The following is a 62,648-nucleotide window of genomic DNA, read 5'->3' as shown; positions in this document are numbered from 1 at the left end:
TGTAGACTTAGCCTTATATAGTCTATAAATGTAGCCATAATAGTACAGTCTTTTATAACAAAGACTGCACATCTGATGACACAGAGCTGGCACCCACCATCTCATCAACTGTGAAAATACAAGGGAAAAAAGGGATACATTTTACAAATCACATCCCTGGATCTCTGAAGCATTACACAAAGAAATTTGTCTCAGATCTAAAATTATTCAGTATCTTCATCAATGGACTGGATTACAGCACAGAATATGCTTCTTAAAATATGCAGGCAACACTAAGCTGGGAAAGACTGGGTTGGAATTCAGAACTTTGCAAATCTGTGAAAAAAGCAGGATACAATTCTGAAAACGTAAGCACAAATTTCTCTGGTAACACTAGCTGCAAGTCAAAGAATGATAAAAATGATAAAATGGTGCTAGAAACTGCAGGAAAAGTTCCAGTAGCTGTGACAACCCACAAGCCAGCAATGAGTCAGAGTTATCAATCTACTGCCCTTAGTAGGGTGTATAAATAGAACCAAGCGTTCTCTCTAAAGAATGTGAAATGAACTTCTTACGGCACTGCCAGTGCTAGAGCTGAGCACTGTGGGGAGTTTTGCATGGGATCCACATGGAGAAACCAGGGAGAGATGAACAGTGCCCTAGGAAACACGGTCACTGAGGAAGAGGTGACTGATTGACAGGTAAGTTCATCCAAAGCACTGCTCCCCACACCGCAGGTGAGAGCCTGGGACACACTGTCTGGCCTGGATCTCCTACTGAGGATGCGGCGCTGGCAGCGAGAGCCTGGGTGGAGGCAGCCCAACACAGCAAAGGAACAAATGCTAACTGGTGATGATGGGAAAGGGGGCTGTGTGCGCACAGTAGAAAGCAGCAGCAGCAAAGCCTATTCCAAACTGAGGTGGGGACCTACCTATTCAGAGCAGTAGGAAAAGGAGTGATATCCCTGAGAATAAGCATACACCACCAGATGCCCTTCATCATCAGAGGTTTTAAAATGTAATTTACACAGTTTGAGGCCCCCTTAGGACAGGTAGGCACACATTTCAAGGGATCTTTTTTCTGCTATTATTCTTTCAATACTACCCTACAGGTTTGGTAGTGTGCTTTTTGGCTCTGTTATTGATTGTTACAAAGGCTTCAAACTGCTAGCATGGATCTAGGCTGCACTTCAAAAGAATCAGTGCCCATTTTAATACATTGCAGCTCATTATTAGCTTTCATTTTTGTTCTAAGAGACAGATTTCACACTACGTGACAGTGCTAACAAAGCAAAATGTTCCCCTTTCTCCACAGATAAATTTAGGAGACACATATGCTTCATAAAAGCTCCAGATATTCACTAGTAGCACTCAAGAGTTTTGTAATTTGATTCAAAGAGGCAAGCCTAATCTAAAACAGCTATTGTAGTGGCCAAATCCTCACTCATCACTTTGGGACTACACTTTGTCCCTCAAAACCCATTTCAATTTTGTTCATTGTTCAAATACCTTCTGCTTTTTCTTTTTCTAAACTGTAATAATAACTAGTGTTCCCCAATGGTGGTTTGTTCATTGTTCTTTGACTATGCACAAAATCCTTATTTACCTCAGGAATGCCAAGGTCCACATTATTTGATACAAAGTGGAAAACTTAGGTATAGCAAGCTTTGCTACATATAGCATACTGTATTGAATTCTCTGACTGTTGAACTCAACTTCATAATTTCATGGTTATAAGCCTTGCTGTAAGCTCAAGAAGTGAGGGCCCATGCACATCTCATGTGGTTTAACAAGGCCAAGTGCAGGGTGCTACACATGGGTCCAGGCAAGCCCGGGTATCAACAGAGGCTGGGAATGAACAGACCGAGAGCAGCCGTGCCCAGGACTTGGAGGGTCTGGTGGATGAGAGGCTGGACAGGACCCAGGAATGTGCACCTGGATCCCAGAGAGCCAGTTGTACCCTGGGCTGCATCCAAAGCAGTGTGGCCAGCAGGGCAAGGAGGGAATTCTGCCCCTCTGCTCCTCCCTGATGAGACCCCAGCTGCAGGGCTGCATCCAGCTCTGAGTCCCAGCACAGGAAGGACAGGGACCTGCTGGAGTGAGTCCAGAGGAGGCCACCAAGATGATTAGAGGGATGGAACACCTGTCCTATGAGGAAAGGCTGAGACAATTGGGATTGTTCATCTGGAAAAGAGAAGACCTAATTCAACTTGCCATTACCTGAAGGTAACCTGTAAGATGAGGAAGGACTTTGTCCAAGGGCATGTAGTGACAGGACAAGGAGGAGCAGCTTTAAAATAAAACAGAGAAAGTTTAGATTAGGTATAAGGAAGAAATACTTTACTGTGAGGATGGTGAGGCACTGGAACAGGTTGCCCAGAGTTGTGGATGCCCCATCCTTGGATGTGTTCAAGGCCAACTTGGATGGGGCTCTGAGCAACCTGGTCTAGTGGAAGGTGTCCCTGCCCATGGCAGGGGGGTTGGAACTAGATGATCTTGAAGGTCCCTTCCAACCCAAACCCTTCTTTGACATCCACACAGAGTTCCAAAAGGCTTTTATATGACTTACAGCTTATGGCAAAGTTCTGTTTCTTTTCGTTCTGAGGGATTTGGTGAACCATTTCCCAATCTACTCCTTCCTTTACATACTTTCTGCACAAAGTCATTATGGACAGCCCCAAGTTCTACACCACCCCCTCAGGCAGATGAAATCTGTCATGCCAGGCATTTGCTTCCGCCAGATGTTCTTCCACCTTTCTTTGGAAGCTGTGATTTCTGGTACAGTAAAAGCTCAGTTTCCTATTTTTAGCACCCCCCCCAGGACTGAACATTACCTGCAGCATGCAAGAGCAGTGTTGCATTTTTCTTCAGTGAGATAGGGAAAAAAGACATACATACATTTATACATATTTATTGTATCTTTTTGAAAGTAGCATTTGCAGTTACTTTTAAGCATTCACCTCTCTTCTGCTTCAAATGTGCACTTATTGAGAGAAACATTTACTGGCTTCCAAGTCCAAGATTAATATCAATAATAATACATGCCAGAAGCAAGCTTCATTGCTTGTTGGCAGCTCCTGTCATCAAAAGAGTATACAGTAAGAAGAGTGTAGAAAAGGTCTGTGTTAATCATTCAGCAACAGGCTGAGGCTGGATCAGAGTGACCACATCGTCTTCTCCAGTTGAAGCACACCAATTTTCCTGAAGTTCACATTTAAATTCTTTTCTTTTGCATTGAGTAGGTGGACAAGGCAGTTGTTTTTTCTACAGTAGCTTCATAAATTGATAACGTAATTGTGTCCAAGGGTGGGCCACAAGGATGGTGAAGGGTCTGGAGGGGAAGGTTTATGAGGAGGGGCTGAGGTCACTTGGTTTGTTCAGCTTGGAGGAGACTGAGGAGAGACCTCATTGTGGTCTTCAACATCCTCACGAGGGGAAGCAGAAGGGCAGTACCGATCTCTTCACTCTCGTGACCAGTGAGAGGACTTGAGCAAACAGCGTGAGCTGAGTCAGAGGAAGTTTAGTACAGGTATCAGGAAGAAGTTTTTCATTGAGAGGGTGGTTGGGCACTGGAACAGGCTCCCCAGGGAAGTGGTGACAGCACCAAGCCTGACAGAGTTCAAGAAGCGTTTGAACAATGCTCTCAGTCACAGGCTGTGACTCTTGGGGTGTCCTGTGCAGAGCCCGGAGTTGGACTTGGTGATCCTGATGGCTCCCTTCCAACTCACCATATTCTACGAGTCATCTACAGGAAAACACTTGTTGTAGACCTTTATATTTAGAAATGTCTTCTCTTCATGTAACAACAAGAAAATACTTGAAGTCTGGCATGTAGTTAAGAGAACTGGGAACAAACCAAATTTCATCCTCAGATAAACATACTTAACTACTATAGGTTTCAATCTAACCCACGCACAGTTTTACACATACTACAAACAGAAACAGAAGGTATCAGCAAAAGACTATTCTTACATTGTTTCAAATAATTTGCAACTATACAAGTTTAATTGTAATAAAAAAGGGAAGGAATATAACAGAACAGGTATGAAGAGAAATATTTTCCAAACTTTTATTTGTGCACATTCATCAGGTGAAAAAGGTAACTTTTACAGCTTCTTTGGTGCCCAATATTCAGCATACAAAAATGTAAAAGACTATTCACAAATAAAACACAAGCTCAAGCTAAAAAAAAAGGTCTTAAAAGTAGTGCACATCGTGACAGCTTTGCTTATGAATACACAGAAATTACTGCAAAAATAAATAGAATGTCTTTTTAAAAGCAGCAATTTCATATCTTGTAAACTTCCGTTTTTACAATACAGCACTGTTAAGAGTAAAATCCAAAAGAACTGAAGTCTATACTGTGGCCATGAGCAAGTAAAAGAGTCTGTATTCCTCTGCTATGGTTGGTCCAGTTTTCCTTTTTGCTTTTAGTCCAATGTGCAGCAGTCTTTGAAGGTGCTTGGTTAGGGAACCTAACCATCAAGTGGTGAATTACAAAATTTATTTCCTGCTTTCAAACACGAATGGATAAATCTGTTCCACAGCACTGGCAACAGCCTTTACGTTTGGCCCTGAGACACAGTTAAAAAAAAAAAAAAAAAGCAGTAGGAAGAGAAAACTCAGGAATCAGAAAGTAAAACAACAGTACCTTTAAAAAAATATTATTAGCAACCATGACTTCATACCATAGACAGTAAATTCTCCCCCATTTCCCCTAACTTAAAAGTTTTTCTCTGATCACTTTTCATATGAAAGCCTTTTCTTGTGAGTAAATCTGCAAGATGTTCTGTATTTGTCAATGGATAGATTATAATTAAATAATACAGTCATTTAATTTCATAACAATTTGGCTGATTTTCAATTTACTGGCTTAAACAGCCCAGAGAAGAGGCTGAGTGGCAGAGGTAAAATAAGTCCTTTTACTTATGTCAGTCTTCTAGGAATTTGTATTTCTTCAAGTCTAGTCACTTTTAGCTCTTCCTTTAAAAACCTACCAGCAAAAGCTACTGTTAAATAATGCTGGATTTAACTGAAGTACCTTTCAAGCAAGGTTATTTTAGATTTGAAAATTATAGACTACTGCTTTCTATCTTGGGTTTTGCAAATAGCTTCATCATTGATCTCAGGATGAAACTGGCAAGTCAGGGAATGGTTTTATTGTCTCAGGATGAAGCATATGAAGGTTATCTAACATGATCTATGAATATCCAGGCAAACAAAAGGAAAAGTGACCTAGCAATGCTTTCTGATGGTACCAGACCACTTCACCCAATGAAAAATTAAGACTGCAAATGAGTGAGCAATAACATGCTGGAAGATATTAATCCTGGATACAAGCTTGGTGATGCAGATAAGGGAGAAGAGCAATTTTTCACATGCTTTGATGAATAGAACTCAGGGTTTTTGTAACCCCACTTCAGACTTCAAAAGTTTCTTCCAAGTATAGAGAACTGTTCAAAATGACCCCCAAAACAATAACTTATTCTTAAGTTACTTAAGTAATTATTGTTTTACATGCTCAGTCAGAAGGCAAATGGACAAGAATAGGATGCTTCCTATATTTTCAAACTGGTCGCGTGAAGCACTCAGCTAAAACAAGTCTGGTGAAAGACACCTGTCTTCTGGGTAGATACTGCACCCTCCTTAAATTTGCCTGCTATTAGAAAAGAAAGTTCTCAGGAAAGGAGAAGCCTTCAAAAAGTGAGAGTATGAGTAGCCAAATAGTTCCAGCAAAAAAATGCTACTCTCTTTAAGGCTGAAGAGATGTGAAAACTAGATCATCATTCTAGAGCATATAATAGAAGGAAAAAACAAAACAACACAACCCCTCTAAACAACCCCACAATTTCTCAGTTTGGAATCAAAGAAACAATACTTCTTTCTATTACATGCTAGTGATTTTTATCATCTTTTATGAAAGTAACAAAATCTTTTTATACTTGTCCCATAAAAAGAACGCACCTTCCTGAGTTTTGCATAACATTTCTAATTATGTATCTCAAATAAAATTCTCTGAGTCAGAGGTATTAGAAGTACCCGTACTACAGAAACATAAATCTTTAAAAGAAACTTCATCTGAACACACTTGAGAAGGAGTGCACTAAGGCTGAAAAGTAATTTAAAACATGTTTAGAATAAGAAGTGTAAGACTCAGGACTTTTTTTTTCCTCTAGAAGAGAGGCAAAACAGAAGCCTACAAAATCAACAGAGGTGTGAGGTAATTTTTCAAACTCACTGCAACAACAAAACAAGAAGGATGCAAAAGTTCTTTGTTTACCATATTATCTTCATATTTGAAAGGAAAAGTCTGAAAACATGAAAGTGATATTGTAAGCGATGAAGTACTAAAAATCTTACAGAGAAAGTGAATCTCATCAGGAGGCTGACAAAGCATGCTGAGAGCTTTTAGTTACTGCAGTGATACTAAGTCTTCTTATTTATTTAAAATTTAGTTTCTAGTTTTGGCTAGACCAGTTGGCTAGACTGTTCCGAACATATACTGCAATCTTGAAATACTTTTTAGTCCTTCATTTTTAGATTACTGAATCTGATGGAAGTTTGTCTTTAGAAAACACTATTTCCAATATCTTGTGGGAAACATTCGGCATAAACATAGGCATTTATTAAGGAATTAAGATGTGAAAATAAAGACAAATCCTTACCCAGCTTCTGAACCAGTAGCTGAGCTCTAACAACTGCAAGACGTAACTCTACTAAAGTGATACATAATGATTTTTTTTGGTTCTGTAGCATTTTAACATGTATTTTCTGAAAAACCTGACTTCTTGTACCTGGACACCAGTGGTGGACATCCCACAAGCAAACAGAAAAGAGAATGAAAAATGAAAATGAAGAGAGAGGAAAAAAGTGGGATGGCTTCTCCAAGAGCCAGGACAATCATGTCTCTGATTACATGGGAAAAATCACTGATGCCTGTGATTCAGAGGTCATTCTCTTAGCTGAGCTTTAACTGAAGAGAGTACAAGTCTGAAGAACTGTAAATATTGGTCAGCTTCATTTATGACAAAATGAGTCATGAGTTTCCATAAATCTGCAGTTTGGAAATATGTATTTATGAAAGGGATGTTAATGCTAAATGCAGGGTAGTTAACATCTCTACAAATGGAAGAAAAAAGGAAGAAAATTCAAATATTTAAATAAGCAATAATTACCTGCATTCTTCAATGCTATCTTACTTTTGGTTTCAGTAAAAAAAACAGACTGTATACTTTCAGTCTAACTTATTTTTTGAACCTACCAATAATAACACTTTCTCTACAACTCTTCTGGCACTTTCATCAAAAAAAAACAAACAGGTGCTAGCACGGGGAAACTAAATCCTTTCAACATTATCTTTTGACTGTTTTAAACATCTTGCTTTCCCAAACCTACTGGCTCTAAAGTTAAATATTCCCAACAAGTTAAATATTTATTTTTTGACATTAAAATACCTGTAACTGTGATACTGCCTGTGGAAAAAATCTGTAAGGTAGCTCTGAGAGATTTTATTCTGTAACACACGGCAGGATGAAGTTCTGGTTCATAACTAGAAAACAAAATGAAAAGTAAAAAAGAGAGATCTAGAACTGAAAAATAAAAGGTTAAGAAGTATACCAGGACTAAAATTCTTTAAAATCCTACGTACCTCGCATGAGGTCTGTTATTCTTCGTAAATTCTGGCAATCTGATCTCAAAGGGCATGTTGCACACTGCTAAAACATTCACAACTTTAAAATCTGTGAAAATTACCTTTTTAAAAGAGAGAGAAGAAGAAGACATTAGAAATTTAATTTACAGCAAGTCAGATGCATGGGTTACAAAAAAAAAAAGACAAGGGTACTACTTAGAATATTTTGATGAGTCAAAATTAGAACCTTGAGACTCATACATTTCTAATAGGCATCTAAAGATTACTTAATAGACTCAGATAATTTACACTGTCCTTCTGTGGTGCAGTAACTGCTGAACTAGTTGTATCATGGTCACTAAAGCAGTATGGTTATAGTACAGTTTAAGGATGAGACACAGAAACAAATGAAACTGCTGTACTAAACATCTCCCCACTAAGAAACTAAATGTAACAGCTCACAGAACATCAAAGTAAGAAGAGAAAAGGCTTAAATATTGTTGTAACTTCTTCAATGCCTTGTTGCCCTACACCATTTGTATTAAAGCTGAGAATAAGAAAAAAGAAAAAAAACCCATCTGTTTTGCTTTAAATGTCTAGTGGCCAATAGAGCAAACTGTTTTTCTACTCTGTAACTTTCTGAAACCCAACTCAAACTATTTGAATAACTTTCAGTTATTCTTTACCACAGTCACTTTAGATGACAACAAATAGCCGACAGACAACTGCTATACAAAGAAACTGCTGCTGAGAGGTCAGTGTTGGCAGTGTCACTGAGGAAACTTTTGCTCATTTTCTGAGATTGCCTAAACTTTAAATGGCTGTTCTTCAATCCATACTTGTTAGAAACATAGTTAGCAAGACAGAAAGACAGCTGGAAAGATAGTTAGAAAGAAGCAACTTAGCCTTCAAATCAACTTAATCTTCAAAATATAAACTGCTCACTTTATGACAAAACTTGGTGTGTCCACCCTCACTGACTTAACATTCCATTCCAGCTGTAAAGGGCTGGGTCCAAAGTACACATTTGTGACAGTAGGAGTGTCACACTTTTCTGGGGTCTGATACAGCATTACCAGCATAGGCTGCCACCACTGCCTTTATGTACTATCATCAAAAGTAGTCTCTCCCTGAAAATGACAGCTACTGTCTATTTAATTGTCTGTCCCTAAACTGAACCTGTGTGTAAACAGCACAAGAGACTATCAGGAAGTTTCAGAGAACCAAATCATGTAATTTTAAGTGGTTCATGTTGCTGTTTTTCAACCCCTACTATAAAATGGAAGTGGTGCTCCTGACTGGCAATGTTAACCCAAACCCAGATAAAAGAGGTTTCCTGCCCTAAGTATTTTATTTGGCTTATTTCCAGCTGTGCAACATGACAGTGCAGGAGCACTTTTTTTCCCTTCCTCTTTAATTTAAGAGGCTCAAACTTACCCTTATTAAGATGGAAATGTATCTGCTATTCCATCAGAAATGAGTGAAAATTATGTTCAAATTATAGTGAAGTTTCAGCATTTTCCAAATAAATCTTTTGAGATATTGCAAATTTTATCTAAGACACATCTGTGGGTGGTTCATTTATTAAACAAATTTTGTTGTTCATAATCCAGTGAAGAAGCACTGCTCTGAGCTGCCAAACAAAACTCAAATCCACAAAACAAAACAGCTTCTCTTTAACCAGCATCTGGAAAATGTATTCAACACAAAAAGGGCATCTGAGTGAAAACACATTAACTGCTATATCATTATGCTCCCTCTCCTTTGTTTCTTTCTAAAAAAAAAGCTACCAGCATTGCTTGAGTCATGTAAGTCCCTTTTCATCAGAATTACCTGAAAACCCAGTTTCTGTAGACTACGAGCTAGCCGTCTGGCACCAAATTTAGCTTCTTCTTCACTATAAAAGAGAAAAAAAGGGGTCTAGCATCAACAGAAACAGAGTACATAGTTTTGAATATACACACCACAATAGCTACTCAGACTAAAAAATGAACCATTAAATAATGTAGCACATCAACCATGATCTCATGGACAGCCTTCACTTCATCCTACTGTAAGTATTACACTTTAACTAGATAGACATTCCAATAGAATGTGCTTGTCCAAGAATATCTTGGCACTTGGCTCCAGCTGAAGTGAGAGACATGTTTTAATCACACATGATTTTAAGTACCTTTAACAGATAAATAAGATTACAGGTAGTCTGGAGTTAACATCTTGAACAATCCTTTTTAATTTTGGAACAGAGACCATACACAGAAAGTATGTAAATTTACTATTTTACCTTATCCTTACTTTGAAATGCAGATATATCTTAAAGGAATTCAGCTCTTAAGAATTTAGTGAGTGTCAGATATATCTGAACTGAGAGTCTGCTTTTGCTTCTTTCCAGTCCCTCAACACTGTAGAACTTGATTAAATTCAGGTGGGGTTTTGTGGAAAATTAAGATATATCCTCAAGAAAGGTCATCCCTTCCCAAATCTCAGCTTCTAGCTAAACACACAGAATGCTTAAAGGCTTCTCAAATATCTTTAGGATTTTCTTAATAAGACAGTTTTCCCTGCTGCTCTCCCAAGAAGGCTAAACTGATGTTGTTTAAGATTTCAAGACTGTCTGAGCCAAATGCTTCACATAGAAAACCTCCTCCCAAATACGCAGCTTGACAAGGATCTACATTTGATCCAGTGTGAGACAATCTAAGCAGCAGCAAGTACCACCTCTTCTTCATTTACAATGTTGTATTTTAAAGTACACAAGGATATAGAGCTAGAGAAAGCATCTTCATGAACTCACCTTGTGGCTCCTGTGCAAATAACTTTTCCTGAGGACCAAATTGTGGCCGTAATCCTAGGTTTCCTAAGCTTCATTAAAACCTTCTAAAAAAGAAAAGTAGAAAAACTGGAAATTAGCAGTGATTCAACTTCATACTGGAAAAAAAATTACCTGTTACCCAAATCAACTAAAGTTCCACTAAAACTCCTGTAAGTTCTGAACTGCTCCGTCATCTCTTTCAGTAATTAAAACACTCTAGCTCCTAGAAGAGCAAAATCAGCATGAAATAGCCAATGATTCAGTGTACACAAAATAGATTAAATGAAGATATTTTTTACTGAATAAAAAGCTGAAAACAACAAGCACCATGCTGATTTTTTTTTATTACAGTGATTTGACATTGCAGACTCCTTATCAAGTATTTTCTTGACACAGCCATCAAATTTTGGGAGGCAAAACAGACCCTGAGGTGTAAGAGGCCTCATCACATACCTTGTACCCAATATTCACCTCATCAAGTGCTGTCTCCTGAGACAGCATTTCATCACTCCCATTACCATACAAGTAGTGTATTAGTGACTAAATACCTACAACAAGAGAAATAGAGAAAGAAAATTCTGCTTTTCTCTATCCACCATACACAGGTATTAGGCGGAAGAATGTTCAGCTTAAGGAACATTTCTAAAACCAGATAACTGAGGTATGCTGAATCTCTTACCCCAACATCACGCTTGTATATCACATTTGCTCCCTCTAAAGCAATCTTCCTCAAGTTTAAATGGCATCTTGTTCTAAAAACACACACTACATTTGTGATTAAAATGTCCAGTGCAACATCACTGTCCGCATCCATTGGGGTGATTTACAACTCAATTCTCCCACCAGCTCACCACGAAGATCACATCCTGAGAAGCAAAAATGATAAAATTAAACATACAATAAAAAATTGCCTATTAATGCCATTGTATACATTTGCCCCTTAAAAGAGACAAGAAGCAGAAATCATTACACTCTGACTCATTTAACAGTATGAGGGGAGGGGGAGGTCTGCATCCTTTGTGCTAGAAAATAGGAGGTAACTTGTTCAAAGCCATGTTGCCAGACTTAACAGAAATGAACACACATATATAACAGTATTTCAAACTGCCAGTTAAATATGTTACAATTCTTACTAAGTATATTAAGACACTGTAAAGATTACTGAAACTTCTTCCATAGCTCCAGTGGATAATCTTTCCTCAGCTCGTTTGAGGATGTCATTAGACACCTCAGGAAAATACACTTCTCTGACTGCTGAAGTTGATAATTCTGAACAGTTTGACATTTGTGTTGGAATGGATGAGCCTATGAATAACTCTGAACTAACACTGGTCACACAAACTGTAGTCTGTAGACAGCCTGCTACCACAGCTTTCCCATCTTCATCCAGCACTCCAGGCCTATCTCTCCCAGTAATAGCTTAAAGCAAACTACACAAAGTGCCCTGGTGGCAGCACCAGCCTGGGCTGACCCTCTGCACTGCCCACAGGAAGGCACTGTAATGGCAGAGTGAGATGGAATGTTTCTGAGGAAAAGCATGGGTAACTGGAGGCACGGGACGGCTGCCTGGTGCATGCAGTGCAAACCTAAGGCACCCAGGGCACATCCAGGCTGCCCGTGCACTTCAAAGGCACCCTCCTCACACACACACCTCCGCTGGGAAAGACAATCCTAACACCAGCTGCCGGGCTACCACTCATCCCAGCCCAAGAACGCCCCACATCTCTTCTGTAACCGTACAAAGCCAAGACAGCAGGCATCTCAAACAGATCTCAGATGAAGAAACGAGAGGGGACAAGAGCAAGATCATTGGAATACAGTGAAAAGGACTTACATAAACATTTTAGCAGTACTTCCTCCAAAATTAACAAAAAGGAAAGCAAAGAACAAAATCAAAGAAAAACTGTCACATAGGTGAAATGCTCCACATGGTCACTGCCATGGAAGAAGCATGACACTGCACCGAGAACAATAACATACCTAACAGACTACAATGCATTTATATCACTTCAAATGTTTTGGCTTTATGTTGTATATTGGAAATCTTCAAGATACACATTAATGTTATTATGAGTATTTTCATCTGCCTTCCTAAACATGATGCCATAGTCTGTAACCAAGAACACAAGGTGCATCTTTGACTACCACTCACTGACAATACAGAAGTAACAAACTCCATGGCAGGTGTGCCCAATGTACTGGGTCAGCTGCTGTGGTGGTTACTGCTTACACTCTGCAGCTTGTTCCCTGCTGAAAGAATTATTCTGTAATTGTTGGCTTGTCCAATATAAGAAAGGGCAAGATGAATGATAATACAGAAAAGAGATGAAGAAACAGCAAGAGGAAAACAGAAAAACCAAAGGTTACGTGTGGGGGTGGAGGGAATGCAGGCAAAGAAGAGAACAAACAGTAACTAATTAGTACTCCCAGATCCCTTTTTAAATCTTTTTTATTGAACCAAAAATTACATGAATCCTCAAAGTTAGAAATTCCTTATCCCATCTGGTTTTGATGGACTACTACAGATTGGGCAAGTAATTTATGGCACCAGATCCAAAGATAGCACATGTGCAGATTTTGAATGGCATGCAGGCAGGGCCAGCATGGAGCTGGAACCCATGGCATCTTCAGAGAGGCATTTTTTTTCCACCCTGGCCCCAGTTCCTGGCTCTTGCTGAGTTCATTTACTGGAATCCAGGAAAGATTGTCAACAAGATAGCTCCAATCAGCAGCATCTCCCAATTATGAGCGAGCATCTGCTGGCACACTCTGCCTCTACACTCTGAAAGAACATCAGCGTAATGCATAACACCGTTGAAAGGTGGCTAACATCTAGGCAAACCATAGTATTGTATGATAATGTCCCCATAAAATATGGCTTATCTTAAAAAGATCCAGGGAGAAAAGTCATGTGCTCACTCAGAACAAAGGAAAAAGTGGTTGAAAAGAGAGGAAAATTACAATTTAAAAGGAAAAGATCTATTATTAAGACAAAAAGGCTGCTGTGGAGCTGTCAGTAGGGATGTTTTCAGCAATTACAATGTATCTTGGTTAGAAGTACAAGCTATTTGCATAGATATTAAGAGGAGAAAAATTACACAGATTACAGCGGTGTGCCCCCATTTTAATTAGCAATGTTCTGAAAGCTGAAGACAACAGACACTAGGGGAGGGGCTTTTTATTTGAAAGTATATGTATCATGACAATTATTTTGAACACATCCATTTCTATTACGGATACAAATACAATGTTAAAACTCTTCCAAGGCATGGTTTGGAAAGATTGGGTAAACCAAAATGTTTCTAGGTTTGGATACTTGTGATCAAGCAGTAAGAAAGCCTTAACATACCACCATCTTTGACTTAAACATTCATTTTAATGTCTCACACCTTACTTACAACAAAGGAAAAAATAATCTACAGAGATGTCCTGTTACCTTTCTTCCGGAAGCCTTAAATAACTTCAAATTCAGAAGAACTGTGAGAACAAAAGCAACTTAAACTTTCTTAAAAATACATGGACTACATAAAAAATAAATCTGAAGAACATGTTTACAAAAAAGGTCTAGCAATGTCCAAGAAAGAAAGATGTTGCTCTTATTTACACATATCTCCAGCAAGCATGACCAGCTGGAACATTCTGATCCTCCTCTTTCCCAGCTGTCTCTTGTATTCTCTGCTATTCATACACAGCACCGTAGCACTGACTGGTATTTCCCAAAACCTGAATTTCTGTATTTCCATGTCTTTTCTGTAAAACAGGGAAAATAGTGCTCCTTGCATATAAGCCTATTTATATTCCATACTTATGGAGTTACACTTGCAGAACAGAGAGGTTGAGTAGAAACCAAACATCTGGTTCTTTCCAGTTCTGGATTTGCAAATGCTTAAGTTGATTTTATTGAGCCCAGCTTAGGTTTTGTTGATTAATTTTGCCCTTTGAAGGTTCACTCATGTGAACTGTAAAATTTTGGCGGTCTAAATCTCATTTCTAAAATGATGTTTTGCCAGCTAATGCTAATTTAATAACAGGTTAAATTTGAAAATAATTTGTTGTCACGTACAGCACTTCTTTTAAATTGTGTACTTCACTTGACTTTCTTTAACACAAGAAACTATCTAACTAAGTTGTTTTGCATCAGCATAATACAATCTATACAGAGGAAACATGTTTAAATACATCTCTGCAGACGTTTGCATTATTTTGTTTTATCAGGGAAGTTTTAGAAAACTGTTCTTTCTTTTCAACATAGATTTCAGGGATACATCTGGAATATTACCTTAAAAGAAAAAAAGAAAAGGGGAGGGGGGAAGGAAAAAATGTAGATAGATTACATGATAATTAACACAAAAATAAACAACAACAAAAGCTAAGGCAAGGATACTTGACACTGTAATGTATCCTGCACTGAAACTAGAGAAACTCCACAGAATAAGAAATACTTTGAAGGGAGGAGTGAACATTCAAGTTCTTAAAGCATTACCTCTACATTTACTGTTAGAATCATAGACGTACTATTTTAGATACTCTATAAACACACGTGAAGACAAAACACCCTGCACGGAAATCTTACAATCTTAAAAAAGCCAGCACTCTGCTTTCAGAAAGTTCCAAACCAGCCACAGTACCATCATCAAAGAAAAAGGAAAGGCACTTGGGATGGGATATATAAACAAAGTATTATTTTAAGCTCGTGACTACCTTTGATCCAATAAACTAGGAGCTATAAAGGTAGATGGGGGATATCTAACAATGGTTATGTTAATGTCAGAACAGTTTAATAAACACCTCTTTCACCAGCAGTCTAAGTATAAGCAACTTTTACTGGTTATTTTTAACTTTCTCCAAAGCAGTTCACAAACTGACCAACTCCACAAACAATTCCAACAGCCCACCTGAAGGAATATCTATCGGTCACTACTGCGTCAGCTGACGTTTGTCAAATGCCTGAAAGGCGTCTTTGAAGAAGTTAACACGAACCTCTACAGGACGTTTCCATATGAGAATGGAGAATAAATAAAGCTTGTCAGGCATGGGGAGAGATGATAACATCCTTCCACTGAAGATGTACTTTTAAAGATTTGTGTTCAGCCCCTCAGGAAACAGGTCCCTATGAAACCCTGGAGGTGACAGACCTCTGAAATTTGCTTGAATCCTTAAACACAGTGTGGTCACAGTGATGAATGAAACCAAGAGCAACATAGCTACTACTGTCTGTGCAGAACATCCTCTGCTCCAAACAGCTTTCTTAATTCCAGCCACTGAGCTAGTAGGGCACGCACTGCAACTTTGTTGCAATGGCAAGTTAAACTGTGCCTAAAGCAAAAGGACATCCTGAAGCTACTATTCTCACCTTTCAGGATTTGCAGAGTCATGACTATTTATATTTTAGGGGAGAAAATTTTCAAATACGTGCAAAGCCAGTATCAAAGCAGGGATTTGTTCACTTAGATCCATGCACAGAGTGATAATACCAGCTATATCATAAGCAAGTAAGACTTCAATCTTGCTCTTGGATATTGCATCTCCATGGGGTCGTCCAACACAAATCCATTTGCAAGAATAAAACCAAACAGCATATAGGGCAAGACAAGAAAGCATATTTTAAATAATTCATAACGTGCCATTTTCCTCAAATCTTTCTCTCATCAAAACGTGTATTCAAAGCAAGATACACTTGAACTCAAGGTTGTGCCATCTTTCCCTGAGAATACCCAGGAGTGCTTGAATTCCAAGTCTTTATAATACATGGAAAAACATCGTAAGCATGACAAAAGTCTGAACTAACAAGTTTGGTGGCCATTCCAAAACGACGAAACGTTGTAAGAAAAGTAAAAATGCTTGGTTGTAACCAAATATTTAAAGGCAACAGATAAGCCTTTCACCCACTCTCAGTCAAACATTTTTACCATTTGCACGTCCCAGCTGAGGAAGCGGGAGTACCCTTTTCTATTCCCGCTGCTGCGAATCTCACTCAAAGCCCTATATGCACCAGCGTCACAACGCTCTGGTCAACAACTATTTCTTGTCCCCCTTCAACCCCGGCCCGAAACTTCTGCGGCCAGCACGGCACAAACAAAGCGCAGGCAGCAAGGCGGCCTGACCACGCCGAGCTCCGCCGCTCGGCAGCGGCGGCTTGTGCGGGCATCGGCCGCCGCAGGGCACGGGGCCGCCACAAAGCCCTCGGGGCCGGGCGCGGGCCGGCGGGGAACGGGCCGTTCCCCCGCAGGATGCCCTGCCCCTTCCTCCCCCTCCCTGCCCGGCCACGCACAGCCTCTCGCCCCGGGCGCGATCGGCACCGCGGCGGGAGGCAGCGGCCGGGCCGCGGCGAGGCGGGGGAGGCCCCGCGCCGCCCCTCTCACCTCGGCCGGGCAGGGCGGCGGCGGAGGGGGCGGGACGCGCGGGCTCAACGGCGGCGGCGGCTCCTGCCGGGCCCGCGGACCCGAGACGGCGGCGAGGGGGAGGAGGAGCCGGAGTGCGGCCCGGCGGCGGGCGGCGGCCGTTACCGTGCGGGCGGGCGGCCGGGCGGCGGTCGGGGCAGGGCGGGGCAGGGCGCAGCGCGGTGCCGGTCGGTGGGTGCCGGTCGCCCGGCGGCGTTCCGGGTGCTGGGCCGACTCCCCGCGACAATAAACATCCCCCAGCGCCGCGGGCATAGACGCGGCGCGGCTAGAGCGGCCGCCGGAAGTCACGGCGGCGGGAGGGAGGGAGGAGGAGGGGAGCGAGGGGGCCGCGCTTGCAGCGCTTCCGCTGTCGTCCGCCGCCCCCGGAGCCGCGGTACGCCCCGGGACGGGCCCGCCGCGCGCCGCTCCGCACGGAACCACAGCGCCGGCACGGCGGAGGGAGCACAGTGGGGCGTCTGGTCCGACCTCCCTGCTCGAGCAGGCTCGTCCCACAGCACATGGCACGGGATTGTGTCCAGACGGTTTTTGAGTATCTCCTGTGAGAGACACTGCATACCCTCTCTGGACAATCTGTTCCAGTGCGTGGTTACCCCCACAGTAAAGACGTTCTTCTTCATGTTCAGCTGGAATTTCCGGAGCATCGGTTTCTGTCCGTTGCCTCTTGTCCTAAAGCCTGTAAAACTGATAACAGGCTTCAGCTGGACCACGTCCAAGGAAGCGCATTTGCCAGCGAAGCCGCTGGAGAGCCGATGCGATTTTCAGCTCCGGCGTTGTGAACACTCGTGGCTCGTCCCCGGCGTTTCTGAGGGGCGCTGGCCTTGGCACCTCTTTAGCTTGCTGCAGCCCCCTTGGCCTCTGCCTGGGCGCTCCACACGCACTCTCGGACTGAACCGAGTGGTCAGCGCTGGTCTGACAGCAGCCAGCAGGCATGAGTGCTCGCCACAACAGCGCGGTGCCAGTATTGCTGCTCCACACCTGCATGTTGCACTGCTGCAGCACTCCGGTCACTGCCTCTTGTATTAAAGTTTATTTTAATTTTAGTGGATTTTTCGGGGGTTTTTTTTGTTTGTTTGTTTGTTTTGGGGTTTTTTTTGGGTTTTGGGGGGTTTTTTGGTTTTTTTTTCTTTAATTGAAGTGACTTTATTCGGTACTGAGGGATGGTCCACAGCAGTAACTGTGGGAGCTTGGTGTATGAGCAGACTGATCACCCCAAGCGAAACAAAGATATGAACAGGTGACTGAGAAGTCTCAAATATGCCCGAATCCTGCGAGTTCTGCAAAGCCCTCTGTACTTCTTTTGTTTTTTGTGATTCCAACGTTGAAACTACTAAAGTAAGATGGCTGCTTTGCGCTCTTTCAATGTGCAGATCGTTTCATGCTTGCAAAGTGAGCACAGGGTGCACGCTCAGAGGGCAGGCAGAGTGGGACATGGGGACACAGTGGGGTGCCTGGATAGCACTGGTTCTCTCTGTCCAGGACGTTCCTCTAAATCTGGCACTGTCCCACCTGTGCTGTTTCTAGGGAATAGAGCCTGTGTTGAGCTACCTTTCAGCTACACTTACATTTTCTCTTGGAAAAGCTCTTCTGCTTCATATGGGAGCCCAGGAATGTGCCTGCAATTTGGCCCATTAAGGGCTCCCCACCCAGACTGAGGAATGAAACAGATGTCAAGTTGACTTCAGATTTATAAAGAATATTGGTCTTTATATAAAAATTATATAAATGTGTATTTATATGGCTGTACTTCAGAGTATTCACTAAATTGACAATTTTCTGAAACTGAGGTTCTGTAATTATGTACTTTGCTTATGTGATGTGGTAGCAAAATAGCTTTAATTAGGCTAGAAGGAACAGTATCAAATTTAAATTTTGAAATCTTCAGAGTTGGCGTGTTTTCTTCTGCTAGATTCAGTTTAATCCTTGAAATGCATGACTAGGTTCGCTTGTCAAAAATAAGTGTTTCAAGTTCTCACTTGGAATCAGCTGGGAGTGCACGGTTTCGCTCTCGTGTTCGCAGGCTGGCTGCGACCGGCGTGGGGCAGCGCTGCCACCCTGTGGCTTCCTACACGCACGGATCCACCGCCTCCGGGTGAACGCAGGCAGGCAAGGCAAGGTTTGGATACCAGGATTCTGAATATACCATAATTCGGTAACTCTGCACGGTATCTCCAGCATTTTTACATTTTTACCTTAAGGCTGGTTTTGTTATTTATGGGCTTCGGGCTCTGACTCATTACAATTACACAGCCAAAGTGAGGTAGAGTGCTGTGATGTCTTCACTCTGACAGTTCTTTCAGGTTCTGGATGGCTCACAACAGATGCTGATTTATTTTTTTCTGAATAGCTGATCACATCAGCAAGTTATGAAGAAAATCTTTATAAACCCTGATTTTGCTTGAATTTTGAGTAAGCTTATGGTTTTTTCAGCATAAGATTAAAGGTGTACAGAAATTCAAAACAAAATGTCTGCAAGCACACACTACCACTGTCTTATCTCCACATGCTTCCTCTTTTCACAGTATAACTTTTTCTAGCACATATTCCTCAGAATAGTGCAGTTGTTCCTGGATGTTAAGAAAATTATTTTTGCTGATAAAAAGATGAACCCTTATCATTTCAAAGTTTTGACTGCTTTGTCAGCCTGAGCTTTTCCTGTTTAGACTAAGACATGTCCTGAAGATTGCGTCTTTAGATATATATTTGGAAAAAATGCGCAAATGTAAGCAAGTAGCTATGATCACATTAATGTGGAATGCAAATAAGGTGATTTGGCACCTACCTAATTTGACTTGTAAGTTAATCAGTTGTACTGCAACTTTATTCTATACCTATATAGTTTACAAAACTGGTTGTCCTCTCCTTGCCTTTTCCTCTTCCTGGTCTCCATTACTCCACACAACTATAACTTGGCTCCATGCCTTCCTCCACTAGTATGACTGAGATGCCAGGGATCTGGATCTTCATGAGGTTCTAACTTACCAGATGCTGTATGACATCAGACAGAGAAACACAGAGGCCACTTCTGACACTATCACTTCCTTACGACGTGATTTCATTCTCCTATGCCTTTATTTTGCAATCCCTTGTTTGGGAAGACGAGATGGAGATGTGGGGAGAGTGTTTCCTGTGTTTGGACATTCTGCAGCATGGAATCATGGGCTACTTGGGACTATCAGTAAGAGTGCAGTAAAAACAAGGTAACTGAACTTTAGGACACTGCATGTTTTTTGTTCGGTAAGTACAGCAGCGAGACTGAATGAAGATGCAATTTCATTATGTTGTTATTGAGCTGTAGCTGCAGGTTTCTGTAAAAGGAAATCACTCATCAGACTGAAGCAAATGGTTGGTTATCTGGATTTTCCTATTTTTACAGGATTAACTTTCATTCAGATAAGATCCGATGCAAGGTAGACTATGAGAGAGTGTACGGGGGAGAGAAGAAAGCTGGATGGCCCGCTGACACAGCCCACAATGAAGGCTGGCTGCGGAGTTTTATGCAGCTGTGTAGCAAATACTCTGGTGTCTGAGAGGAAGACTGCATTAAAATATTCATGTTTGAAGAGAAAGTACCCAGGAGCAACCAGTGTCATGGACGTTCCATGGAAATGACCTTGTGTGAAATGGTCATCAGCTGCAAACATGATACTGCAGGTTAATTGTGAGACATCTCCCAGGCTGGTAGTCGTCAGGGAATGAGCAAGTCAGGGAGGGAATCCTTTGCTCCAGGGCTTGGTTTATCAGGTGAAACAGTAAACTCAGCTGTGCCTTCTCACACCTCTCTGATGGTGTATGATAACTCATGCCACTGCTGTTAAACAGTTACCTCCCTGCTGTAAGTGGCACTTACACCAGCTCCACAATATTCAAACATTGTTTAATTTTATAATATGTATTATTTTATGTGTTTGCTTATAGAAAAAGATAAATATAGTTAATACATACTATGTAAATATTTATGTCCCATTTTATATGGTGTATATATATATTGCATAGTGTGTATATCTATATATTGCATAATATATATTTCTAGGTATACTATTTAGTATAAAATAAGCATATTAAGAAAATTACAGTGAAGTACGTCAACATAAAAGTCAAGCTATCAGAATGAGACTTCTCTTTAGTAAACTTCACAATAATTTAATACATATCTGTATTTTCAGCCTCTATGACTGAATATTTACAGATTATGCATGCTGACTTCTGTTGGCAGTAAGAGAGAAAGATAGTAAAAGTGGAATCAGAAGACTGAGTGTGAGGGAAATGAAGAAGAAAAATTTGTGGAAAGTTGTAACATTGGTTCCTCAGCAGCTTCCCTGTAGTGCTGTGTGGATCTGTAGCCAAACTGGGGTTGCTGGCTTCGGCTCCCCCTGTCCGGCTTGCTTCCTACCCCAGCAGAACAATGTTAAGCATGTACAGACAGCACCTACTGGCTGTCTGAATTCTTTGCATGGATTTAAGTAGAGAAATAATCTAAATTCCAGATCTTGGGATGAGGTTAACTTGATGCTAATTGGCAATGGCAAGAAAGAGATACTATGAGGGCATATGTCAAATACTGGTGTCAGGCAACTCACAACTGAGGTAGAAAGGTACTGCAGAGTAACAAATGAACAGTGTTCATTTCAATGTCATAATTTAGTGTATAATATTAAGTCTCATGTTATGTTTGTTCTTGAAATTGGCCTCTTGCTCCTAGTGGTCTTTAGTCTTCATATATATTAGTTATGAGACACAAATAGCAAAGAGAGTCCCCACCAAGAATTTTTGGCCCATAAAAGAAAAAAGCAGTTTGATCTAGTAAACAAGTGAGAAGAGTGTGAGACTGAGGTGAGGCACAGGCATCAAGTATCTCAGTTGCTGTAGCTTCTAAGGCTGCAGTGACACTGATAAATAAAAGAAGGCTGAGAGTTACCTTTCTTTGTGCTTGGGTTTTAGCAGGATCCTTGCTATGCCTTTGGCCTGTCTGACTTTTTCCCAGGAAGTATCCAAGCATGGTTTTGGAGCAGACTGTGTCAGGGACTGTTCTTAATCTTTGGTGAGTAAAATAAAACTCAGGTCTGTGTGGATGTGTCCCCAGCCACAGCACTGACTATTGGAGGCAGAGCATGATCCATGGCCTGGTTTATCTATTCTAGTAAGTGTAGATGTAGATACCCAGCCTGAGAGGATCACTCCCCACACCTTACTGATTCCTATCTTTGTAGTACTGTGTTCAAAGAGCAAACATCCTGGGTGATTTCAGTGTGCCTGGGAGAACAGCCCACGTGTTTGTGCACCAGAAAAGCTGGTGCCCTAAGCCTGTTCCAAACTTACGTGTGAACCTTCAGCCAGTCATTTGTCATCTCTTTTTCTTCCCATCTGTATAATGATAGTGGCCTCCTGTAGAAAAAACATTTGGTCATGAAGAGACAGCCAAATGCTGCAAGATGACTCCTGTTTCTGTGTACTTTGTGTATTGACTCTGAGATGCCAAGAGTGTAAAAGTCCCTACGTAAGAAGAAACCCAACATGTTATGAGTGAGGAAGAACTGTTCCCATTCTGGTCACCTCAGCCATCAAAAAGCATCACAGGAAACAGGATGCTGCAGCGAGAGGCCGTGCTGACACTTGGACTGCTTGTCTCTCATGACAGTCTTTGCCTCCTCCCTGACAGGGGAGGGAAGCGCTGCTGCAGCAGCCTGGGAAACCATCCAGGGACAGTTATCTGTGAGAGCACATCCCTGGGAACGCTCTTTGCCTGTGCCCACTCCTCCTCCCCTGCTGCTGCCGTGCAGGCTTTCAAAGATGTTCCTCCCAGGAAAAGGCAGCTGCAGCTCTCAACCTCCTGGTTTCCATCTCCCCGGTGGTCTGGCTCCACCCGTCTGTGATGGAGCTGCTGATAGTTCCTCCCTTCCCGAGCCCATCCCGCCTCAAGGCTGTAGTAATCAGAGGAAGGGGAATTATTCTATGCCTTTTTCTCCTTTCTTCTTGTATCCTGGCTGTGTAGTTATACTCTTGCTTTCTTTCCCTGGTGTTTCTGAGCCTTGTTTTTTAAACAACTTGTAAACAATCAGGAGAAAACTCAAGACTGTAGATAATCTATATTTACAGTTGGATATGTTCTAATAGTTTACACAACAGCCTGAGATCTAAATAAGGATTGGGTTTTTTTCGTTGCTCAAGGAGAAGGACCTCTTAAAATTTAAAGTGAAGGAAGGATTTGCACTGTTTTTTATTTTCTTGCTTTTGTTATGATCTTTTTTTTCCTTGCAGGGAGGTTTTTAGGATGTTGTCACTGAGTGCACGCATGCGCATTGGCTTGAAAACGCGTTTAATCTGTTTACAAGTTTCAGTTTAAGGGCAAAACCCTAAGGCAAGAAAATGCGTCATCCCTGGACTGTTGTGACCCTAGGGTATGTCCGTGCATTTGGGAAATGGGATGACTTGTATGCCTGGGCCAGCTCAAAGTCAGTTTTATACTTAGAGACACCAGTGTCTGAAGAGAAACCATTTACTTGCAGAACTTTGCTAGTTTTGCAGTCTGCTGGCAACAGTCCTCTCAAAGGTTACACACGGCATTTCCCCATCCTTCCTGGAGCATAACTTTTAGGTCAGACCTATGGCACCTCAGAATTGCAGAAATTTCCCAAGCCATAACACATCAGTATCTGTGCAGCACTAGCAACAAAAAAGTGCCATCGTTACTGGTTGTGCCACTTCCATGAACTATGCTGGGCTGAAGAGCACGAAGCGATCTGTGGCTGGATAGTGAGCACAAGATGGTATCTACCCTGTGGGCCTGCATTTGATAGCACAGCTTTAATACAGGAATAGTCAGCACTTCATGGGCCTGAATAATGAACGCAAACAATTTGAATCTGGCTGTTGGGAGAAATTATGTATGGCGGATTTTCCAGGTGTATATATACATGGCAATTACAGGGTGCTTTGTTGTTTGCTGCTACAAATTTCAATTTTATTGAAATTTAAATTCATGTCAATGCAATTAAAATTATTTCCATAATCTTGTCTCTTTTTGGGAAACTGTGAGTGCTAATCTGCATTCAGATATCCAGACAAAAATTAAAATACCTGGCAATTTTATCCACTTGTACACCAGATATGTGTAAGTTTTGTTCTCTTTTAGAAAGTTTATAACCTGCAATTAGCTATTCTTTTAATATTTTGCATCCTTTAATTTATTTTTATTACAAATTATAATGACAATAGGGTTTTGGAAAAAAATGCCTTGTGAAAAATATATATGATTTGTTAAAAGGAAGCAAGTTTTTTCCTGGCAGACACAACTGAGGAGTTACAAATATAAATATGTCAAGCAAAGCTGTGCTTGTGATCTTATCATTATGTCCAGGATTCAAACCAGCTACCCTATAGAAGAAGCCACACAGATTTTTCTGTCTTTTATTTTCAGGGTTGAGCTGGGAATTTTCACCTCGGAGGCACTTAAAAGAATAAACTATCTTGCAAGTGTTCCCTTATGCACCTTGAAGTTTGAGGGCACGACCAGCACTGTGGCCTCGCTGCCCAAATCAGCGCCCAGAGCAGCACGGCATTTTACAGGTGCCTGCAAAGTGGGTTTCTTCCTATACCAATGCTTCAGACTGGCAGATTTCCATCCCAATGAGAGGATAAGCCTAAAAGGTATTTTCTGGAAAACCTTACAGACTGTGAAAGCTTCTTTGAAGAAGCACAATGTCAGCACCAAACCCAGGAACACTGAGTCAGCACTGCAAATAGAGGATTTGCTAGTTTCTAGCTGAATTGAAAAATGGTCATGAAGTAGCTGGGTCAAAACTGGTTTCTTTACAAAGAAACAAACCAACAAAATATTAGTATTAAAATCAAACAGAACTAAACTACTTTTATAGAGTTCTTATCTTAAAACATGTAGGTCCATAAGCAAGTTTTCTCTGAACTTGTATCCTGTGACTGAAGCAGCGTTCAGAGCTTCATTTACAGCTGACTCTCTGTTCTATATGCTCTCAAATCCAATAGAAGCTGAGCTCATGTTGAAACCCTTCCTTCAGCTGCAAAATTTATAGACTTTTTCTTTACTCAGATGCCTGTTTTCACACATGCACACACAAATATTAAAAATTATAGTAATTTAGTTATCTTTGAGACCTCTGTCAAATCTAGCTGAAATCAGGCAATGAGTTCAAACATTACTAGGAGGGAATGTATACAGACACTCACACAGCTGCATCTACATCCATGTAGATACAGAAAGATAAACCAAGTCAACTTTTTTTCCACATGAAAAGGGGGTATATTTTGGTAAATATTAAAATGTATCACTTTGTACAGAAAAGCAAGAAAGCAAACAAAATATTTTCTTTAAAGTCATTGACATCAATATTTAAACCTATTCCCTCTTTTCCTTGGCACATTTGCGAGTTCCTTTAAAAGGTATAAATTGCTTCAGTCAGACTAAACATACGTTTTCTGTTTGCAAATATTTTGCAGTAAAATTGCACTCAGCAGCAGGGTAGAATAATTTCATTCATTGTTCTCCTGAAGTGCGTAGTAGAACTCTTAATTCATCTGAGAAACTTGGGCTGTTGAGGCCAGCTGCCAGCGCTGTGCCATCACTGTCGGGTCTGTGCCCTTAAAAACAAGAGCTCTCTGGACCAGGAGTTCCCAGCTACATAAATGCCTCTGGAAAATATGTTCATTGTCTTCAAATTTGAGATAAAGCCACTAATTGTTTTATAGTCAGAGTAAAGTCATTATTTACCTTTCTGTGTACTGCTGGTTGTTTTTTTTTTTTATTTCTTGTTGCTTTTTGTTTCTTTGTTGCTGAACTGTTGCTCAGAGGCAAGGACTAAAGAAGGTGCAAGGATGCTCGAGGAATAATTTGTCCCCAAGAGATCTGCAATGTAGACTGCTACATAAAGCAAACAGCAAAACGAGAAGCAACGGTGTCTACTGCCGGTGTTTACACAGTAAGCATCTTCAACACTTACTGTTCCTGCAGCTTTTGGCACATGGTTACGGCTGTGTTCCTCACATTTCACGGGGTACCACTGCATTCCTCCCTTCCCTTTCTTCAATGCTGCATTCCCTTTCTTCAACACTGCATATGGTTAATTAGGTGGGAAGATGCTGAGTGCAGTTAGCAAGCATTGCAAGACAGGGTGGCAAAGAAGTGTGTGTTAAAATATTCAGAATTTAACTCAATTTCATGCATATCTCAGATGCATATCGATTTCTGCTTTCTAGAAGGAAATCAACACCTTGCTATGAGTCTTGACCAGGCATTAGTTAGTATGCATTTGAGATTTGGAGTGGTTAAATCCAATGGTTAGTTTTTGAGTAAATTTAGAGTTTAAAGTGTGCCTTGGCTCTATCAGTCACCTGCACTCAGCTTAAGCCGGGGAGCTTCTATTCTGTCTCCCGTTAACAGACCAGCAATTTTCCAGTGCCTAGGGCAAAGAAATCAGCAAACCAGCCTGTTCAGCTGGGGTTACCAGAGCGGCCCGTCTCCTCAGCGGCTGTCCCGGGTCTGTGTGTGGCCGCAGAGTCAGTCAAGCCCCCGTGTGTAAGAGCACTTCTCACCTGGCACAGCCCCGTCCACAACAGAGAAATTGCGCGTGGTTAGGCCAGGCACAGAGGTCTGCTCTTAATTGTGTGGCATGGAGATAAAGCTGCGCAAAAGTGAGATTAAACAGCTTTCTCCTTCACAGCCATTAGGATGATACAGCAGGTCCTGGCCCTTTTCATAATGAGGGCCGAGATGTTTGCACAGCCCTCTGTTCACAGCGAGCTGCTTTAATTAAACCTAACCTAGCCCACGCATGAACCCGACTGGTGAATTTGGGTCGCCTGGAGGACGCACCACCTCGTCCAGTTATCTCGGGGGAAAGTGGGGGATGAGAATTAACACAATCCAGGCTGCACGGATGCCCGGGGCAGCTCAACACCGGCCTGCGGGAGATACCGGGGGAGGGAGCCCCGGCAGGGTCTGTGGCCCCTGCGCTGCCTGTGACCGCGCCCCGGGCCCTGCGCCGGCCCCCGCAACTAGCGGGACAGACGGCTCGGTCCGGGGGACGGCCCTGCAGCCCCTGCTGCCCCTCTTCTGCTTTCGGCAAGAAAGTACCCAGGTATCAAACGGAACCGAGGGATGGTATTGAAAGAGCAAGTGAGGCGGAAATTTAAAGCCCCTCTGCTAATAATAACAGTATAAATAACCGAAGACATCTTGTAAACAGTGCGGTCATAACCCTGAAACATTAAACAGCGCGGTGGGATCTGGCGCATCAGCTGCCGGCGGCCGCTGCCGGTGCAGGGGGAGCGCCCGGCACTCCTGTTTATCTCAGCCTCATCTCCCACGGGCGCGCTGATCGATAGAGAGGAGATGTTTAAGTTAAAAATTCCCGGCGCTGAGGACCGACTGTACTTCATCAATAGCTCGCTGCTCCCGTCCCCGCGGAGCGGAGCGGCCGGAGCGGCGGGGGCGGCTCCCGCAGCGCCTGGGCGCCGGGCTGCGGAGCAGGGCCGGGCTCCCGCGGCGAGCTGCGGACCCAGTCACCCCCTCCCCCAGGGGTTTGCTCCAGGTCTTTAGCTCCGGGGAAGCAGACCTCCAATGTCCCGGGGCGGAGAGGCGGGATCCCCGGAGCGCGGCCGCTTCGTGGAGCGGCGGAGCCGACGGAGGCTCAGTCCTTCCCCCGCCGAGCCCGAGAGTCTCAAACGAACACTTAACACCGCTCCGTGTTCAGTAGAAAGGAAGGTTTATTCACAGAAATACGGCAGAATCTGCTTGAAGAAAATATATCTATATATCTTTAGGGTGAATTACTTCATAGAGATGACTGTCAAAGTCAGTTTTTCTAGGCATCTACATATTTCACAGGTCTCAGACAAAAGATACACGCGGGGTAGGTTTTGTTTGATCTCTGTCTTTTCTCTAGTAGCTCTTGAACCAGCAAGGCTGTGGCTGCAGGACACTCGACTGTACACGCATTTAATAAAGTTAAATAGAGTCAGGATCTCTCGGGGTGGATGGAGTCTTTGCTAGGGCACATTTCTCTCCTCTGCGCCGGGAGAGCGGCTCTCCCCGTGGCTCTGGCCGGGGCCCGGGGCAGCGGCGGGGCCGCGGCGGGTCCCTGCCCGGTCGGACGCTGCTGGCCCGGCCGCGGGGCTCAGGATGCCGTCGGGCCGCACAAGCGGTTTGTGTTCACCACTTCTTTCAGGTCACTCTCGGGTTTGCCGGCTACCATAAAAGGCCAAGTCTGTAGCCAGGAAAAGACACGAGTGGGAAGGGGGTTACATATGGAGAAATGCACATTGCAACGCTCATATCGCCAGCGGGTCCGGCTCGGGAGCGTCCGGGGGGACCGAGCCTGGCATTCTCCACCTGGGTTCACTTCGGGCAGCGCTCAGCGGGGCTCAGGCTCGAGCAGTGGCCGCTGGCTTCGGCAAGGACCCTTTTGCCTTTGGCCGGGGTCTGATGCCGCTTGGCCTCACAGCCCCGGCGGTCCCCACCGGGCGTCCTCGGGGCGGCGAAACCCGTCTGATACGCGGCAGAAGGGAGGGAGAAAGGAGCCGCCTGGCTCCGGAACATTCGCATACCCCCGGCATAATCGCCGCGGGCACCCCGCCGTAGCCGCGCCTCCCCCCGCGTTCGGCGTGACCGGCGTGGGGACTTGGAGCCGCCTCACGCCTCTCCGCGCTACCCCGGGCGCAGGAGCCCCGGCAGCCCCCGGCCGCTCTCCCTGACCCCCGCGGCTGGGGGAGAATGTTTTGGTGTGCCTCTATGCGGAAGAAGAGGGAGGTTATATCTATATTAAGTGCTGGTTTTGTTTTAATTTTTTTTCCTATGTTGTTGCTCTGAGGATTTTCTTTTTAATCAAAAGTTATCTCCCAGGCCCTTAGCAGCTGACGCAGCGGGTAATGTACTTTCCCCCAGAGTCCAGAGCTCAAAAGGCAGAGCCTGACCTCAGTGGAACGTCCCCAGCTCCCCTCTGTGATCCATTTATGAGTCAGGGTCTGCACGTGTGGGCAGTGTAAAGGCTATATGTCTACAAAGAGCCCGGGCAAATTTTGCTTACCCCAAGTTTACATCATTTGTGCATATTTTTAGAGCTGGAAACTGGATATTTCTGGCAGTCGGGTATAGTCGGGGGATCCAGGGCTGCCCAGAAAAACCTTATGTGGTGGGAGCAGCAGGAGGGACACCACACAGCCCAGAGAGAGGCATTGTGGAGTGTGCCTGGGGCAGACACCTCCTCCGGGGAGTCTGCACTGGTATTTGTTTCTCCTGTGGCAGTTTACAGGGATAGGCGAAATGTCCTGGACACAGCAAATCTGGGCAGTTGAGCACAGAACCCCAATAGTCCTGTCTTTAAAAAGCTAGGGCTTGGGGACAGTATTGTGTCAAGAAACATTAAGGTAGAGACTCAGGATAAGAATAAATCCTGGGTCCTTCCTTGCTTTTCTACCCAAATTTCTCTACCTGCCCATTTGCAGGTAGAAAGCTGCCAGCTGTTGTTTCTCAATCGTTTCTGGGGTAGTAAAGCTTAAAGCCTGCCCCTGCTTATTTGTGGCCAGCGTGGCTGCCTGTCTCCTGGAAGGGATTGCTAGGAGCAGCAGAGGGGGCCTAGGAGGCTTGGCGCTCAGGGCACAGGGCAGCAGGGTACCTGGGAGCCTGTCCCTTTGTACAGTACTGCTTTCCACCCCACTGGCACCAGGCTGGCTGTGAGAAGCACAGCGAAGTTTTGTCCCCGCACATGCCCATGCCAGCTCCTCACCCACCTCTCCCCATGCATGCGCACGGAGCGCCTGTCCCCCTGTCCCCAGCGGACTCTGACTTACCAAGTTCACTGGGTGGATGTAGCCGTTCTCATACTTGTCATTGGCCAGGATCTGCCTCAGGTGAGCGATGTAGCTGGAGGCCAACCTCAAGGTGTCCAGTTTGGAAAGTTTGGTGTCTGGGGGCACCCAGGGTAGGGTGGTCTTAAGCCTGGAGAAGGCTTTGCTAAGGACCCTCATCCTCGCCCTTTCCCTGGCGTTGGCAGCATTTCTCTGTACCTGCTTTCCCTCCTGGCTCACTCCATTTAAAGGGCTCTTCTTGGGGGGAGCTTTTTTCCTCTTGCCCGAGGCCCCTCTCCCCTTCTGAGGGGAGCCATTCTCGCCATTGGATCCCTCCTCGTTGCTCTCGGTGGACGCCCCAAACTCTTTGTTAGTATCCATTTTCAGGCCATCGCACTCCAGCATCTCCACCTCCTGCAGATCTTCCACATCACTGAGGGACCCAGTGGACATGGTCTGCAAGATGCCAAACGACCAACAGGGAAGGGGGGAGGGGGGGGAAGAAGGGCAGCTCCTCAAATCTATTTCAAGGCGGCGTAGGAGAGAAGGGGCGCCAGTATTTTCCTCCCCTTCCCTCCCCGCCCAGGACTGAGGCGCAATACCAGTCCAGAGAGGATCCCCGCCCTCCCGCCCCCCAACCCCGCTTTGCCTGTGTTTGAGGGAGGGAGTGAGATTGTGTGAGAGAGGGAGAGAGAGAGAGGGAGAGAGAAAGCTGAGGAATTTAGTGAGGACACTAGTAATTTATCTGGGGGTAAGGGAGGCGGATCCAGCCCAGGGGAGGGGCCCTGCCCACTGAGCACACCACATCCCCAATCACAGACCTTTGCACAAGACAGGGAATGAGGTATCCCAGCAAGCCTTTGCCGGGAGCTCGGAACTGGCACTCAAATCTTCACAACTGGACTAAAACAACTCACTTACTCTCTCTCCCCCTGCTCTTTCTATCTTCCCCATTCCTCCTCCTCCTTCTCTTCTCCTTCCCTACTTCCCTCTACAGCCCAGGGTTGCTCTCCCCCTCTCTGCCTCCTAGATGACCCAGGCATCTGGTGTCATGATTCTCGATGAAAGCCAAAATGGGTCATGAGCAGAGAGAGCAGCAGTTCTACCAGCCAAGCCTTCCAGGGAGCTTTGTAATGCGTGCCGTCGAAACGCTGTCCTGTAACCTAATCTGGGGGAGATTTGTGGATGATTGTATTTGCGAACGCATCCTGTCCAGCTAACAGCATATTCCAGGAAGGGAGTGCTCCGCCGCCTGGCCAGCAGCGTGGACCTTGCCGTCACAGCCCAGGGGCTGGCGGCAGGAGGATCTGACTTCTTCCAGCCTTCCGGGGTGACGTCCGACAAGTCCCGGTGCCTCTCGGCCTTTGAGTCCTCCCAGCTGGGAATGCTGTGGAGGCTTCCTGGTGCACAGGTGTGCCAAGTGGCCGAGATCCCAGCAGACTGTGAGCCCCACTGAGCCGAGGGAGAGGGCTGTTCTGCCGGGGAGGGCCCGTGGCTGTGGATAGTGTGTGGCAAGGGTGTGCATGAAATGAAGAAAACGAGGAGGGGGGGTTATTGGATGGTAGAGTTCCCACAGAAAAGAAACCTTTACTTGGTGTGCAGAGCAGATGTCAGCAGTTCATTCCACCGTACTTGTGGACTGTTTTTTCTGCTGATTTGTGCATGCTCTAAAGTTGGGGATTTTGCCTGAATAAAGAAGTAAGATAAGGGATAAGGCCCCTCCTGTGGGAGCAGTGGGACTGAGTGCATTAGGCCAGGCTCTGCAACCCCTGAAGCCAAACATTCCCAGTGGTTTTATCACAAGTGTGAGCAAGTGGGTTGCTGTGTAGTTTGAATGGACAGACTTACACTGCCATTACAAACCTACGCACATGTGTATTCAGTCTCGGCAGAGCAGGCTTTTGAAAGCAGTTAACCTTGTGCTATCACTTTTTCCCCTCCATGTAAAATAGTCTCCAAAATCCACATTCAGAGCCCAGAGAGGCCAGTGGATCAGGAACTTGCTCCCATAGCTCCTTTCCTATTCACATCCTTCCTGAAACCTCACAGATTGTCTCACAGTCTGGGTTTTGAACACAGGGGACTAAAGAACTGCACACAGGGACGGCTCTTATTGCAGGAGCAATATCACTTATTCAGCTGCTTATCTGAGGATTCTTGTAGCTCCAGAAAAAAATGTGCAGCCTCAGATACCGCCAATAGCTTCATAGTTAATCCAAAGTCACTGGAGCCACAGGAAAAGTCTCTTGCTGATCTGTGTAAGCATCACATAGGGTTTTCTGAATGCACTAAGAAAACCCAGCAAAAACTGTGGAGAGCCAAGCTGGTATGTCTGCTGAGTGCTATGTACTGTCTGCAGATTAAATTTTCAGTAGGAGGCCGAGTGTCATTTTTGATAGCTAGCAAGGAAGTCTTGCCTATCTCTTGATCCATCTTTCTTCCTTGGGTCATGTAAGCCAGAAGAAAAAACAGTAGATCTAAACTTTAAACAACCTCTTTATCATTTGTCTGGAAGATAACACCTTCCCTCACAATAGGATAAGTACATTGAGATATCGTATCTCCAAGCCCTGGGCTCTTGGGAATTCACTAAATTCTAAATTCGTGTTGTGTTAACTGTGCCCTGTTTGTGTTTTCTCTCTATATAACCTAAACTAAACAGATTGTCAGCATACCAGTCCTAATGAATGAATTACTTCTTTTTTTAATAACATTGCTATTGCAAATCTAAAATATTAATAATCACCAGTATTGAGATTTATGAGTCTCCTTATTTTCTAGGCCTGATTGTTGTTTGTGCAGGTGGAGATTTAAATGGCCATATCCATTGCAGAGATTTATAGTCCAAGTGATTGATGTCACAATTGAGCTAAAAGACTCTTACCGGAGCAAGGATGACAGAAAACCAAGTTGAAGTTGCTTGTGTCTCTAAGCCTGAGTGACCAGAGAGTACAAAATTCCATCAAAATTTCAGCATCAGAAATTCACAGAAGACAAAACAGCTAAAACAATATATACTCATAGCCTTGCCATCACTTATTTTTAACTTTATATTAGTACTTTCTAAATTTTTGTTGTAAAAAGCAGAAGGAACCATCTGGCTTTTTAAAAATGCCTTTAGTATGCTGCTGCATATACATTCTGGATATCAAGATATGCATACATGTGTGCTATGAGCCTTTAGAATTTCCACACATTTGTAGTTTTTACTTCTCTACATTTTTAAATACTCAGGGTCATTAAAATTGACCTAATAAAGGCCACAGACATTTGAAGAGACACAGGGCACATTTTTGTATTCATTTTGTGGATATTACTGCACATATGTGATGTATACTCACATACATATTATACATATGTGTATATTATACATATAGTATAATATACTTTGAGTTCTTTATGCATACAAACTATTATGCATTCTTAAAACATTTATCCACTATTCCCTCTCCAATGAGGGCAGCATGGGCAGACTTAAAAAACAACAAATCTTCTAATCTACTTCCTTGTTTGTTACATGACTTGAACCTCTGCTTTTCCAACCTCCCTGCACCTAATGTCTCACCTGGCAAGTCCTAGGTGAGGACTCCCAGTTTGAGTCCTTTTTCCCTCACCTTTTCCCCTCAGTCCTCCTGACTTTCTGAACAGCACCTGGTTTGGAGTAGAGACTGACAGGGTGGGAACCAACCCAGCCCTGTGGAGAGGGTAAAACTGGTGTGGCTGCAGCCACCCAGATGATGGTGAAACCACTTGCTTCTCCAGTTAGATGACTGGTACTACAGACTGGCCACTGGGTTAATAACTGGCTGGGAAAGACAGATGGAGCTAAAGTCCTTTTGGCCTTTGCAGTGCATTTGTGTCTTCATTCATGTTTTAAAAAGGAATTTGAAATGCTGGCATGAGGAACATCAGTGCAAATCTGTGGATTTACCCTGTAGATTGCTTTCTCCTTCGCAGTGCTCTGGTTATGCAGGACCATGCATCTCTCACTTACTCCTAAGTAATAGCCCCACTAAGACAGGTAATTTAGGACATGCTGGGCCTGCTGGGGCTGGAGATTCAGGATGCCTGGTCTGAAGGGTGTCAGATGAGGGACACATCTCACACAGGCTTATGCTGGTCTATGGCAGGTTACAAATTTCCCTCTGGAAAAGAAGTCCCCCTTTTTATGCATCCCTTTCTTGTACAGGAGTAAGATGGTAATTTAAGAACAGCTTTGGGACTTGAGGCCAAGATTTCTGCAAGTATTTAATGGTTTTGCATGGCAGAGCTTGGTTTATTTTCTGACATTCTGTGTCATTTATCAAGGCACCATATTTTCGCTACATATTAAAGAGTTACCCAAGAAGAAACTCAGATCACCCAGAGCTGAGGAAAACATAATCAGTTGCTGGTTTTAAAATTATTTGCCCAAGTATAATACAGGTGTATTCTTTGGAGAATCACCGAGGAAGTCACCCACAGGCAGCCAGCTGATCATGAATCGTGTTCAGTCAGGTTTGAAAATAATCAGTAAGAAAAGTACAACTGTGTTAGTGTTTTCAAGCTGCCACTAAAAAAAAAAAATCCTGGTTGCACTGATATTTCTCCTGGTTACTCTTGGTCTCACCCATAAATCAAGTGAAATGGTAGAAGGACTTTGGAAGAATGCTTTAGCATACCTTAAGTAAAATAATGCCGTAATATAAGATATACAAATAACTAACACTAATAATATTAATAACATAAGATATTGTAGAGTATGGACTGTGCTGGGGAAATTGATCAAAATTGTTTGTAACAATGGAGTAGCTTGTGGGAAGAGTCTGAATCCCTTTCACATCTCATTTCCAGTGCTGTGTGTATCTTTCTGGTCACAGTTTCAGTTTGAAAGGTAAAAGACACTGTGAAGAACAACATAAAACAATACACAAGGAAAAAAAGTATGTTGTTGCCAAGACAGTAAAAAGGCTGTCCAGGAGAACTGGCCCAAGGGGCACATATAAGTATGTGACATCAGCATCACTATCCCTTCCTAAGAAATCCCAATCTCTTCCTTCAGAGCCCTTAAAAATCAGAGCTTCTTGAGAAACTCTATTCTGGAACAGTTTATTGTGAGGAAACAAACCTACCCAACAATATTTCCTTCTATGTTAATTTTAAACTGAAGGTTTTGTGGATACCGAGAATGGAAAATTTTCAGTCTTATTGATTAGAAAATTTAAAATGGAACAAGCTGTAGTTCAAAGAAAATTTATGTAGAAAATTATGCAGGAGCCATAATTCCATTTCATGTGATTTTTTTTAAAATCTTGAAATATCACAAACCCATTGAAACTCTGGGAAGTGGAGCTCAAGAAAAATTTCTTCAATGGATATTGAGAAAACACTTCGCAAAACTCAAAATACCTAATTCCAGATTTAATATTTTAATCTTTTTTGGCACATTGATGACAAAATCTGTGACAAATGTAAGTAGTGCTTTTGTTTACCACAGGGAGTATCTGTACATGTAATAACTGGATGATTTTTACCTTCCAGCCCTCTGCCACCTGGTACCTTTTCCTTGAGTGGCTCCACAAAAATAAGCAGGACTGCTCACAGGGTAAACCAGCATGTACAAACAAGAATAGCAAAAACTGCCTCTACAGAAGCAAAGCCATGATTAAATATCCTAATGCCTAAGAGAGATACCTACAACAAGTTCAGTGTCTTAATTAGGAGTTAAGACAAGCCTTATTCATCAATTCATGCCCATTTCAGATCTATGGTGTGGACTTTGGGTCTGCTGCTGTGTTAAGCAATGTCTTGCTGTGATTTAGAACCTGTGTACACCAGAAACAAGAAGCATGTAAGATACACAAGTTATTGAAGCAGAAACAAGACAGCTGATCCTGGACATGAGTGCTCAGCTCAAGCTTTCAGTGAACTATTCACAGATGTGCCAGTGAATCTCCTTTGGCAGGACGCTTGCATGAAAAAAACACAAGAGAAATTATCTCAGTTGGTCAGAGGATGGGTCTAGTAATGCCAAGGTCATGGGTTTGATCCCTTGTAGGCCATTCATAAAGAGCTGGACTCGATGATTCCTTGGAGGTCCCTTCTAACTCAGAATATCCTCTGAAACCTAAGTGACTGGGTCATATTTGTTTTATTATTTATTCCCATACAAATTTATTCCTATATTATTTATTCCTCACAGACAGTGGGGAGAGGTATCCTCTTCCATCTCCACTGCAGAGACCTTTACTAGGTATTGCTTCCAGAATGCATCTCTGAAATATTTTTACATTGCAAACTGCAGACTCTTTTATGAAGTAGTCAAAAGAGAAATATGCAAAAACCCCAATATATCTTGTGTGAAATAGTCATTGAAGGATTAAAATGCAGGCATAACTGCTTTGTTGTGAATATCTCTTCCTGTGATGTTTCTTCATTGGCTAATCCTTTGCATTTTTGTGACTTTAGGACATGAAATTTGTCGATAAGAATAAGTTTTCTTTGACTTCCAGTAATTAGAACATTGGATCAAGTTTTGGAAAATAAAAGGGGTTTTTTTTTTCAGAGGGAAGTTTGGAAAAGAAGAACATTTTGTAGGGGAGTGGCAGGAAGAATGTCAGCTATTCTGGTAAGATTTTATTACTTGCATGGTTTATGGCATGATGTGTGTATGTGTAGACACAGATTTTCTGAAATTCCTGTTCGCTTAAAGTGCTCACAGTTTCTGAAAGTTGGATTCCCACAGCATCCATCATTAAACACAGTAGGTTGGACTATGCTCTCTGTTCCCATCTAAGTGAAACATCACATTCTGGAACCCACTCTTTGTGGGCTGCTTTACTCTGTTAGAGGTTGAGTTGGTCACAATTTGTGCTGCTGGACTCCCCTGAGCTCCATTTGTCATGGGGGCTTTGCATTTTATCGTAGGTGGCCACATTAAACCTTTAAAAACACAGGCTGAACTGCAGTGACATAGCTGCAAAAATATTTTGGCTAAAAATACTGATAAACCAGCAAACTGGAGATGCTCAGCTATCCACCTGTGTGATCACACATAGGGGTTCAACCAACTCAGTAGTCAGCTGAAGAGCAGTGTGGGTGAGTCTGAAATGGGACTCCTGTCTGGCAAGACAAAGGAGAAAGCGGATTGCACATCCTACTCAAGTGACATAGGAAGACCACAGTCACTGTGCATTTCTTTTGACTCTGACAGGCCTTATGCATGCCTCACAAACTGTGACTCTCAGAGCTCCTGGAACATCCCCAAAGTGGGGTCATGGCACTTTGCCACAGTGCAGTCCTCTGATTTTATGGTGCGTATCGTAGTTCATAATACATATAGAAAATGGTGTTGTTTTAGAAAGTTGCAAAAGCACATAATAAAAGTCTATTTAAGTAATTTGGAGGGAAAAAATAGTTTTGACAATGAACCAGGGATAGCACACAAAGAAGACCATAAACATGTGTTGCAGTGGAGTCCCTCAAGGCCGAGAAAGAACCAAAGAACTGAAAGTACAGAAGTGAGGGAAGAAAAAGCCTCAAGTACAGACTGTGAAGGTAGGCTGGCTCTCTTTCTCCTCCCTGCTTTTCTTCTTTTCTTTTGTGTGTACAGATCTGGGGTGATGCTCAGACTCCCCAGTATGCAGTTCTTAACTGGGGGTGTGACTAACCCAGAATGAAAGCTGGTTAAAGGAGGAAAACAGAGAGATGAGTCATCAGACCTTCTGTTAGCCAGGTCCAGCACATTTGTGCAGTTCAGTAAGGGGAAATACAAAACAATGTCTGAGAGCTTCTCTGAGTCTATCCAAAGCAGAAAAGACAAGTTTTTTAAAACTGCCAGGAAGTTAAGGCATCTGTTCCAAGGGATTAAAGCAGCCCTAGTTTTTTTTAGAAAGAACAGAATGAGACTTAGAATTTGCTAATGTTTTAAAATCAGATGAGATGATGGTTGAGGCTAGTGTAGAGAGGTATTTTAGCCAGAACCTCTTGATTTTAAACATTAAGGAAGGATTTTGATGCCTTATTTCAATCTCCATATCATTTCATCTTGTTCCACCCTGAACAATAGACCTCTGTTTGCCAAATTTTGCACCAAAATAAGGCAGGTCACTCTTTCTCATGCAGGCTTTTTGGATTGCATAGCAAATTTACCAAATATCACATAAAATTTCATTTAACATGTACCAAAATTTGTTGGCAGAAGTATCTTGATGTATATCCTGTAAGGCCTGAACAAAGGTGTACTTGTGATCACTAGGAGCTGTATTGACTGAAATTTCCACAGAGTGAAAAAAAAGTGTAACATTGCACCTACAAGTTTTCTCTTAACACTATGAATGAATTCCTCAAAAAGGTTTTCCATGTATGCAAAACTCTCACTGGGGAGCTTCTCAGCCAGTCTGAGCCTTTAAGGGGAATCAGTGCAAACTTCCGTAGGGTGCTAATGCACACTGGGTGTCTGGGGCCAGCTTGGGCTCTCTAAGGTGAGAGCTGTGTTTTGTCCTGAAGAACTGGCTGTTCCAGGGAAAGCCTCTGTGTGAATGCCTGGTGCAGCACCCATAGCAGCACAACACATCATCTTTCTATTTCTCTTCCTCCTATGCCCTGACTCACTGTAGTCTTTCATCTCTCCTTGGCAGTGTGCAGCTAGAGCCCTTTTTGAGGTGCAAGCCCTGGATTGTTCCTGCATTTCTAAGTGTTGGTGGAATAGGTCTTACAGCTAATGGCTCAGTGACATGTCTAACACAACCTTGCTTCTACAATTTAGGGTGCAAATTAACCAAGTGCAAACTCAGGCTAATTTAAAAGAGACAAACTCTTCTTTGATTAAGACTCTAGCCAGAGACCTGGCATACAAGCATTGATTTTTCTCCTATTTACAGGCTTTCTAAGTGTCCACAAAAGTGGGATCCTTTCTGCTTCAGTCTCTCAGTGGTAAAACAGGGATGAGAACACTTCTCTGCCCTACAGAAACATTATGAGGGGCTTAGGCACTATGGTAATGGATACAGAGGGTAGCTAAGATAAATAACCTGATAGATGCAAGAAAATGATTGATGTTAGAATACTACAAATATGTTGAAAGCCTAAAATATCTTTGTGATGTCTCCTCATTTCTTGAAATGCCAATTAACATTTTTCACTCAGATACCTGATGTTTACATTGGCACATTTTTATGCTCACATGTCTTACAAAATGGATACTTGCCTGACTTTGATTTTAGATGAAAGCACTCATCTCTCAACCTCATAGTAATTCTGAAAGATAGAAAAGCTGCTTTCATAGGAAGAAAAACAATGAGTTTTGATCCTGCTGGTGATAAGTGACAAGCCAGGAGTTTAATAAACAGACCAGGAGTACCATCCTTGGTAACACTATAGCACAAGTAGCAAATCACCATTGCCTAAATTACTCCAAAGTCCCCAAGCTCTCTGTGAAGAAAAATAAAGTGTTACTTTGGTTTCCTGTAATCCTTCCTCAGTAAAAACACAGGATTCCCTTAGGAGAGGTAAAATCCATTACTAGGCTTCTTTATGCCTTTTTGTAACTAATTGTCTCTTCCATGAAGGGTCTTACTTCCTTGAACCATGAGCTAATGCAGACTCTCAGGGTGCAGAGAGGCTGTAGAGAACTCAACTTTATGCCCATCTTCTTTATGAGTGATTTTTTTTTTGTTTCCCCACTCCACCTCACAGCTTTCTAAGACTTTCCTGGTACTTACCTGTGCAGGGGCCATGTCATGTGCAGGATAATATGCTCTGAAGCATCTCTTTGCAGGGCCGTGGGAAGCAGCCAGGCAGGCCTGGCACCCGAAGCAGAGCACTTTGTACCACAATCAGAATGAAGCTGGCTTTGATAGAAGGAGTAGAGCTTCCTTTTCTTCCCTGATAGCTATGCATACCCTCAGCTCATCAGAGCAAGCCTGGGCGTTTTCTTCTCACCCTAAGTACTGCTTTTTCCTACAATAACATATCATGACCACTTTTGTTTCCCATCATTGTATGTCACCCTTTCCCTTTTCATTGCTTGTGTCACAGCAAATGTAAAAATTTTGCAGCTTGTTCTGTCCGGGTTTGTTTCTCAGCAACTTAAATAACTCATCTAAGTAAAGTTGCTAAAGAAATTTCTCAAATAATATTTTCTAATTTCTGCATTTGGATGGTCAAAGCACACATTTATAACTCCATAAGCTACACCTGGGCAGAGTTTGAGCTCCTCACTATATAAAAATGAATGCAAATTTTTATGAATAGTTAAAGGTATTTATGAGCACAATTGTAGAGGCTGGGCCCTGTAATATATCACGAGGCTCTTTGATACTAAACTTACTTGAACATGTGTCATGCAATGATACAAGTGACCTGATGTGCAAGCAATTATAATAGTAATTTCTTTCTTTAGTAATTACTTTCTAAAGTAGTTGATCTGTCCCATTCAATTTTGAACTATTGTTATTACAGGAAAGTTGTAAAATATATATCTTGCTACTTGATTTTTTCTTTCTTTTGAAGAAATGGATGAGGAAAGCTAAACAGCTCCAGAATATACAACCTTATACAGGGTGTCAGAGAGGGGGGAGGGTGGCTCAGTGATGAATGACCAGTCGTTCAATTGTTTTCTTTCTTGCAGAAATCAGAGACAGAGTACAGTTTATCTTACCCTGACTTTTAGCAAGACAGATTGCCAGGCAAAACCTCGGGGCTGAAGTCATCCAACCACCAAGTAGAGTAAAGAGACCATTGCTGTTACCTTTACAAGACTGACCCCCACCCTCAGTGCCTTTTAAAACTCTATGGTGTTTCTTTCTGAGGTTCTAATGTGAACTTCAGCTACTTTCACACCATTTTTTATGCTAAACACAATATGGAATGGTTTACTTGGGCCCCAAATACTACACTCTTATACAGGCTGAGACTAACTCATCTGTGTGCATTCCTTGCAAATGACAGTCCCTGGTGCAGAATTGTCCATCACACTATGTTTAATTACCCTCATACTTAATTTCAGCTGCCACTGAGCTTGTTTAGCTCTAGTTTGAATGTTTCAGGTCTGTGCTACTACACTGACATGAGTCAAACCCCTCTTTCACTTCATGGGTGTGAATGGGGAGCTGTTTGCTGAGAGGTGAAAATCCCTAGGTAATGGCAAGCTAACTCCAAGACAGGTTGTTATTGTCCCAGATTTTTTCCTGCACTTCCCTTTAGCTATGTTTTTCTTACCAGCTCCATTCTAGTAATTTGGAATAATAATTTTGGATGTGGCATCCTGAGTTTATGAGAGGCGACATAAGATCTTAGGTGGCCTCAGTCATGTCCTGAAGGTGCATATTTCCCTGTGACAACTATAAGTGAATCAGTAGCTTAAGTCAGCCAAAAAGAATCTGGGCCAGTGTCCACTTTATTGAACAGATTCATAAAATTCACAAAAGGCAGGACAGACAGAAAGAGTTAAAAGGGAAAGATGGTTGCACTTGCAGTATCTGTTTCTTGCAAGAGACCATAATGTGTTTATACAGCTCTCAGCCAGGCTAGTGGATAATTAAAGGAAAGGAATGACACTAGACACTACTCCACCTTATACACTATGATGTGGGGAAAGTCACACAAGTGGGAACAAAAGAAAACAGCAGCAAATTCTCTTCTCTTTTTGACAAGCTCAATCTCTTCTATCTTGCAGTTAGAAGGATGACTGACTTAGTCCACCTAATAAGAGGGTGTTAAAATACATTGACAAAGTTAGGGTCCAAGAGGATCCTTCAGCATTACAATCAAGTATTTTATAAACTGCAGGACAAACATCCTTGCTATGGTCCAGTTCAGCAGGATGTATCCTCATCAGCATAAACCCATCCCATAATCTGCCTATTCCTACAGCTATAGATTATACTTTCATCTCAGATGTGTCTTTCAGTGAGATCAAGTATCGAGCTGAGTCCTCGTCTAAGCTCAGATAACCAGACTCTGGGTAGGGAGAGAAGTCTTGGCAACGACGTGATTTCAGTGCGTGTTTGTGATCAGGGGAGTAATTACCTGTTCTCTGACCATGTGAGGGGTCAAAGAAGACCATTCTCCTTCTGGACTGCCCAGACCACTTGGCCAATTTGTCAAGAATCCCATAGGATAAATATCTGTCTCCAGAGACCTTTATAGTGACAAATCCAAATAAATCAGAGTCACTTTTACTGAGCACTTCAGCAGACAGCTCAGATTTAATGAATCAGCCTTCAGACCCCCAAAGAAGATTTTCTTTCCCTTCCCAAGCCCAAGGGAAGTATTCGACAAAAATTACCTACAGGATAAAATTCTATCAATCCATTCAGTAATACTTATGATTGCAGTTAGCAATACCACTAGCTGTGTGTATGAAAAGCACTGGGAATGCAGCAAAGAGCTCTCATGATCAGCTGTATGATCAGTGTGTCCTGTGCAGAGAAAAGGAGGCTGCAATGGATCAGATGATTTTCCTCGTCACTGATCGAGGATGGACTTTGCATTCCTTTACTGGTTCCCTTCTGCAGTCTTGGATGGAGTTACCTACCAACATAAAAAAAAAAAAAAAAAAAAAATAGAAAAAAAAAAAAAAAAAAAAGAAAATCAATCTTAACCCCACACATCACCAAAAGTCATCATGCAGATCAAACCTTGCAGGTTAGTTGTTGTGGGTCACTCAAAGAGTTTTAAGGCTTAACATCTTGATCCCCTCTAAAAACTTCCATCTCCATTTCCTTCCCCCCTTTGGGATCCATCCAGATGCCTGCTCAAATACCTGCTGGCGCCAGAGGAAATACTCCTGTAACGGATACCCTGCGATGTAAAACCAATATTTTGTTTCCAGGGTCATCCCTTTCACACTCGCACAAATCCTCTTGCTTCACCAACCTGCCTCTTGGTCAAGCCAAAACAAGAGAAATTGCAAATCCAAAGGGTGGGATTTCGAAGCAGTTTAATAGGCTTGGTGATTGCTAACCCACACATTTCCTCAGCTTCCTCCTCCTGTTGTGGTAGCCTTGCGTGATAATTTATGTCAGGTTAACAGTCTGCTGGGCAGACACCTCTGCTCACAGTTCAGCAAAGAGAGACAAAGAGAGCAGTTTACTGACCCAAAGTGCTCATGATGTTCAGAATGGTAACACCTATTCAAATAGGCTTATAGCTGATACAAAGGCCTAATAAGAAGCATCCTTCAGTGTTAGGATGTGAGTGCATCAGGATCCAGTGCCAGGTAAAAGAGTTAAACAAAAAACATTTTTCAGTGTTATTCATATACAAACAAAAAAGCAGAAACATTTAATTTGTAATGGCTCCCCATCTCCTGTTAGGGAATCAGGCTGACAATAAGAAGTGGATCAGTGTTTAGAATTTGGTCAATTCTTGGTTTGACAGTATCCCATTCTATTTGTGGTTTTTATTTGTGCTCTCTGGATTTTTACTTTACATGATAATTAGCAAATGGCTTTATATTATTGTGTTTCAATATAATGAACTTTGCTAATAGTCATATGGGATATGTGAGAAGGAATTCTTCAGAAGGGACCAGAAATAAGCACTTTTAAAGTGACGTTTCAGGTGCTCATTTCCTCATTGAGTCTTGTAATAAATAATACAGATTTGTTATCTCCAAGATAATAAATAAAGAAAACATTTAAAGTTATTTAGATATATAAAATAGATAATCATACTTTCTATGTAGCTTTAATGAAGTAAAAGTGCAAGGACACAATAACAAGGATTCATTAAAGGATCTGTAAATGGATTGCAAATGAATTTTATTTAAAAACTTTGTCTTTTTTTCTCATGAAGGAAACAAGCAGAATAGATGACTTTTATACTAATTTCCAACTTTTAAATTAAAAATAATATAGAGAGAATGTCAGGAAACAAATATTCTTTTGCCCATGACTGAAAAAAAAGAACTCATAAAATAAACTTTTGCAAAATGGCTGTGTGTAAGAATTTGCCATGGAATGGGCAATTTATTACACTAGAAATTTGTCATCCAGAATCCTGTGGAATATACCAGAATGCTTGTTCATTCCTTAAACAAGTCTCTTCCATTCTGATATAATATATTGCATAAAGTGCAGAAGAACAAGAGTAAAAGTGTGTTTTTTTAATGATTAAGGACTGATCTTGTTCCAATTTGAGTCAATGGCAGAACTCCATGGAACTGAGCTGAATATATGGGTGTAGATAAGATGTTGTTTACTGTGCTTTTGCTTTTTCTGAGAGCAAAATGTAAATGAAATATATTCCTTGCACAAATTAGATTATCCCAAGTCATCTGCTGACTCCTACTTAAAACAGAGTACAGGGAACTCCCCACGTTCTCCAGAAGCTGCAAACCCGAGTGTCTATGCAGCCTTAAAGACACTCTTGCCACTGTGTGAATTGGCTGCTGCATCAAAAACAGAATGAGACACAGTCATGGAACAAGAGTTCATGAGATTTCGCTCATGTATGTAAAAGAATGTAGCATCAATAAGTTCTCCCAGTCCTCTTTCAGCTGCAGTTACATTTTTGTTAAAAGCATCACATATCTTTGTGGAGAGTCTTGCCTGGTTTTCGTACAGCCATGAACAGAGAGTGAGTAAGTTGTTCCTGCACGTGCCACATTTGAACAGAACAGAGGGAGCACAAACTGCATCACTGCATGGGCAGTGGCCAAATAAAAAGAGAGGGAGAAGTATAAACAATCATAAGTTATTTTCCGCCAACATCAGCCAGGTAACACGTGGTAGAAATGGACAGAGATTATGTCAGTGGTGGAAATTACTCCTTACAAGAAAGGAAACAGGAACAGAGAAAACACTCTGCTAGTCTTGATTTTCCTGAAACACTTACTTGGGATGTAAAACCACCAGTTTGCACGTCTTTAAGTTGACACTCAACCAGTCCTTAGTAAGATGAAAAAGAACTATTTGCCAAGAGTGCTCTCATTTATGTTAACAAAATCTTTGGAAGACAAACAGCCTGACAAACTCTACCTAATTTCTTCAGTGGCACAAATCTCTGGTCAGCTTGTGTAATGCCTTATCAGCAGAGATGGAGCTGCATGAAAGAAACAATTCTCTCTGAAAGAGGAGGTAGGGAACAGTACTGGAAATGCTACAGAGTAACGTTATTACGAAGTGTGAAGGAGGAGTAGGGAGTTGTTTACAATAAACTGACCTAATGATTCCGAAGTCATTGGCTGTAAAATTCATCTGTCCTCGGGTAAAAGTTGCAAGGCAAAATGGATCAATATGGTTACCCCCTTCCTTCTCTGGCCCATCCTGGTGGGTGATAGAGCATAACAGTGTTGGTTTTGACATTATTAGGTTATCCTGAAAATAAATCACTTTTGAAAAGGTGAATTGGACAGAGCTTAGTGCTGACAAACTAAAGGTTGGAGGCTGGGAGGAATGCAGTGGTGGGGGGGAGAGGGAAGGGGGGTTATGTTGTGGCAAATGCAAACCCATTGTAGGAGACCACCAGCATGTGAGGAGCTGTAGGTCTCATTCCGGTTTGCACTGTGGCAAATGAGTGCAGCTCTTCATCTGATAAATATCATATTGTATTTACAGTTTCTGAAACTATTTTTGATTCAGCAGAGGAATGAGACGTACTTTTTCATGTAATAGAAACTCCAAGAGGTATGCCCCTGCCCAGAAAAATGAAAAAGTAGGAAATTTTGTCCCTAGAAAAAGAAATTCCCACTTTTCCCAACATTTAGCTAATCTACGAAGTTCCCACTGCTGTAAGTGGTCATCAAGATACTATATTGTGGCTGGACTCTGAAAGAGCTGGATAAGTTTATTACCATCAGCAACATCTGTAACTATGCAAGTGAAGATCATGATAATGACAGTCCAACCTCATATTTTACAGCATAAAATAAACCCCCTTAGGGGCACAGGAAAGGCTGGATAATTGACTTTTTATCCCATAGGTTGTTTTAATCCTCATTCTGACACCTAAGAGACAGAGCACCAATAGGCACAGCGTACCAGATTATTTGCTTGCCTCTACTCCCACCAAAGACTGTGGTGATATTTCAAGGGTTTGCTGTGAACTCGAACTTCATGTAGAGGTGCCTGAAAGTTTGTTGTCCATAGTGGTCTGTAATTCTTCATTGAGGTGAAAATATGAGGTCAATTTACTGTTCCTGGAAAGTTTTCTGAATGTGAGTGCTGTGGTTTTGGAGCAATGTTGGCATTTAAGGAATATAGGTTCACATCCTAATGCCCAAACACTTGCAGTATCATCATGAGTATATCATGCATAGCTGCATTACACATTATCTTACCCACCCCAAATGAGTGTTTTCTTTCATTCAGTGTCTTTCTGTCTCTTCCATTCTATCGTATATTGTCTAGATGAAGAGTCTTACATCAATTTTATGCAGTGTCTGACACAAAGATATAGTTTGCATCCTGAATGGAGTTTACTGAGGCAAAACCATCTGTTGCAAACAATGGATTTAATTTTGACCTTTACAAAATTTCAGAGGTACACTCAGCCTGTTTGTTGCACCAATCTATTAAAGGTTGCCATTGCCTGAGGAATAGACTCTCTTTTGGGATTGAAATAATGAAAAGGATCCTGAAAATGCAGTTCCAAGTAGCATAAAATTCCATCTCTTTCTTCCTTCTTCTTACCTCCTAGAAGTAATTAAGGACTTTCAGAAATCAGATTTCCAAGAACTTCCCAAACATCCCTGTAAATGTCACAGTTCCTTGCAGTGCACGCTGGTGGTGTGGAGATAGAAACACAGGGAGCAGAATAACAAGAGTTGGGTGAAATTTTGCACCTCTTGCCTCAGACTTTTTAATATTTTTGAGAAACTCCTTTTCATTCAGAAATTGCATATGGAGAAAATTATGATAGGAAAACACCAACACATGAAATGAACCACAAGTCATCAGCTTTTAGGGTTCCATGAGAGTCCAAAATGAGCTCTACTCTGAGGAAACCCTTATAAAGGAGTGTATTTTGCAGTCCTGGACATGTTTTTTCTACAGGCCAAACTCTGCAATTGTGGACCCACTTGAGATTCTCACCACCCTCTTTGCCTTTGCTGCTTCTTCCTGTCTTCTTCCCCATGGTGCTGGAGTTCATGGTCTGCTCTGCTGTGATGAGTCAACGGTTTGACTGGCTATGCTCCCAAGCAGATTTGTCATAGTGCCTGATTTCAAAACAGATATCTATTTTCTTCCTTTTTCTTTTAAAATCGGACCAGTCCTCAGGTCTGGTTTGGAGTTCAGCCATCAAATTGTCACATCCAAGAGGAGGTAACTTCTATCAAGCAAGGAAGGAATCTCTTAACACTTCTCTGCTTTTAAAGAATTTGTGCCCTGGAAAAACACCCCATTGTTAGATAAGAGGCAACGCAGAAAAGTCACCATCCATGAAAAGGGGAGGGATATTTCAGGCCACACTGCTCTTCTAATAGAGCTATTCAAATTCATTATCACTACATGATACAATCAGTCCTATATAGTTATCAGGTCCTGGGGCTGTTTTCTTTTTCTGCCACTGACAAATAGGCCAAAGTAAACCAGGTCACTGATAAGACAGACCCCTGGGAAGATGCTCTGCCATGCTTGATGCATGGATAGGGCTTTTTGTTCATCACTCACATGACTTTGTCTTGCAGCATCTGTTTATTTTCCTTCTCCTTTCATTGCCTAAGTTTGAAAGAAGCCTGAAATAGAATAGGATTTATGCTACAATCTGCAAACCCTGAACTTTTTATTTAGGAGATTCAAAGACTATAAGGCTGAGAGAGGCCTTTGGTATCCTCTTGTCTGACCTCTGCTACAACTGAGGCCATTAGCTTTCTCTGCTTTAATTCTTGTTTGGTCTATCTACTAGAAAAACATCCAGCCCTGATTTAGGAATTGCGAGCGGTGGAGAGAATCATCACAACTCTCCTCAAACTGTTCTTATGGTCAATTACCCCCTCTGTTAAAAAATTTCCATTGTACTTCAGTTTAGATTTGCTGAGCTTCAATTCCCAGATGCTGGCGTTTGTCCTTGCTGTGTCTCTGTAACCCTAGATTTCCATCCAGAGTCAGCTCAAAGAATGGGATGGTAATTAGGCACATATGTATATCACTTAGAGATATTTTCAGTCATTATTGCCTCCTGAGCAGAAATGGAGTCTGAACAGAGTCAGGTGGTTTTCTGAGAAACAGATTAAAATTTGTTATCATTCTAAATATTTACATTTGTGGCATTTGAATTACAGGCATATGATATTTGAGTACCTGTGGAAATGTAACTCCCACTAGATACTTTTAAGGATGACTGGGTACATTTTCAAAAGAGAAATGGCCTCTTACCCAGAACTGCAGAGGGTCTACTTTAGCCACTGTTGTCAGCTGAATTAAATCAATACATTTTATTTGCAAAGAAAATTCAGCACATATAAGAGGCCAAAGTGAATTCAGGTATCATAGTTTTGATGCTACACACTTATGAACTAGAGCTGATAAATGGACTTGAGGTCTGTTTCTGAAAGGTGCTGTCATGGTACTACATAATGTTTCTATTTTGTGATGACCCCTTCCCTTCCCTGAGGATGCTCTGACAAATGCTGTCCAGACCAAGATGGCAGAGCTAGATTGGAATGATATGGCACAGCCCAGGCCCTACGGTTTGCCTTTTTAATTGTTTTTCCGACAATTGTTCTTTCTAGGGGAGCCTCCTCTGAACCACATTTACTTCAGATGATGCCTCCTGATCTGGTTACATGCAGCATTTTCATGAGAGGGATCACTTACCTCACCCAGGGCAGGGGAGACCTGGGGTGCAGGGCAGAGTGGATGTTTCCTAACAAATGCAGGGGTAAGCTTTTGGACCTCTTTAATTCTGTGCACAATTGTCCCCGGACAGGAACAGCTGCTTTCCGCTTTGCTCTCTTGTGTTGCTTCGTTCTGCAAGCTCATAAGGCCGGGACAGATTGCGATGTGGATCAGGGACGTTTTCCCCACTGAATTGTGCCAGAAGCCAGTGAAGAACTGGCAAAGGCACGAGAAAATGCCCTGTGCCATGTGTCCACACCCACACGAAGGAAGGAGAGTAGCTGGTCTAGGAGGAAGCTGTGGTGGCTTGATGAGAGCTGAGAGTTTTCCTTTGTAGATGATGACTCTTGGTAGCTGTTTAAGATTAGCCCACACAAGTGGCAGTAAGGGGGAAACCTGGCCCACAGGTAGATCATGCTGACACTTCCATGAGGCTGAACTGGCTGCATCAGAGCCAGTTCACCAGCACAGACCAGCAGACAGGCTGGTGAAAAGAAGTAAATCCACATTTAGTGAGGACAGCAGTAAAAGCCTGTTGTCACTTTTGCTACTTAGGTGTAGTCCCCCCACTCTAACTACTATCACAGTTTTTTTTCTTTCCATGCCATTTGACAACAGTTTGATATTGGGATATCATTTTAACAACAAGAAAATTGAAATTTAGTTGATTTGCAGTGAAACCCTCTAGTTGTTCCAAAAGATGCTAGATTGTTCATTAAGAGAAGACCTCAGGGCCATACATGTGATGAGTATGCAGGGACAGCTTACCTTTTGAAGCAGCAGTTGGTTGGTTTGTGGGGTTTTTTGTCAGTAGTACGAATTAATACTACATGTGAATGAACAAGAATAATAATTATGCTCTGCAGTTAGAGGTTCCAATGTTTTTTGTTTATTCAATAATTTTCTGGAATAGCTCACAGACATTGGCGCCTGTTGTCCAAATACTTCATTTAGATTCCACTTTACGGCTGTCCTGAAATGTAGCTGGTCATCTGGCCGAAACCAGAAGGCAGCCAATTAAATTCACAGGAAAACATTAATCTGAGCTGGAGAATTCATAGCACATGTGTGCAATCACTCCTCCTTTTACGTATGCTTTCTGTTCTTCCTCTGCTCCTGCTCCCCCAGCTGCCGCCCCCCTGCTCCTTATTTCACCGGTGGAAGGAGAACGTGCCAACTCTAACAGCACTGTCCGAGGGAAAGGAAAATTAACACCAGTTTTGCTTTTATGTGTTCAGGACTCAGTCCAAGAAGGCCACTAGTGTGGATGCTGGGTTTTTCCCCTGCTTTTACCAGGCCTGGGATCTGGCCCAAGCATAGTGTTGCCAGCATGTATCAGTGCTCAGGGTGTGAGGACAGAGGAGGCAGAAGCCAGGACGTGGGTGGCAATGAATGAGCTGAGGGCTGGAAGGGAAGAATGAGATGGAGAGGGAGGGACTGCAGGAGCAGAGGAGGAGGAAGGGGGAAGCTGGGCTTGCTGGGAGCAGGAGCAGAGGTCTGGGATCATGAGGACATGCTCTCCCTGGGCCTGGAAGCTGAGCCTGGTCTCCTTACTTCTCTCCTGTCAGTGAACATCTGTGAACAACTGCTGGACATGTGTGTTTATTGTCTCCTTCTCCCTTCTGTGTCATTTTTCAGGAAGTGGCCCAGCTCTGCTGTGAACTTCAGCAGGGGAGAGGTGTGCTGCGGCTGCAGAAAGGTCATGGTCTCCCAGCCAGGCTGGAGTCACCTTGATTCCACCTTCATTTCAGCACAAAAAGGAAGGTGGTGTTTTTACAAGGAAAGGATTGCATCACAAAACAAACAGTTAAGCATTTGCCATCTAGGAAATAAGGTCAAGGATGGTATTTGTACTCTTTCACTGAATGATAGTTTTATAGCACAAGAGGGAGATAATCTCCAGAACTACTTCCTTCCTAATCTCCACCTACTTCCACCTTACTTAGGTGCAGTGGAAGGTGGTGAATGGGTGGTAAATAAAGTGGAACAAGATTGGAGTTAAGGTGCCCAGTGAATGTTCATGGCTAAAATTATTCTACCCCTGTCTATGCCACAATGCTCATAAACAATGCTGAGTCCTGGGTTTCCAAAATCAAGAATCTAGCAGTTAAATAGAAAATTATGTATTCCTCCATTAGCTGGAGTGCCTCACATGGTTCCTGGGCTGGATTTTCACAAGGGCACAGGTGTTATCAAGAGGCATGATTCAAGCTTAAGAGGCATTTTAAAAATGCCCCACACGTTGGAAAATCAGATCCTGGCTGTTGGGGGGCCTGCGTTCCCTGGGCATTCAGATTCTTCTATTTAACTGTGAAAAGCTACACTGCTCACAGGTAATGGATTCCACAGTATAGCATTGCAGTGTCTGTCAGGTGAGAAGGGATCTGTACGTGCATGGGAAGCTGTTTGAGTGAAGTAAAGTGCACAGGTATCTAGATAAATATATATATGTGTACCTCATATATTATTCATGAACACTGGATGAGAGATAGTAGAAAAGCTATACTATTCTATGCCATCCATAAGGGTCTATGTGAGTAAGGAACTCTGCCATAATAAAGCCATGATTACATTTAGTGCTTTTTAACCCCCTCATTGATGGACATAAAGAAATAAGGTTGAATGGGGAAATACAGTATCTTCTCAACACCAGAGGGAGCCCACCTGGGATATAATCCACATATTGGCATAGGGAGTGTGTTCTTTTCTGAATGTAGCTCCAAACATTTTTTTTGTTGCTGTCTTGCATTTGAATACACACACACACACAAGAACACCAAGGTTATATCCATTCACAACAGATCCATGCCACTTACACCCATGTGTATATGTGTGTGTATAACCAAGATACACGATGTAGTGTGCTGTGTGCTTTTTGTTTTGATTTGGTTATTTAATTCATAATTCAGCTGAGATCTGAGATACAAATGCTAAGTAGTTTTTTGGCTTGATGTCATACAAAGTTTTAACACAATGCTTTTGCTCATGGCCTCTGGCCAATGTGTATGCCTTGCACGTCATTTGTGGATGCTCTCAGGAAAGAATGTGCAGAATTGCATTTATTTTTTGGCATTATGAGTTGCATGAAAGCTACTTTAATGCTTTTTCTAGGTCATCTATTCAAAAAAATGTAATACTACTTGAATTTTATAAACAAGAGTTTAAACAGGGCTGGTTTATGTTATTGTTACTTACATTTTACAATGAAGAGGCAAACATACCAATCATCAGAAGTCAAACTCTCCCTAACAAATGTATAAGTTGCAGGTATAATGAAAACTTTTCTTACTGTTGTACCCAATTGCTTCTGAAAGAAAACACACAAACTATATTTCAATTCTCATTTAGTTAGAAGTTTTGGTGCTGGTTTCAAAGGAAGCAGGAGGAAATGCAAATGTGAAGGACTGTTCATAGGACAAAATCTACACAGATTGTAAGAAAGTATTCTGCAGGCATGGACTTCATTTTCACTCTATAGATGTGAAATTCCTGTCAGAAAAAAAAATCTGACTGGTACTCTTTGCAATGTTCTATGAAAAAAATGGGCTTAGCCATTGCTCTTTCTACATACAAAATTCAGTGTTATAAGGTTCAAAAGAAGATGGCTGGAGAGGTAAATGCCTTGGCTGCTTGGTTTGTAAAACAAATTTTGATCCATGGTCAGCCCCTGAAAACTAGTGCTTAGAAACTGAGATGTAGATGTCAGTCTGGACATACCATCTCCATTTCAGAAGCTTTTCCCAAACTGCATGTCAGCTGCTGACCTGTTTCTGCAGTTCCTAGGTCCTGTCACAACTGGTGACATCATGACTGCAATAATTTCTGGGAAATGTCACAGCAGATGCTAGAAACACAGGGAAATACCAGGTGAAACATGTATATTCACTGATTTGTTCTTCACAGCTTTGTCCTGGCAATCTGTTGTCTAGAATGAAGGGAAAAAAAAATCATTGCTGAGGATCTTTGGGTTTAAGGTCTGCGATGCCCCTCTACTCACGACCCAAAGCGAGCAGCACCTTCTCATCTTCAGGTTTTGGCTTGCTCAGAGGAACAGTGCTGTAAAAAATAACAGAGGCTGCTCTAATTTGCAGCGGTCTGCACACTTCTTAGCAACCATCAGGCAGGACTGCTAGCTTTCCCATATGTTTTTCTTCCTGCTTACAGTCCAGCCCTTGGCAGAAACTAAGGCTTAAAGGAAAGAAGGGGAATGGCTTGGAGCAATCCTATTCAGAGTCAGTTTGTTCCCCCTCAAGCCAGCCTAGAACGCTCAAAGCAGAAAGGAAAGCTAATAACAGCAACAACTATGATCTGGTGACATTGGTGTGATAAATACCTGCAAAATTGCAGTAAATACTGGGAGCCAAGAAATATAGCAGTGATGTACAAAATGAAGAGTCCTTTGGACGTAAGGAGTGATGAAAGCACGGGAGACTGTGGACCATTTTGTTTGGAGAGGAGCAGATCACGTACTAAAGTATCTACTAGACATAAACTCTACTAACAGTTTTAAAATGCCAGCTATGCAATTGGTTTTGTAGTGAATTTCAGGTGTGTGTATAGTTAGTTCTGTAAGAAGAGAAAATGATGTAAGGAAACATGCTGAAGTACAGCTTTCAGGGACTGGGGCTTCATACCTCTGCTAACTCAAGGTTGTTGGTTTAGAAACAAATACATCTTTAGATTTTCCTCTGGACAGGTGAAAAAATCATCTAGAAATGATTGGGCTATATTTTGTGTAGTGTGAAAAGACAAAGAACTCATTTTTTTGCTTTAAAACATTCCTGACTTCAGGAACTTTTGTCTTGATTACTTCAGGTGAAGTTTATTTTATTGTAGTTGAATATGAAGATTACTGAAAGAAATCTTATGAGAATACTTATTATTGTCTGACCATCAAAACACTTTTAATCCAAGCAGTCTGGAGTCAAATGAAGAGCTAAAAATTTATGTGCTTCCTCTGAATTTCCAAGTTGAGTACACTTGACATTTTGTGGAATATTATTACACTGATTTTTTTTAAATATTTAATAGTTTTGAAGTTCCCCAGTTTCCTTTACTTCAGACTTATTTTCTAAGCAGCTATTGGTGCTGTCTACTTCCACACTAAATTCTAGGAGTAAACAGGTTAAAATCTCTCTATGAAATGCAAAGCCAAACACTGCAACCTATTTCAAGAAGAGGAGAGAATTCCATCAGGGGATCCTCAACAGTGATGCTTTTTAAGGACCATGTTGAACAAGCAAGTGTGGAATGAAACAGATGTAAATTAATCTGTACTTAGGCAAGGGAAGGTTGCAGATGATCTCTGGAGAACCCTTCGATTCTTGAAATAATTTTTATCATTCTAAAATATACATAGAGAATCGAATTGTGATTTTTTTTAAAGTATCATAATTTCTAGGGCTTGGTAGCATAGCTAAAAATTTGTTTGGAGACATATCATGCTGCTATATTGAATGTGGGTTTTGATTTTTCGGAATAGCTGCTGAAAAGAACTTCTCTCGAAGTTTTATGTAATGACCCAGTTGCCACCTTCATTAAGTCCTCTGGCACTTTTCCAGAGGAATAACCATTGCTAATCAAACCCAAAACACAGGGGTCTTGCTGTCACTCAGGCTTTGCTGCTCCTTACCAGGCTGCTCCTTGCAGGAAAAACAGCGCTGCAGCACAGTCTGAGAAGGTCTGAAAGCCTCTCAATTCTGGATACAGAAGCCATCCTAAACCACAGCTTCAGAGATTTTTATATACCATAATGGCAAAGGAACAGCCCTCAGCATGTTTTTTCGTGAGAGTTCAAGTCATATTAAGTCAGAGGAGGGCACCGAGAGAGGATGCACTGGCTATTAGCAAAAGGGAGTTAACAAGTGATGAAGTCAGGAATGTGCTGATGTCTTTAGACTGAATGAGGGGGATAAAGTGTGGGAAGTCACAGCTTTCTAGAGACGAAGCCACTGTTGGGTTAATTAATTGGGGTGGGATGTCTGCACATTGAGGGGAGGAAAGTAGCTTCATTTGGTACATGTTCTGTTTTGAGCAGCAGTTGCAGAGGACTGTGGAGCTAGGGGAAGCAGAGAAGTGTTTGGTACAGCTCAAACTGGCTGGAAGCCAAAGAAACTTGTCAGATATTTGTGCAAATAGGTTGCAGCTGCTAAGCCTAGGAGTGCTTCACGGTGTAAGCAGCACTCTGGGACTTAGTAAGAGCCCACTTTGACTGTCCCCACAATTTCTGACAGTGCTCTGTCTGCCACACCTCAGATTTCACAAGTGGGGACTGGGTTTGATAAAATGAAATGCCACACAGCAGGCTTCCCATAGTGTGGCATCTCCTTCTGGCCTGACAGTGCCAGGTGAAGGACTCAGATTTCTTTTGAAGACAAACTATGTGCCTGTTCCTCTGTGCTTGCAGAATATGTGTCTTCTCCCTGACATTTGACTCTACAGCAATATCCAAGCAAGCAGTTTCCCATTAATGGCAAATCAAAAGAGCTAATGTAACTACAAGCAATGTGCCCTGATACCAAGAAGGAGTAGAGATGACTACTTTGTTTGACCGAGAAGTAGTGGCCATTCAACTCACACTCAAGAAATTTTAAAAGGCTTGGTGCTTGTTTTTCTTTCAGTGCCATTCTCTTTCTCATTCCTCCTCTTCCCTTGTTCCTTTGTAAACTTTACACTGATAAACTTTGTCTCAGAGCTAAATTTTCCTGCTAACTTTGAGGAAAAGATAGTATTTCCAAAACTAATTTCTCTGACTGACTAAATACATATTTACATATGTACATATTTAGAAACTTACCTGTCTGCAGGATTGATCAGATTAACCATCCTAAATATATTATGTACTCTCCACCTCCTGAAACAATACTCTCATGTTTTGGGGAAAAGGATAATTTTGGGAGACAGGACAGAAAGTCACCAAGATTTGGAGGGAAGGCTGTGTGTTCAGCTTGCATAATAATATAAGTTAAGCAACAGACTTACTAATAGGATGACTTTGAATTGTAACAATTTATAAATAATACTTATATAATTTATATAAATTTAACAATTTATATAATAATACTTACAACTTTTAATGTCCTGGAGTGGGGTTTTTTTGTAGTTTTAGGTACTTTAAGATAAAAATATTGGTTTGTGGAAGTTTCAGTGTGTTTTCCTGACCTCAAGTAAGCACCACAATAACACAGGTTTTACCCTTTCTCCTCTCAAAAACACCTGTTTGTTTTTAAGAGGAAGAAGGAAAAGAAAGGAAGAGTAGTGGTTTTCTTTTGTTGTTTTAGCCTCATCTTAGTCCACAGTATTAAAGTAAAGCAGTGTCATGCTTATAGAAATGTTGGTATCTGTATGCAACTTTCATAAGTTGTGCAAGGCTGGAGTCAGACACTGTTTATTGTAATGGCTATGCCCATTCTAAGGCTATCCATCATCTTGTAAAATTAGAACAAAATCTGCTGATGAGAAAGGAAAGGTCCTCTTTTCCTGCTTTAAAATACAAAATAAGCACAAAATGAATCAAAGGGACAGTTGCATTTCACTGTTTTTCAGTGCTCACATATTGCGACTATTTATTAACTTTTTATAATATCCTAAATATAACTCAGGAACTTTACAGGCTGTGGAGATGAATCCTTGTACTGGAATGTATCACAATACCTGATTTACACCAGCTGAAGGTCTCTAAGTTTTGGATGAGGCTCAGATGTTTCACCTCAACTCTGTGTTTGGCCCTGCAAGCTACTTTGTACATTTATAAACTTATCTAAATGTGACTAATGACATTTCCACATGCCCATCAATGCATGTTTTCCTTCTCTCTTTCAAACCTGCTTAAAATGAAAGAGAAAAAAATTCAGGAGAAGGGATGCCTGCCTTTTTTATCTAGCCTGCCAAGGGGCACAGACAGGAGAATGTGGATGGAGCTCCTCCTCCCACTTTCAGGTTAGAAAATTAAGGCAGATCAAGATGGACAAGCAAAATAAGCTGAAAACTTTTTTTCTTTCCCTCCTTTCCTTATTCGTCTTCCCTTTTTTAAACATCTAGTCTCCTTGAACTGAAGGACTGATGTTTTTATCTCAATTTTTTCCTCCACTCCATCATGCAAAGAGTTATTCCAAAATTCACTTGGCAGCTGTAAGACAAGCTATTTCCTAACCCTCAAAATAACTTTTGTTTTGAATAGTTCCCAACTCCTTAAAAATGCATCCACATGCGTGTTTTGCATGGGAACGAAAACTTATAGAAGTAAATATTCATGGTTAATGACTATTAAAAATCCTGCTACAATCATTATTAAATTTGGGCTCATTCTGTGTGGAAAGTTCTAGGTATTAATCAGTATCCTTTTGTGATGTAAACTGTGCCAGCACTAAGGAAAGAGGCAGTCCTAATCCCAAATTTCTGTCATCTAGACAGAAAGGGTGAGTCTGTGAGACCCCCAAGTTCAAAACAGGGAAGAGAATTTCTTCCTTGCCACAGTCTGAAAAGGCCTTTCAAATAATTTTTGGCTACCAGCCACATAAACAGAAACACCAAGGCTGGCATACACAATGCAAAATAAAACCATGGGGGTGCAGTTTGCCTGGTTTTGTTTGACAGCCTCACTTCACTAACTAGCTGAGGGTCAGTGCACATTGTTGAACACTTCTGTTACCTTTCATCTGCTCACAGGCTGCTTGAGCATAGACTTGCTAGGAGTTCTCTTCCTAGCAGTGGTCCATAGACCAGCTCAGTAACTTCCTCTACACGGTGGTTGTAACCAATCCTTGCCACATCCATAAAAACAGAGACAACTTTGGTATTCCTCTCTGAAAATTCCATAGAGGCATTACAGCCGGAGAAATGATACCAGTAAAACAGACTTTGGAAAAGAAAAGATATCTATACTTGGTGAAAACCAGGGAGTGGCAAATAAGGCTGGCATTTTTTAGCATCTAGACATAGCATTTCTTGCCTTTTCCAAAGCACAAAAAACTATGGATAACCCTACCAACATTTCCGTAGTAGAAAGTGTGTCTCCTCTTCAGGGTATTAAGTGGAGAGATTTCTTGCTGGAGAATGAATGATGCAATGAGAAAAAAAAATTGGAAATTGCTTATTTCTCAACAGTTATCATATTTTTCTTCTTAAACTAACTCTTCCTGCCTAGAGAGACCCTGGGGATTCCCAGCCTTCCTTCCCCTTCAAAATGGAGCTGTGAAAAGCTGTTGTTTCTCTCCTTCCCCTGGGTTTGTTAATGTCTGAGGCCTATCATCCTCTTCCCCTTTGTGAAAGCTGAAGAATTTGAAAAACTCCACACTACTTGAGGAGAGAGAGAGGCTTCCACGTGTGTCAAGGTCCTCTCCACAAGCATATTTTAAAAATTACCTTTATTGCTGATTTCAGCAGATCTCCAACCTAGAGATTGTTTGTTTCTAATTAGCTCTTCCCAATTCATTAGTAAATAAAATGTGCTTCTGTTAGGTGAATGCTAATGACTTGATAAGGTCAGTTCAAAATAAAAACCAATAGAAGATAGAGTTAACTAAGAAAATACAAGGCCAGGAAAAGGAGTAAAGAGATCAGCAAGTATTCGACTGTGATGCATCATTAGACTGGAAAAGTTGAACCATTTAACCTCTGGAGGACTTTTCCAACATGAATTTATCCCATGATCCTAAAAATATTGGACTTGCTCATCCTGCAAGATTGCCTCCAAAACAAAATGCCCATTTAATGTCTTTTTTTCCTTGTAGTTCTCGGAAGTCAGCACCTCTGCTTGCTCTTTTCTTGTCTTTCCAGCACTGGAATTACAGCAGCAGAACCATTCCCCTCTCTGCGCATAACTTGGGCAAGGATTGGATACTTAAAGAAGATAACAGATTTGATGAAGAAATTCAGAAACAGAAAACTGACAAATGAAATAAACAAGTTTATCGTATTTCCTGTATGAAAGCATAAAGAGGAAAGTTTCAAAGGAAACAACTTTCAAGTGACAGAACATGTAAGAACATGTGATTTAAATGAGTTTACGAAGTAAGATTTAAAGACAGGCTTTTAAGTTGGCTGGATGATCCCTACTCAGTTCTTTAAAGATTCCAAACTGTTTTGTTCAATGACAGAAATTATTTAACTTTATTAATAACTTTATTATGTTAGTTAAACAAACTGAAACATAACGAAATAGATAAAAAAGAACAAAAAGAAAACCTCAACAACTTAAATCCATCAACACCCAGCAAAGAAGCCTCAGACTATCACTCAGTCCGGGTCATTAAAACTAACATCAAAATAAATTAGGAATTAAGCAATGCAGCTATCAAATTAAGACCAGGCCTATTATCAGTCTCCCTTCTTTGAACTCTCTTCTGGTTTTGATGATTTTGCGTCCTGGAACTGTATCAAGCAGTGGGATCACACAACAGACACCAGGAGAGCACTCTTGACAAGCCAATTGTGGTAACTTGTCTTTCACAGAAGCTGCCTTTTCAGAGCTCCATGGACTGCTAACACAAACCATAAAAGTGGTCCCATTTCAGTACTGCTTAATTTGTGAGGTGTATCTTACAGAAGAGAAGGGACCACAAAGTTCAAAAGATGAGGCATGAGAAGGCAACAGCCCGTTGTGAGGGACAGGCTGGCCTTTCACTCTCTAGTGAATATTGAGGAGTGTTTCAAATGGGGGGATGCTTTGGCTGTGGTCATAGGTCCTTTCCAGTTCCTTTCATGTTCAGGCAGATGGATCCGCCCTTGCTGTTCCCCAGCTGCTTGTCACCATTCTTCTCCTAGTAGGTAGGCTTCTTTCAGGTGGTTCATCCTCTGTGAACACTTACCATGAAATGGCCTAAATAAGCAATCACACAGATGTGAAACTACCCATTTTATTTTGGCTGTCTGAAGCAGTTCTGGGTGGGGAGAGGGCACTGGACTGTTTGCCATTCCTTGTGTAGGACTGAGCACTGGCAGCAGTGGGGTGATGGCCAGGATTTGGGACTAGGCTGGAACTGCCATCTATGTAGGGAACAGCTGAAGCTGTTCTGGAGCTGAAGGAGGAGTGTTTGCAGTATTATCTATTGTGATGGGGAATTTGACTGACCCTCATACAGACCTGTAGCAATTCCAAAACAAAAATTTAAGTATTTCAAAAGACTGGGAGATTTCCCAGCTAGAGATAAATCAACGGCTAAAAAGAAATCCAGAAGACAAAACAAAAAAAGAAGGAAAAATACTCAGTTCATGAACTCTAGCTTTCACAGCCATTGAAATTCTCTTAGAATATATCATGGAACTCTATTTTAAAAAAAGAGATGGTGCTGACAAATTCTTTCTACTAAGTGGACCCACCACGAGCTAAGAAAGCTTTTGCAGATGTGGGCACAGTCTCCTTTGTGACATTTTGAACTTCTTTTCCCAAGGATGCCCATGGAGAGACAGTGTGACAGCAGAACTCCTGACTAAGGGGCTCCTTGGTCTCTCCCTAACCTCTTGAAACAGAGTGCTTGGTCATATCTGCCTCCAGACTTATGAGCAACGTGCAAGCTATGCAACTTCCTCTAGTTGGCTTCAAATGTGGTTCCCTTGGTTATTGCCTATTTTGGGCAAATTTCTGCAAAACTAAAATTTCGGAAGATTTTCTGTTTTTATTCTAGAGCATATGTGTTCTCCTCCAAACAGCAGAAATGTCGACACTGAGCACCCGTGTTCCTGCAGGAGCCAAGATGGCTTTATCTGAGTGACAAGGTCCAGGGATGATAGTATGTTGCCAGGTTATGTAAGGTCCAGTTCACATATCCAATTAAAAAGAGGGCTTTTGTCAACAACTGACCACTTAACGTTCATTTATCAGTGAAGATAAAAACTAACGAACCAGAGAGCTGACAATCATCTTTCCATTTGGAAGGCACAATGCACTGGACAGCTGTTCTCCCAGAATCTCTCTCAGAACAGAAATGCTACTTCAAAATTTCTGAGGTGAAATGCAGTTAAGCAGCAAATTTATCGCACCCTGGTGTATCATTGCTCTCACCATGTGTAATGTTCATTTCCTCTCCTGGAACCCTGATGTGTAGCAGCAGGTTACACAGCCCTGGCTTCTGTGAACCCATTGGCTTCACTTAGTATACATGTCTTCATTTTCAACAATGTTGTCATGTTTCTTCCTAATCCAGGCCACTGTGTCTGCTTATTAACTAATAGGAGGTATTTCCTCAGGACAGTTCTTGTCTTCATTAGTATGTTTGCTGGTTTATCTCAGACCTGACAAAATAAAGAATGCATAATAAATTTCAGAATAAAAGCCCTGGACTTTTTAAAACTACATCGTTATAATGAAGAAATAAGATCTAAGTTTTTGACCTCTTGTGTTCCCTTTTGGAGGCACAGTTTGAACATGCCAACAACAGGAACCAAAACAGTGATTAACTAATTAAGATTTATTAATTACAGTCCACGAATGAACTCAGAATACACACTTCTTGTGTCTGTCTTCCCTCCAGGTGACACACTTCTGTTGTGAGCCCAAAAACTGAATGGATCAGGGCAAAATTTAGCCCTCAGCAATCTCAGTAAAAGGGGCAAGTTTTAAGGCCCATGTGAGTAACAGGACAGACAGCATTTAATCTTTCAAATGCTAAAGCTGTTACACTCACATCATGTCATGAAAATCTCTGCTAAAACAAGCTAAAAACCCTCAATGGGTAAGCACAGGAACTGGGACACAGAGGGTTTTAAGGAGAAATTTTTAAAATAAGCTGTGACAGCTCAGTTCTGTAGTCCTTTTCTAAAAGCCACTCATCTCAAAGCCAACAGAAATGTCACCTGAAGGAGGACTGTAAACTCCAGTCTGACATCAGCAGCGTTCTTGATATTTATAGTCCTGTAAATTATGGATATGCAGCCATTTATCTTTCCTGGAGTAGATTCAAACCTGGTGTGAGCTCACTGGGCTTGCAGCTGGGGATACTTGGTCCTTCTTCTCTTATAAAGATCTTACTCCAGGAAAGCACTTAATTCTTAGGGTGAGAATAATCTGATTATTTGTGCTGGAACACTCATATTTGAATTTAGGCATGCATTAGACTAAAGGGAGCTCAGCAGGGATGTGATTTTTCAGCTTACTCTCACTGATGAATAAAAATATATGTTTTCCTAATTGCATCTGAAACTTTCAGCTTTGTATGCAACCATTTTCCTTCTGCTTTATACTGATACTAGCATGCAAGGGCAGCTAGATGTCTCACTAGAACAAACTCTGAAAAGCTTTTCCTCTCTGAACCAAGATCAGCTACAGTCTCTTTGTTATTAACTGTATTTCCCCCTCAATTCATACCTTCAGTCTTCAGAACATATTAAAAAAGAAGTCATAGAGCTTCTTGAATAGGATCACAAGTCAGTGACACTGTTCCTCCTCCATGTAGCTTGTTCTGAAAAAAGGTACATAGGGAAAAATCATTTATTATCATTTGCACTGTTTGATTGTTTCAGTCCATTTTGTACAACATTTACCACAAGAAAGTGAAAATCTCTTGGAACAGAGAGCAGTCACTATTTTTTGAGATGTTCCATGCACTCATGATTTTTATCAGAATATCTTCACTGAAAAAGGACTGGCATTTTCCATCTTTCTATTGACTACAATCAGTATTGCATCAGGTTTTAGTAGTGGGTGCAATTATGTTACTTCTTTAGAAGCCAGCCAGCATGATCTTATTGACCTTTAAGAAATAAATGTGAGCATTAAACAACCTAACAACCCTGAGAAGTGGTTTCACCCTCAGAAAGTCATGCTCTAGGATGGATAATGAATAAAGAGCTTATCAGAATCTGTGTAACATATTAGAAACATTCTCCAGATTACCCATAAAACTCATTAGAGACTAGTGACCTGTGCTGAAGCCTGATAAGACAGAAGCTCAGGAAAGAGTTGAGAAAAACATGATCCATCAGAGTCATGGAAATCAAGGGTTTGGATTAGAAGTATATAAGTCTAAGTATATAGATAGGGAACATTGCAATTTGGAAAAGATAATGAAAGGGCATAAAAAGGAACAGGAAAAAGTCTTAGTTCTTAATGCTGCAAATGTCCAAGGTGAGAGCTTCAGCACTGAATTATATAGTTTGTAGGTCATATCTTTGTTGATAAGTGAAAGGGGGTCATTATGTACAGACTTGTGTCTGCCCTGGCCAGGGCTCGCTCGCTGTGCAGTGATGGACACACAGCATAACAGGTCTGTCAATCCCCTCTGGCCCCAAAATGTCCTTTTGTAAATGATTTTT

The 62,648-nt window shown here is 41.9% G+C and overlaps 2 protein-coding genes and 1 long non-coding RNA gene across 5 annotated transcripts; 1 reads left to right on the top strand and 2 right to left on the bottom strand.

Annotated features, from left to right (window-relative positions):
- Positions 1-4,023: 4,023 nt before the first annotated feature.
- On the bottom strand, positions 4,024-17,066 carry TBPL1 (TATA-box binding protein like 1). 3 transcript variants are annotated; one of them, XM_063390052.1, is made up of 7 exons: positions 16,927-17,066; positions 11,100-11,286; positions 10,403-10,485; positions 9,442-9,505; positions 7,627-7,730; positions 7,433-7,527; positions 4,024-4,552 (listed from the first exon to the last, which is right to left on the bottom strand). In XM_063390052.1, the coding sequence occupies exons 2-7, from the start codon at positions 11,232-11,234 to the stop codon at positions 4,482-4,484; spliced, it is 552 nt and encodes a 183-aa protein (XP_063246122.1). In that variant the 5' UTR covers positions 11,235-11,286; positions 16,927-17,066; the 3' UTR covers positions 4,024-4,481. The 3 variants fall into 3 exon arrangements, with proteins under 3 accessions (XP_063246122.1, XP_063246123.1, XP_063246125.1); XM_063390053.1 differs by lacking the exon at positions 16,927-17,066 and adding an exon at positions 16,783-16,921; XM_063390055.1 differs by lacking the exon at positions 16,927-17,066 and adding an exon at positions 16,330-16,691.
- Positions 17,067-24,653: 7,587 nt separating this feature from the next.
- TCF21 (transcription factor 21) lies at positions 24,654-30,868 on the bottom strand. Its single transcript, XM_063390050.1, has 3 exons — positions 30,456-30,868; positions 29,638-30,090; positions 24,654-28,055 (listed from the first exon to the last, which is right to left on the bottom strand). Exons 2-3 carry the CDS (start codon positions 30,085-30,087, stop codon positions 27,966-27,968), a joined length of 540 nt encoding a protein of 179 aa, XP_063246120.1. The 5' UTR covers positions 30,088-30,090; positions 30,456-30,868; the 3' UTR covers positions 24,654-27,965.
- Positions 30,869-36,189: 5,321 nt separating this feature from the next.
- On the top strand, positions 36,190-50,739 carry LOC134547740 (uncharacterized). The gene is made up of 3 exons (XR_010079586.1): positions 36,190-36,241; positions 48,293-48,441; positions 50,037-50,739. It is a non-coding gene; the product is annotated as an uncharacterized LOC134547740 (long non-coding RNA).
- The last annotated feature ends 11,909 nt before the right edge of the window (positions 50,740-62,648 follow it).

Source organism: Prinia subflava, chromosome 2 (assembly GCF_021018805.1).
Source record: "Prinia subflava isolate CZ2003 ecotype Zambia chromosome 2, Cam_Psub_1.2, whole genome shotgun sequence".
NCBI classification, from domain to species: Eukaryota; Metazoa; Chordata; class Aves; order Passeriformes; family Cisticolidae; genus Prinia; species Prinia subflava.
The sequence above is the reverse complement of the archived record's forward strand: the minus strand, read 5'-3'. Positions and strand labels throughout refer to the sequence as shown.

Coding starts and splice junctions, on each gene's coding strand:
- TBPL1 (XM_063390052.1), bottom strand. CDS start 11,234: ATGGATGCGGACAGTGATGTTGCACTGGACATTTTAATCACAAATGTA. Junction 9,506..10,402: donor ATTTGCACAGGAGCCACAAG/GTGAGTTCATGA, acceptor TCTCTTTTATAG/TGAAGAAGAAGCTAAATTTG. Junction 7,528..7,626: donor AATAACAGACCTCATGCGAG/GTACGTAGGATT, acceptor TTTGTTTTCTAG/TTATGAACCAGAACTTCATC.
- TCF21 (XM_063390050.1), bottom strand. CDS start 30,087: ATGTCCACTGGGTCCCTCAGTGATGTGGAAGATCTGCAGGAGGTGGAG. Junction 28,056..29,637: donor ACATCCACCCAGTGAACTTG/GTAAGTCAGAGT, acceptor TCCTGGCTACAG/ACTTGGCCTTTTATGGTAGC.